The sequence below is a fragment of the Akebia trifoliata genome, chromosome 3 (assembly GCF_017979445.1).
Source record: "Akebia trifoliata isolate Shusen 1 chromosome 3, ASM1797944v1, whole genome shotgun sequence".
NCBI lineage: Eukaryota > Viridiplantae > Streptophyta > Magnoliopsida > Ranunculales > Lardizabalaceae > Akebia > Akebia trifoliata.
In genome coordinates this window covers 44,768,601-44,839,998 of record NC_141377.1, presented here as the reverse complement: position 1 = coordinate 44,839,998, position 71,398 = coordinate 44,768,601, and the positions used below count along the sequence as shown (strand labels likewise).

At 33.9% G+C, this 71,398-nt stretch overlaps 6 protein-coding genes and 1 pseudogene across 12 annotated transcripts in view; 2 read left to right on the top strand and 5 right to left on the bottom strand.

Moving 5' to 3' along the window:
- Positions 1–1,030: 1,030 nt before the first annotated feature.
- Positions 1,031–6,275, bottom strand: LOC147407275 (putative membrane protein At3g27390). The gene is made up of 10 exons (XM_086435754.1): positions 6,054–6,275; positions 5,860–5,968; positions 5,506–5,701; positions 5,248–5,381; positions 4,179–4,467; positions 3,900–4,006; positions 3,553–3,694; positions 3,096–3,288; positions 1,794–2,037; positions 1,031–1,540 (listed from the first exon to the last, which is right to left on the bottom strand). Exons 1-10 carry the CDS (start codon positions 6,145–6,147, stop codon positions 1,399–1,401), a joined length of 1,650 nt encoding a protein of 549 aa, XP_086291880.1. The 5' UTR covers positions 6,148–6,275; the 3' UTR covers positions 1,031–1,398.
- Positions 6,276–14,508: 8,233 nt separating this feature from the next.
- On the bottom strand, positions 14,509–19,512 carry LOC147407274 (putative transcription factor KAN4). Its single transcript, XM_086432831.1, has 6 exons — positions 18,588–19,512; positions 18,056–18,132; positions 17,821–17,857; positions 17,245–17,389; positions 15,331–15,427; positions 14,509–14,863 (listed from the first exon to the last, which is right to left on the bottom strand). The coding sequence occupies exons 1-6, from the start codon at positions 19,039–19,041 to the stop codon at positions 14,690–14,692; spliced, it is 984 nt and encodes a 327-aa protein (XP_086288957.1). The 5' UTR covers positions 19,042–19,512; the 3' UTR covers positions 14,509–14,689.
- An 18,562-nt stretch (positions 19,513–38,074) lies between these two features.
- LOC147407273 (cytochrome b6f complex subunit (petM)) lies at positions 38,075–39,002 on the bottom strand. The gene is made up of 2 exons (XM_086435753.1): positions 38,826–39,002; positions 38,075–38,651 (listed from the first exon to the last, which is right to left on the bottom strand). The coding sequence occupies exon 2, from the start codon at positions 38,636–38,638 to the stop codon at positions 38,255–38,257; it is 384 nt and encodes a 127-aa protein (XP_086291879.1). The 5' UTR covers positions 38,639–38,651; positions 38,826–39,002; the 3' UTR covers positions 38,075–38,254.
- A 1,224-nt stretch (positions 39,003–40,226) lies between these two features.
- LOC147407272 (putative B3 domain-containing protein At5g66980) lies at positions 40,227–46,791 on the bottom strand. 3 transcript variants are annotated; one of them, XM_086435751.1, is made up of 4 exons: positions 46,544–46,791; positions 45,983–46,394; positions 45,763–45,902; positions 40,227–40,816 (listed from the first exon to the last, which is right to left on the bottom strand). In XM_086435751.1, the coding sequence occupies exons 1-4, from the start codon at positions 46,640–46,642 to the stop codon at positions 40,607–40,609; spliced, it is 861 nt and encodes a 286-aa protein (XP_086291877.1). In that variant the 5' UTR covers positions 46,643–46,791; the 3' UTR covers positions 40,227–40,606. The 3 variants fall into 3 exon arrangements, with proteins under 3 accessions (XP_086291877.1, XP_086291876.1, XP_086291878.1); XM_086435750.1 differs by having other exon boundaries at positions 40,227–40,861; positions 46,544–46,790; XM_086435752.1 differs by lacking the exon at positions 40,227–40,816 and adding an exon at positions 40,868–43,660.
- A 4,231-nt stretch (positions 46,792–51,022) lies between these two features.
- Positions 51,023–55,961, bottom strand: LOC147407271 (B3 domain-containing transcription factor VRN1-like). Its single transcript, XM_086435749.1, has 4 exons — positions 55,501–55,961; positions 51,885–52,794; positions 51,592–51,725; positions 51,023–51,409 (listed from the first exon to the last, which is right to left on the bottom strand). The coding sequence occupies exons 1-4, from the start codon at positions 55,603–55,605 to the stop codon at positions 51,125–51,127; spliced, it is 1,434 nt and encodes a 477-aa protein (XP_086291875.1). The 5' UTR covers positions 55,606–55,961; the 3' UTR covers positions 51,023–51,124.
- A 5,142-nt stretch (positions 55,962–61,103) lies between these two features.
- On the top strand, positions 61,104–63,381 carry LOC147407270 (uncharacterized). The gene is made up of 5 exons (XM_086435748.1): positions 61,104–61,379; positions 62,362–62,568; positions 62,702–63,005; positions 63,102–63,244; positions 63,349–63,381. The coding sequence occupies exons 1-4, from the start codon at positions 61,131–61,133 to the stop codon at positions 63,125–63,127; spliced, it is 786 nt and encodes a 261-aa protein (XP_086291874.1). The 5' UTR covers positions 61,104–61,130; the 3' UTR covers positions 63,128–63,244; positions 63,349–63,381.
- Positions 63,382–71,007: 7,626 nt separating this feature from the next.
- The window catches only part of LOC147407269 (pentatricopeptide repeat-containing protein At4g33990 pseudogene), a 3,896-nt pseudogene continuing 3,505 nt past the window's right edge, over positions 71,008–71,398 (top strand). For 3 of the 4 annotated variants that reach the window (XR_015176741.1, XR_015176740.1, XR_015176739.1), the window contains exon 1: positions 71,009–71,398. This exon is cut by the window's right edge and continues 1,969 nt beyond it. The product of XR_015176741.1 is annotated as a pentatricopeptide repeat-containing protein At4g33990 pseudogene, transcript variant X3 (transcript). The other variant, XR_015176742.1, reaches the window with a different exon arrangement.

Genomic DNA, 71,398 nt, shown 5'->3' with positions numbered 1-71,398 from the left:
CTACCCTTTTTAAAATTTTGTTCTAATTCCCTGAAAATTGACTTTGTGATATCAATCACGTCCTTAGTTCAAGTAAGTGTTAGGAATAGAACGAAGGCACCAATTTCAGATTTACTTTCGATCAGCTGCCGATTGATTGGAAGAACTTTCTTTGTCAGACAATCATTCACCGAACCCTAGCTCGTACCAGAAGAAATCTAATACTTGATCTATGACGCTCTCATTTCTCTCTCATCTTTGAACATAAAAATAGTTCAATTTCTACTTTCAGATCATACCCTCACACCCAATTAAGAGAATAATCATGCTTGATTTTGGATCTGGCATCAATGAAAAGCAATCATAGGAGTTGGATTTGAGCACACCATGAAGTGAACAGCTCAGAAATTAGATAGCATGCTCGGTAGATGGGTTTCAGTCGGAAGTGCAGATGAGGGGGAGCAAGAAGAATTCATTAGATGTGAGATGCTGCCCATGATACTTGTATCTGTGGTTATGATGTTGAAAGTTTGAAACCATCGTTAAGTCTACTTTCTAGTGAGAAGAGTAGTCCTTGCAGCACAATATCTCATGATGCAATACTGCTACAGAGCGCTTTAGCTGATAAACAAGAGCGTAATGAGATGAAGAAAGAGGATTGTGAGACACACAGGAAGGGAGCCCCTTCTCTTGACTTTGGGAACCACACACTCACTTTCTCTTTAGAACTTACTGTGTTTGTTTGGACTTTTGAGGATTTACTTGGTATTTTTCTTTATTTTGTATTTGATTTCAAATTTTATACGGTTGCCTGACATATGAGAGATACATTTTCAAAGTTGTCCAGTTTTAAAAAAATGATCCAGCACAAGTGCCTTTCGCCTGGATCCCATTAAAAAGAAAAAAACTTTCACCCTGGCAATCCCAAATATACATGGTGCACTGCACTTAAAATTATGAGGAAAGAGGAGAAGAAAAAAACAATCTTCAGTTTATTTCTTCTCTTTGCCCAATTGGTACTGTCCCCATTTGATTGTTTCACACTAAGAAAGAAAACGTGCAAACATAAATTTCCATTCATCTAAAGAACTTTTTCTTCACAGCAACAACAACAATTTTAATATCAATGAACAGTAGTTTTGACCATAATCTACAGAATTCGCTAACCTCAAAATACTAGCACTCATGTGCTGCCTCAAGAGTTATTGTCTTCAAATACACATCATAAAATACCACGTGTACAGATACAAGAAGGTTTACATGTCCAACATGTCTGGGGAGATACCACAAAGGGATCAGTAGGAATTTTGTACTAATGCACAAGAAGTAAAACATCAAATCTTGACTGTCAAGCATGCATAAGATAAATATCTCCCAAGAGACCACCAATATCCACTGAAATGAAAAGGATGGGAGAAACTACACGGTGGCTTCTATGGGATCACCACCCTCATACCCACTCAATTTCTGCTTCGCTTCTTGCATTAGTGTTTTTACCACTTCACTGAACCGGCGCCGGAAGGTTGGCAGCCTTGAGACTGTCAAACAAATGCCTTGCAACCTGATTTAAAATTTTGAACATATTTGCAAAAGTAAGTAGAAGATAGAAGGGTCTGATGGTCCCTTTTCCCCCCTCCTATTCAGTAAAATGATCTGAGGCCATGAGAATAAAGGGGAAAAAGGAAGGCCCAGCAGGCAAGAATTAAATACATACGTTATGAAAAGAAAAACTCTTCCTTGGCTTTAAACAACGAAAATGAAATAAACTCTCCTAAAGAAAAGGATATATATATATATATCTAAAAGTAATGTACCTCCTACTTATGCCCTCCAACTGAGCTCTTCTAATATCATCACTTGGAGGGACTCCAACATTCTGCAAAGCTTCTATTCTCTGAGTATCACCACAGTATAGAGACAACTTGCTCAGATACAACTCTTCAGATTCAACTAAATTTAGACTCTTAAGCTGCTCTTTAATAAGACACATGGGATCATATAGCCAGTCGAAAATCCTTCCCTCGGGCCTATTCAAATATGTTAATTCAGTATTATCACCTGATATAACATGAAAAAGTAGTGAATGGTTAGCTGTCGTTCGGAACCAACATCAAGAGGCATTTTCATAAGAGGAAACAATGTGGTATGGGTCCCACGAAGGATGAAGCTTTGGCTATCCACACGTGATCAGTGGACACATCCATCAATTCAAACTGACCAGCTGGTTTGACATTTAAAGCAACTAGGAATTGGCATGTGCAAATGCACATGTTTTACAAGGGTCTTTTGTAATTAATAACTAAAAGAATTTTACGATAAATAGAAAAATGGATATTTTTGTAATTTAAAAAATTTACTAACTTGATTTTAGGGATGTGGAAATAATGGGATTGTAATTTTATTGATTATTGACAAAAACAACCTTGATAGTATTAAGTTCGAATGTAAAAGTGGGAGGCATTTTCGAGATTCCACTTATGTGATTTAGGGATATGGGATTGTGTTCGGTGCGCCGTTTTTTTCATTGCAAATCCAATGTGTTTAATTTCAACCAATATGACCCATGCACACAATTCATGTTCTATAGTAACGTGTCACCTTACTTATCTTAATTCTTCTCAAAATAGTAGTAAAGACATAGGTGATGTGGCATCACCATACAGTATATGATGTGGCAGCACTAAGTGACAAAAAAAAGACGAAACAAATTTACTTTTTATATAGGTAGAGGATTTTGAGGTCGTGGATTCAAGTCCAGCTTACCCATAAAAATAAAAATAAAACAATTTTAAACTGACCAGATCATGAAGCACCTCTTGGCTCAGCCACAGCCCAAAACAACCGCACCAAATTACTTTCTTACTACCTTATTTGAAACAATGCACAACAAGTTACTCGGATTAAATGATTGCAATTGTCCAACGAGTTCTGTTTTGGGGTTGTGGTAAATCCAGAAGGCATCATTAATTTGATGATGAATAAGATAAATAAGATCATAAATTTGGATAGAGCCAAAAGAGGCATGGCCCCAACATACACAGTGGGGCACAGCCTCCCACTGTATTTTGTCTGCTGCAAAATAAAACATATAATTTGTGATAGGAATCTGTTCATACCCATTATGAATCCAGTGGAACCACTCTTGATTGATTTGAAGAAGCATTGAAGGAATGTACAAGCAGGAACTCCTATGTTAATTATCTTGTTCTTTGAGTGCTGCCATTCCTCAAGATCCTGTATCCCAATGGCTCCATCTCTTAGAAGCACTTCTCCAGTACGCTTACACCCTTTAAAGAAAATATCCCATATCTGATACATGCATCGATACCAACAATTAACAAATATAAGGTAAAAATATTGGCCACTCAAGGCCATAAACCATTTATACTATCTAATTACGAGACATATTCAAAGAAGTAATAAACGTTAATAAAAATCTGAAAATAGATAAGAAGTCAAGAAATTAATTATAAATACTAAAAATGTCTGTAGCATAAATGTTACGTATTTGTACATGAAATTAAGTGCTAGCAACGGTGTTAGCTGGGTAAAGTACAACAGTGTTATTCTTACCACGATAGCTTTTAGAGCTGTGACTTTGTCAGAAGATGTCCTCGTTAGGGTATGCTTAGCATGAACAGCCTCAATACGTTCGTGTAGTCCCTTTAGAGGAAAATGGTGCGGACCATCATCAACTGCCTCACGATACTTAGGTCTGGCTGCCCAAATGAACAGAATCTATGATATGGTACATTGAGAAGTTACTCAAACTTTAACAAAAATACCTTATTGTACCCATTTTAGAGAAGATTGGTAGTAAACAGAAAACAAGAAAGGGTTTGTAGGGTAAAGAGATCCGGAATTCACATCTTCAAAGGAGTATTGATAAGGAACTACCATGTGATGCACAACTTACACACCTCGGAAAGCATGACCCTTCTTGCAAGGAGAGGATATCGTTCGTGTACTCATCAAACAAGGCCACACTAGCAACAACATAGATTAATCCTTTCTTCGTAGAATTTTCCTAACACACAAAACATATTAAGATTATAAACACAACTTCTGCATAATATTTTTTTTTCTAACAAAATGAAAGTATATACAACTAAAAGCCCATTAGCTGCTAAAGGCATCATTTAGGGTGGCAGACACGAGGAAGTAACCAGCTTACAAGCATTAGATGATCAAAACCATACCTGATATGCAACAACAGCAGCATAAAGTCCAAAACCAAAGCTTGCAATAAGTCCACCTAAAACAGCTAAAATAACTGCAAATGGCCACAGCAAAATCAGAAAGGCAGCAAAGGGGACACAGACAGTCTCCAAGAAGGGCCCCGACCTTCCGATAAGATCTTCAACCAATCTATGCCATCCTTTGAATAGCATGATGGGAGCTTTATAAATCACTAGAAGGGTAATAATAGGCACATCCAAGAAAACCCCAAGAGCTGCTGCTATGATGCATCCTGGTAACACAAGAAGCCTGTAATATGAAAAGGAGAGATTAGGTTCATCACAAGTGTTGAATCCAGTTCAGGGACTGTAAATAACTTCATGTGGAATTCATCCATATTACTATGTCAAAAACAAATATTTTAGTCATAATTAAAAGAAGAAGCAAACACTTCCAATTTTCCATACAACATAGATCTTTCCAATAGAAAAACAAGTTTTAGTATATTTATGAGGGAAGATATGGGGGGTGAAACACCCCAGTTCAATTTATTTATTTATTTTTTTTTATAAGATAAATCAAAATAAGAGTGATGCTACTGCATGTGTTAGGATGTGTGTTGGGTTGTGTCGACATGCATAGATGTTGAAATTATTGGCATGGAAAAATAAATAAATAAAGAAGTGTTGTTAATGCTATTCCATATAGATAAAGTCTATGAAACTGACCACAGGTGAAACACCCTAGTACCATAAAAGTAAATTCGGTATAATATTGTATTCTCAAACTAATAAATGCAACAAGATTTACAATGTAAGATTGGAAGTTCAAAATCCAACTTGTGCCAGACAGTTTCCTGCCTTGATAATCTAATATGCGAGCATGCATGTGTAAATCTTCATGTAATGCAACTACAATCAACCCATTTATGGCTCTAAAAAATATGTCGGTTCCCCATACATTTGAAATGTGTTTTTCAAAATTTATGTAAGTCTATTTGTCCATTTTCCAATTGATTTAAAAAAACCCATAACCATCTTCTTGTGCCCCAAACAAAAAAACCAAATCACAATAAATCAAAGCTCTTACTTGAGTTCTAAGGGCTTCTCGTCCTCTTTTGCCTCAAGCAACTCATCCATCACTGAGAAATAAGAATGGAAGGAAAAATCCCCAAAGTCACGTACAATGGTGCAAGCCCCCCAAACATTGGTCCAAGTACCATCCTATAGTAGAGTAATTGCACTTCTTAAACATTAATTTTTATCCAACATATAACCCAAATTATAAACACACATACACACAGCCAGTTGAATGATTCAAAATGTGACATAAGAACACGACAATTACCGTGATGCATCGAATCAACTTGTTTGCAACACCCGGTTTGCTGATGACCCTGAAAGTCTCCATAAGGGGCCAACCAAATGCATACCCAACTCCCATAATCACACTCCCGAATACACCGATGAGTGTCCATATAGCTATTGGAATGGGCAGAGATAGAATTAAGGCACCCTTCATAAATGGACCAAATTTTTTCGATCTGTCCGAAATCAATAACCAATCAAAGGAAATCAAGACACTTCAAAAATTGACCATTTTGTCCAAATTCAATAAAAATTGCTACCATTAATTAATTCATTCTAGTGAAAAAAAGCTAATAAAATCAAGAAAAATTAAAGAGAGTGAAGTAATTAATACTTGACAATGCAGTAGGCAGACCAACATAAATGCAAAGGCCATAATCCCATAACAATCCCAAGATCACCAAAAGCGATTACTAGAAACACAAAGGGGCTGAACATAGCAGCTGCACATGTACGTTAGATTGGTTACAAATCAAAACCCAGATACAAAGAAACCCTAATTATAAAAAATAAAAATAAAATTAACACCTTTAATCATTCCGAGCATAAATAGAAACACAAAAACAGGGATGAAGAGGATGGAGTACGCTATGTAAGCCAGAATTCCGTGAGGAACCTCCATTGTTCTTCGATAAAAAGGGAAAAAAAAAACCCTGTTTTCGCACTTGAACTAGGGTTTTGTGGACACCTGAAATGGGATGAAAATGAATCGAGGAAGACTCATGGAGGCAAACAACAGAAAGTCAGACAAAAATAAAAAATATATATCTTATATTATTTGTGGAGAACGTATAAAATACGTTATGGGCCCCACGGAGAGCTGTTTTTTCAAAGAAATAGATAGGAATATTTGACACGCAAACAACCCCACATGAGTCAAAACTAGTGTGCCTTTTGTTCACTGTCCAACGGCCATTTGACATGTGGCATAAATGACTTCAGTAACTCTCTCCTGCCCAAGGGGGTAAACGGAAATTGTCTGATCGTGTATCACATTGGCATTCAATAACATGATCCGACGATAACATATTATTTGCAAAACAATAATATGTTTCACTAAAAATAAATAGATGAGTTGATGATTTTTATTTTCAAAAATTAAAATCATAAATTTAAGAAGAAATGACAAATTTTAAGTTTATATAAATTTTTTAAGAAATTTTAAAATATAAAAGAAAAAAAAAAATCTTCATTCATGTATAATATAAAAATAGATCAATTTCAAGTATCGTGAGTACTTATCGAATAGAATCTAATGATTTTGATTTTATATTAGACTATAATCAATTCTAATAATAAAAAAGAGAATCAGAACTAAGATTTTGAATTTCAATTCTGATTAAATAAATATTCATTGATACACTTAACCATGGTTGAAAGAAGATGGAGTTCTACAAATTTTAAAATAATAGAAATATTATTTTTATTGTTGAATTTTAATTTTAAATTTAATACTTATTACTTAGTCATTTTCAATTTCATATATCAAATTATAAAATATTTTTTAATTTATTTTTAATGAGTTTTTTCGTAAAATTGAGGTTTAGATTGACACTGATAATCTTACGGTCTCAACCACTCATTTTAAGGTTTTATATCTTAAAATTGAGATCTGTGGGTAAAGGAGGTGTGGGCAGGAGAGAGAACTTACTGATGTCATTATGCCACGTGTCAAACGGCTGTTGAATTGTGAGAAAAAATAAAACCAAGAGGCAAAGAAGAGATCTCAGGTCCCACCACCACGGACATGGGCGATGGGCCTACCATTATTCAAACACAAAGCAGTTATTGGGACTTGGGAGACGAATTGACGATGGGTGCATTATTTAGTCATAGCCCTCCATATTTTGGTGAATATTAGAGATACCCTGTGTTTTCAAGTTGAGGAAATATCTCCTTGACCTCAGTCTTATTTTGTATATTAATATAAACTGACATAAATGCCCCCATCTTCAACTTCAGTTTGTAACTAAAAACATTTTTCTTCAATAAAGATAAATTACCTTCAAGCTCTTCAATCTTTATGTCTATGGTAAATTATTTTAATTTGTTGAATTTCATCTTCAATACATCTTTTTCAAACCCACCTATAAATCACAAAACTCATCCTTTCTAGGGTTTCTTTCATTGATTTGATCCTTCTTTTGCAGGGTTGACCAGATTAAAGTTCTTTATGTTTTAGGTTGCTTCAGAGTGGGCCATTTGGTAGGGTAACTTGAAGTGGAATGGGGAGCTGGCATGGAAAGATTGATAGAGGACATCAATGAGAGGATGCCACGTGTTATGTGAGGTGAGATGTTGATGATCAAATAGTATCTGGGTGTCTTGGGTGATATAGTGCTTTCTTAATCTACCATATTAGGGTGCTCAAGTCTTTTGATTATACGCCCAAAACATATCAACCCATCCGATCAACAATTGATTATGATCTGCCACTTCTTATCTAAAGATGAGTTGTCCTAGAGTGACTGCACTGGACATTGCAATTCAGACTATGCTGATGTTGTGGTGCGCACAGAACCATAGAATTGTAGATGCTTTCACTAGAATTTCGAGGAAAATATCTACAAATCTGTGCACACCTCCATGTCAGCATTGTGTAAAATACAGTATCCTGTGCAGTCATTTTAGCATTTTCCTTTAGACAACTTTGATAAGAAATGCTCAATTTTGAATTAAACAGCAGTCAATTTTTGGATGCTCAATTACGAGCAGCTATCAGCCTTGATTTGATGCGCAAGATTCAAGATTAGGTTTACCACACTTGACTGAAAGTCAATGTCCTTTTTTGTTAGTGAATTAATGGTAAAATTTTGATTTCTTTAAAATATGCTTCAAAAACTTAAATTCCATTGAAATTTGATTTTGTTCTAAATACATTTCAAAAATAAAAAGGAAGTTTGTGTCATTGATGGTGGTGTAGGTGTTGATATGTGTCCAAAAATCTATATTTTGTTTTTTACTAAAATTGATTATCAAAATATCTCAAATTATTTTCCGTCCAATATGTGTATTCTCACTATAAATCCAAATTAGATCTAACACTCTTTCACAAACGAATCCATTTTAATCCTCCGATAATTTTTCAACGCGTAAGAAACACATGCATACGTGGATGACCCATGTTATAAGCATGTGCATCCCACTTTCTTTGTCTCAAGATTTATATCTTATAAAGAATATATATTGAGGATAGATTTTACCTTTCCTCTTCTTTTTTTCAAAAATGATTTTAATTTTTTTTTTTTTTTTTTGGTTTTACCAATTTTCAATATTACTCATCTAATTTTATTATTTTTCCCCATCTCCCTTTTTTTTTAATAATACCTTTCCAACTTTATTATTATTATTTTTTTTTCCTCTTAACCCTTGAATCCAAAGATTTTTAATAATACTCTTCCTACTTATTTTTCCTCTTTTACCTTCTTAACCCTAAAGAGGTTGTCCATGCCTCAAACTCTAGTATATGATCGTGTATATATATAGAGAGAGTTTGAAGTAGATGTAATCTTGCAGTTGAAGGGTATTGTGCAAAATTTACTTGTTGAAAGTGAGGGTATTTAAGTCACTTTTAGTAATTGATTAGAAGGGCAGATCAAGGTATAGGGGTATGCCATCAGTGAAGATAGAGGAAAACATATCTAATAGGAAAATGCTGAAAATGACAAAAAGTATTCAATGCGATGCGCACAAGTCTGGCGTGGGATGTGCACATAACAATAGATGTGCATGTCCACATCAGACTTGTGAGAATCACAGTAAATCCTGTGTCACCTCACCATGACTCTAACTAATATTCAGCCGAAAGTGGAATGTCTCAATTATCCCTTTTATATTACTCCAACATGGAGTCGATGCGAGCTTTATCCGAATCGCTGGCAGATGCAAACGTAACTAAAGACATAAAATTTTATTTGTTGTTCTATAAATATCAAAAGTTTGATGTAAAATGTACTTTTCATGGGGGACTAGTAAATTCATAACATTAAGATCAAATGTAATTAGAATTATAAATAAAATTAATAATTTGATTAATGATACATAGATGTTAACAAAAATATATAAATAATCAAGTCAATGTTTAAGAATCAATTGTAAGAAATTATCAAATAAAATAAGTGGTGTCTGTCACCTAAGGCATTTTCTAGGGGAGGGGAGGGTATCAAAATCATTGATAAAGAACAGTTGACTCACGTCTGTGATAACGTGCCAGTCAACAACGCTTTGTCTAAGCCAGACGTGGGTTTCCACGAAACTAGGACTTCCAACCGAAACAGCTTTGAATTGGATCCTTGTGTTTTCAAACAGATGACCTCGGATTAATTATAGAATAAGGAAAAATGACCTAAAAGTTTTTTATCCTTCTTGAAATTTGTCACCTTCGATTTCTTGGATAAGATAAGATGGTTACAAATGATGATTGTGGGACCTTCTACCTATCTGATCTCTACTCTTGGCACCTCACTACTGAAGATATGGAGATATGCTTGATTTTGATAATTGAATCAGAAAATTTATGGAATTTTTATTTAACATTGTAAAAATTGAGTATTTTTGTCTTTGAAATCGTTTATTTATAGTCTTGAGATTTTGGTTTTAACGAATGCTAATTTCACAACATCATTCATGAGATCGAGGGTAATGCATGTGCATGTCATCATAGAATATTAGATCATGTGGACCCTCAATCCACTGTGTAATATCAATGACTAATAGTAGAAGAATAAATTAATGTAGATAGTTGGAGGTTAAGAGAAATTCCTAAATATAAAGGTAGGTATATTCACACACACACGCGCGCATGTGGGGTAGGATCAAGATAAAACATGTTTTGTCTTATATGATTTAAAAATTTTGGGATTAATTTACTTTTTCGTGAATATGATCTTTATGGTGAGAGAATTATTTTTACAAAAAATTAGTCTATTATGAAATTTTTAACTCTAATTTACAAGTTGAAGAATAATAGACTATCAATTATTTATAAACCACTTTCGATGGGTTAAAAGTTTTGAAATGTACTGATTATTAGCATGAATGATCTACTCACCATAGAGATCATCCTCACCAAAAATCAGCCTATTTTGAAACTTCTAATCCATGATACTAATTGAACGATGGTTCTCCAATAGGGCAAGATGATTCTCAATTGGTAATGCAAGTGGGGTAAATACCATTTTCATTGTGTTTAATTTATGAGTTGAGTGCAATATTCCTCATACCATCGTGATGTATCATATTTCCCACAAATTGTAATGATCCTCACTACATCAAGTACTATATCCCTTACGTCGGGTGAACTAAATACCCAAATTTGTCTTTTTAAAATCTTATGTTTTTCTTTATTGTAATTGATCTTTGAATTTATACTTTATGGTCAAAGATCACATTTAAAGATGGATTTCGTTTCTTTGGCTACATCTAGATTATGATAAATTGAAACCTTGTTTAAACAGTTTCCAACTTGATTGTTGGATTGCTAGCTGAGCTGTCATAAATACCACATGGGGATCACTCAGGAATTAACGATTAAGAATATTAAAAGGAGGTCGAGAACAAGAAAATTATTCACCAAAAATGCCAAGTGTAGGTCATCAATTTAAATATTAAAGACCACGGGTTCGTGAAGAATCTGAGATTTGCTGTTGCGAAAGTTATGTGCTAACCTGGTGAGCCAATGGTGTAACGCCATGTGCATTAAAAAAAATGGCAATTGCGTGGTTAGGGAGTAGGGATCCAGTACGGTGTGCCGTACCCAACCAAGGTCAGGTAACCTCATTTTATTAGGGACCCACAGACCATATGGATATGTTGGCCACTCCTTGGTGAACCTACGTACAAAAAATCAGTTTTACTGGTGATGTGCATCCATTGATTACAGCATTGTCTTAAGAATGATTTATAATCATTGGATTTAAATTATTTTTCAAGAACTTAGATCTAATGGATACAAGTTATCAAACACTATATGATTTCTGGTACGTAGGTTCACAAAGCAGTGACCCACATATCCATACAGTTCATGGGTCCCAAAAAGAACCCACGTGGCATAAAATGAGGTGTCACCTGACCTAGGTTGGATACGGCACACCGTACTAGATCCCTACTCCCCAATCACTTGCTATTCTTTAATACACATGACGTTACACCATTGGTTCATCAGCTTAGCAATAACTTTTGCAACAGCAAATCTCAGTTGATCGCGAAGGGGCGAAGGGGGAGGATTTTACAAAATTAGATTCCCTATGAACTAGGTGGTACTTTCTTATTTGCTTTTCATTTTGAGTCGTGATAAAAAGACTTACTACAATAGGCTGAGTTGGGAGGAAAAATATATGTTTCCAATTGTAAAAGTTTTCTATGAATCCAATTATTTTAGAATGTCTTTCTGTCGATTGTTTATTGTGATAGTGAAGCAATAGTATGTGCGGCAATAAATAAGATTTATAACAAAAAATATATGAGAGCACAACCATACAAAGGAATTACTCAATTATGAAGTTATTTCTGTTAATTATATGAAAGCAAATTTGAAATTCAATGAACCCATTAATAAAAGACCTAGCAATAGATATGATAGGTAGGGGCGGAGCCAAGATTTTTTATCAATGGGGGCTAAGTTCTAGCAATTAATCAATATTCTTGATTTCTTTCTATTACAATGTTGGACTCGTCACTATGGTGATGGTTGACCAATAATCTCTATAATTTTTTTATTATACTTTCTTTATCATTTAAAATGACAAAGGAAGATAAAAATTATTTTTCCATTGGATTTTATTTAGAAGGGGAAATACAAGACCCTCAAGGGATGCATCAGCCTTTTTTCATTATTCTATTAAAAAGATTGATGTCAAGAGAAGCATGTCATTATTTCAAAACAGAATAGATATCTATAAGTGTAATCTTAGAGAAAAATATTTTAGAGATTACAAGAGTCCTTACATTCCTATTGATCCATGTGTATTGAGGGAATCCTCAACATAAGTATTTTTGTAAATTAAATATGCCCTCAATATTCGTGAACCAATAGGAATGAAAGGTCTCTAGTTGTCTCCAATTGAAATCCTCTAATATTCACCAAAACATATGGGAACATGTTTAAATCAACCTTCTTTTAAAGAAAAAAAACACTTTCGTAACTGAGGAAAGTTTCTTGATTGCATCTCCTTGTGGCATCCAAAATCATGATTCGATGCCACAGGGACTTAGAAGACAAATTTTAAGAACTTTAAACAAAAAAAATCAGAAAAAAGTTATATTTCACCATTGAATTTTAATTTTAAATTTTAGAGTTCATTAGTTATCCATTTACAATAACTTGGTTCAAGTTCAAAAAAGTTTTTTTTTTTTTTTTAATCAGAGCTTTTCAATGAAATCGAGAAGGTTATGGTGTTGGATTGCCAATATGATCATCCATGTGGGCCCAACAACCTTGAATAAGATTTGAGAATCTTACTAAGTTAGTAAGCCTAGTATGACTCCTTTTCAAGCTAACTCTAAGTGATTTGCTTCTATTTCAAAACTATGGGGCTATAATCTTAACATTTATCAGAAGCAATAAGTATGTCAAATAAACTTTTTTTTTCAAACTACTTCAGTTGTTTGGAAACTCGGGGGTATATCTAACATTTATTAAATCTATGAGTTATATATCAAAATTGATTTTTTTTTTTAACAAAAATGCTAGTGGTGGCTATAGCCCCCACTCGACACTCTGCAGCTCTGTCCTAAGGAAATTGGCTAATCAGGTCTATTGAATAGACTACCACTTACGATGGAAATCCAACCTAAATTTTGAAATATAGATTAAGTCGTATATATTGATGATGGGGTATTTGGATGCATAGGCCCAACTACCAGGGGGATGCAATACCCCCAAAAACAACACAAATCAGGTAAGTCGGGTTAAAATTTCGGTCTTGTGGGCGACCAACAAGGGGAGGCCCTGGACACTACGCCCAACACTCATTGATTTACTAAGTTTAATAGATACAAAGATGTAGATAGAGTAACTAAAATGATATCATTAGATATCGATGAAAGGGATATATTTTCCATGCCCCATGAACACCTACTACATATTTTAGGTCTTGTAATTATTGAGAGGATGAGTATGATGTACTCTTAATAAATTTGTTAAATCTATTGGGGTGAATATTATATTCCCATCTCCTATTAATTTTATATATATATATATATATATATAATTATCCCACCTCGAAGACCCAAAACGGATTCTCATTTTTACATTTTTCATGGTGAATTCAAATGGCGGGAATTGATTTTTCCCAAGAATTTCATATTTCCTTGAATGTGGATCAGTGGGATGGTCATCTTGGAAGGAGGAATACGGAATGACCCAAAAGTCATGCAGATTGCACAATTTTAACTGCTTGAGAAGGAACTAGAAACTATAAAAACAGAAGTTTTTTGAGAGATTGGAAATTTTTCACATATTGGAGGGCTAGAATTAAGAGATTGTAGGGTCTATGGGGCTATGGCCGGCGAACTAACTTATAAATACCCAAATTGATGTCTATGTGTTGTGTGGCGACGGGTGTCAAACTGATTTTTTTTCTTTAATAAGCAACAGTGCCACAATGTGAAAAAAGCCCATATTCGATGAACAAGCATTGATTTTTTTTTTTACAGGTTGAAACCATCAAATTAAATGAGGATGGGAGAAATTTGATATTGACTCCAAGTTATCAAATTTGGTGAACATAAAAAATTTCAATGACCCTGGGCCATATAAATTCGGTTTCTAATATTCCTTAAGTTCGGTGTAGTGCTCTTCAAATAGTGGTGATTCCATGTTGAAAATCAAAATCTCACGCATCAGCCATGCAGTGAAGATCAGATTTGTCCAAAAAAAAAAGTTATTTTTAGTCCGATCTTTGACCTTTAAAATGAACAGTTACTGAACTCCAACACTTCAACGAATGGATTTTAATGTCTTTCCCAAGTGGCACTCTGTCAACCATCTAACCGCATTATAGGGAACTACATGAACAAAATACTACAGAGGATCCGGTCCCTTTCTTTTACTTCTTTCTTTCCTTTTTTTCTCATCTATTTTGATGTAATCTCAGAAACCAACAGCATGCACTTTTGATATTTTCTTGACTCTCCAAATTTAAATAGGTATGTTAAATAAGTAATTAACACTTGAGGAGAGTCAACTCAATTGAAGGTTCAGTGTTGTCCATTTGCCAACTTTGTCTTCCCAGGGTGAACTCTAGGCTAGGCAACATTTCTGAAGATGCCAATGAGCTTAAATACAACTTCTCCTTCTCGTTGCGAACCATGTGGAGGCCTGCCCCATGTTCGTCGACCTAAATCATTAGATTCAATAGGGTAAAAAATTAAATAAATAAACAGTGCCAAGATAATAAAATCCATGCTTAAAATATCATATAAAGCAATTAGTGGAAATTAAAATTAAGAATCGTGATAATCTGACTTAGGCACGTGGCATACTCAATCAACACCCCTTACGTGATAGGCTTAGGATCCGTAGATCTTCTCTCCTCAGGATTCAGAACTACAGTTCCCCATAAAAAAAAAGTGCAGTTTTGTATCCTGCAGAGAGCAGATTTATGGTATCTGAACCTGTCACCTCACAGGGGTCGATGGAGTATGCCATGTGCCTAAGTCAGATTATCACAACTTTAAAATTAAACTTTCACGGGTACTGTTTTATCAAAGACACGCAAATATAAATTCATTATGACCTAAAAGAAATTTACTGAAAAATTGAAAAGGCTTGAATCAAAATCATAAATGAAATCTAGTGCCTTACCTTGCTTCTTCCCTCTACTGGTTTGAAATGGGGATTGTTCAGTGCATTTTCCTGAGTTTGGCTCCATATCGATGACAAAGATCCTCTACATTCAAGACTGGTGAGAGATTCAGGTTAAAGATTAGAAAAGTAAAGGTTCATACGAGGTTAATAACCAACTCTACTTAGAAAATGCATACCCCATCATGTATAAGCAAAAATATGCAATTTGATCATAACAAAACACGTATCACCTCAAGATTTATATTGAATAAGGTGGAAGCAAATCTAGTACAAAATAATCTCGAAAAGAATAGAGAAGAGTAAAAAAAATGGAACCTTGAGACGAGATGTAATCTTGATGGCACAAATCCTAGAATTTGATAGTCATGGAACTAAAAGATCATGGAAAGGATCGTGGTAGAAAAATAACAAAAAGAAACTACCTACTTAGCATTTAATGAAGGTAGATCTAAAATTAATTGCAAGGGATCTAGTTTGGAGACTTCTTTCAATTCTCTTGACTTAAGACTTATTTGTGACTTAAGCGTCGGATATTCTTTGGTAGGTGCACACTGATGCTCGAAGGTGATAACAAAAAAAAATAATCAGAAGCAAGCCTTGGATGTGATGTGGGACATTGGTGATCTCGAGGTGTTTGTGCTAGACAAGACGAAAAAATCACTCCACACCATATATTTTATGAATTTCCCAATAGTTTGAATTTTGAAAAAACTTATTGTTCTTTTTCCCAAACCAAATTTTACTGTCTATTACAAAGGTAAATAAGAAGAGTTCGGTTAATCGGTCAAAGTATATATGGGAGTGTTAATATCAAGACCTGGGTTTAAAACCTGCCTCACCTGCAAATTATACATCATTAATCTGCCTTGACCAGCAAAAAATAATAATAAGAAAAAATTAAAAAATTGTACCACTTAGCATTATTATTTTGAAAAATATTTATCTAAAGAACCGTAATAAAATGGCTCCCCCATGGGCATACTCAATTACCTCTCCTGACGTGACATGTGCTGGAACAGTAGATCTTTACTCTGCATCCCCATAAATATGAACAGTTGTGTATCCCAAGGAGTAAAGATCTAGGGTTCTAACACATCCCATCATGGAGTAAATTGAGTAGGCCACATGGGAGTCATTTTATCATGACTCTTTATCTAAAGGTGGTACAAAGTGAAGGAAAAAATTTCATGCCAATGTAAAATGACTTTAATGTATGACTCAGTTAACCAGAAAGAGTATTAAACTAAGGAGAGGTTAACCTGTACAAATAAAGAAGCTATGCAATAGGACCAATATGAACTAAAACATCTTGATTCAAAAAGTGAAGAATGTTCTCTCCCTTTAGCTCATCAAAATAAGCTGAATAATTTACCTAGAGATTCCCACAACATTTGATAGTCTACATGTTAGGTAAATGTAGGACTTATCCTACTTAACAATCATGCTGCTTATATTGAAAAATATTATGAAGTACATCTTTTTCTCCTTCCACAATCCATACTTCAATAAATGAACTAGCAGGATCATTTAATAAAGTTTGGTATGTAAACCCATTAATTCCTTTTTGTCTTAGATTCATCTTCTCCAGCACTACATGAGCAAAGTCAACAAAATCCAACCAACAAACAACATTAAATATTCTTATAGAGGCCCTAGGCTATAGTCATCGACAACCTATGTTGTGTCATTATCTATCATTAACATATAAATAACTCCAACACTAATTTCAACACTATCTAAGGCACGTGTGAATATTTTGTGTTAACACAACACACGTGTAAAATTTTGATTGTATATGTGTGGGTTGATGCTTTCATTTGAGACTCCATGACCATGTAATTTACAAGTTCGGATAATGAAGAATAAGATATGAAAATTATCAAAGGAAGTGGTAATGAATGGTGCACACACCTATAAGATTTTGGTAGTGGGGTTGCTGCTGATGGGTTTAGAGAATTAGAGCATTTGATATCAACTTTCTCGCCAGATAATCCACTTTCCACCTCAACAATGACAGCCCTCTGATTCAAACCCATATCTGTCTGCCCTTGACTTGCTACATTCATCATACAGAGAGCCATGGTTTGTGCTTTGTCAGAAACCCAACAAATAATTCACATGGATGAAAATAGGAATATTTAAGAAAAAATTGACTTTTGACAAATTTATGATTCCCGCTCATTGTTCATTTTAATTATCAAAACATGAAAGATAACAAATTTGGAGGTTTAGGAAATAGTCACTTCGATTTTGTTATTGTTCTGATTTTTTTTTTATAATGAAAACGTGATCATTCACTTCTTGGCATTTTGGTAATTAAAATGAACAGCTAGCCGGAATCGTAAATAACTCATTTTCATCCCGCGGAATATCAACCATTTTGTAACTGATAATAGAAGATGTGCCACACTTAGATCCCAAAACTTTGAACAAAAATAAAATAAGATAAAGAAAATTAGTGGTCTTCAGTGGGGAAAATCAAAATACCTGTTCCTTTGTCAGTGTTCTTCACTGTTCTATACATCTGCATGAATAATCACATAAAAATTTAAAGAAAGTCCACAATATTAAGATTACTCCTTAGATGCCCTTTTGTCATTACCCCTTGTTTTCTACACCCCACTAAAACAAAGCCTAATACAAAAATAGATAATAATATAAAAGCTACAATAGTCTTCTCTAGATTCAAACAAGTGAAGATTGCTTCTTCTATTAATCTCACCTGTAAGTGACTCTTCACATGAGCTAGTGTTAAATCCTTCACATTCATCAACTCCAAAACTGATTTTGGTGTTGCTCCTAAAAAAATAAAAAAAAGATTTAGTGAGGCTAATATATAACATCGTTGTGGAAGGAAAACAAAAAATGGCATAAAATTAAGATATATTCTTATCTATGTTTTTAATTTTATTTTATTATGACACAAATAAGTTAGTGATTGTGAGAAAATAACTTTATTGAACTCGTTGATGATTATATTAGCCATATATACTGGGTTTATATTAGATTCGAAAGAGCCCAATATGGAAAATCAATCAATCCAAATCTAATCTATCTAGCTGAACCTAATTGATTCTAATCTAAATCCCTGAGGTATCTCACAAGATGCACTTATACAGTGGATCTCAAAAAGAATGCTAATTATCTTGCACCTATCTTATCTCTATCAAATCTAATTAACTTATCTATATATGTAACTTAATTCCTGCTTTTTCCCTCTCTTTTTTATGGGTTCATTTTACAGTTTTACTCACTCTCATGACCACCAAGGAGCTCCACAGCGTGAACAAAATGCGCGTGAAGAGTAGTAGTCCATCTCATTCTAGGAGCTCTGATGCTTCTCTTGCTTCCACTACTCATTCTCGAATATCTCTTAAACTCACCACCATATATTTGAGGAAGGCTAATGTGGTGAAGGTTGCCTTGTAGTTGCAGTGGCGATGGATTCAAAGTTGCAGTCATGAACCCAAGACTCAAAGTGGGTTCTCCTTCATCCCTGTGAAGATAAGAAGCTTTGTCTAGGTGGAACATCCCATTTTCATGGCATATATCGCTACCGCTACTACCGGAGTCCGTTGTCGAGCTTCTATCGCCATAGAAAGCTCTCTTCATCAATCCTTCGTGTCCCACTTCTTTAACTTCAGAATCTAAAATTGATGGAGGGCTGATATGGAGAGAGAGATCGGGGAAAGGGGATGCAGTTCTCATGATGTTGGAGCAACCCAGTTCAAATCATGCAAAAAAAAAATCTGTTTGGATTAGATGAATAAGCAAGACCTAATGAGGTAAGTAAAAGGTGTAAAATAAAGCAACAAAGACAGGAAAGAAGGAATGGGTTTGAGAGGAAAGGGAATGAGAGGAGAGACAAAAAGGAGTGGGTGAGGGTTGTGATTATATCATGAGTGGTTTATGATTTGCACGGTTGATTGAGAGAGAGAGAGAGAGGAAGAAAGAAAGAGAGACTAGAGAGAGAAAGAAAGAGAGACTCTAGATAGGGTGTCATAGGGTTAATAGATATCAACAGATAGTAAAGGAATTGCAGAGGCTCTGAGTCAGAAAAAAATGCAGAAAAGAGAAAGAAAAAGATAGTTTTTGGGATGAACCCACGAAGGAAAAGAGAACGAAAAGGGGAAGAGGTGTAAATTAAGGAAGCAGAGGTACCGTACCACCTCCCCACCTAGAGAGAGAGAGAGATGTTTCTATTTCCTTATCTTTATAAAGGGAAATGAAAAAGGAGGTGTAGGAATTAAATCATGGGAGTGCAGAGAGACTAGTTGGAATTCGAGAAAACAAAAAGGGTAGTGTTCTATGGAAGGGAATTGGGTAGGCATTTCTCTCACACACATATCAACAGATGGGGTCCCAAATAAATTCCTTGATTTTTTATGTTTGTTTTCCTTCATTTTTTATGTTTGTTTCCACCCCCATCTTAGTTTAATTTCGCTTTCCTGAACTCAGAATATTCTCATTTTATATATTTTTTTCAAGAAAATGAGGATTGAGTCTTGGGTCATGGCAGGCCAAAATTATTTGTGTTCAGCGCTTGGTTATTTACCTCCAAGTCCAAACATGGCATTCACATCATTTGATAGTTGGAAATTATTTTACCGAGTGCTATGACACCTACTTTTAGCTTGTTCACCTCCTTTTCCAATAAATCATGAAATTACTCGTCACACCCACTTAAAAAAATGCTAATTTTTTTGTTCGATAGGAAGATTCTATTTGATAGGAAGCTACTGAAAATTTACATTGCAACTCAGTAGGATCCCACCCAATCCACCAAAAATGACTCAGTAAGAACTTATTGATTGGCGAGTTCTCAGTAAGAACTCAGAATATTCTCATTTTATATATTTTTTCAAGAAAATGAGGATTGAGTCTTGGGTCATGGCAGGCCAAAATTATTTGTGTTCAACGCTCGGTTATTTACCTCCAAGTCCAAACATGGCATTCACATCATTTGATAGTTGGAAATTATTTTACTTAGTGCTATGACACGTACTTTTTAGTTTGTTCACCTCATTTTTCAATAAATCGTGAAATTACTCGTTACACCCACTTAAAAAAATGCTAATTTTTTTGTTTGATAGGAAGATTCTATTTGGTAGGAAGCTACTGAAAATTTACATTGCAACTTAGTACGATCCTATCCAATCTCCCTAAAAAGACTTAGTAAGAACTTACTGATTGGCGAATTCGGTATTGACTAACCCAATGAAGCTATGTTTGAATTTTTTTTTTTTTTTTCCACCGAGATTTTCTAACAACTATTACATTATGAGTTGAGATTTCCACGAACATTACAAGTTCTAAGAGTGTTGCTTCTTGTACCATAAAATCCTAGTTGAAACCCTACTTGGTACTTATGTAGGTTCAAAGAAAAAGAAGAAAATGAGAAAGAGAGAGATATGAATAAGAGTGAAGAAAAGGCAGAAGTGAATGAAGGAGGAGGAGGAGGAGTTTGAAGAGAAAATCGAGATTCGGTAGGGATGGGTGAAAGCAATAAAGTGGATGAGACGAGCAAATAAAGTGGGTGTCACTTATTTTACTTGTCATCTTGAAATTAGAATCCTAATTTATATGGGTCCGACTAGCTTTAGTCAGTGAGTATTTCATCTTACTAAGGATCCTTGGGCTCACCTTGTGGCATCCAAAAACTTGATTTGATGCTTCATGGTTGTAGATGACAAAATTCTATGAACTTTAAAAAAAAGAAATAAAAAAAAAGTTATTTTTCACCATTGAATTTCAATTTTAAGTTTGGGCGTTATGCAGAAATTTGGTAACCGTCCATTTTCAAAACCATGGATCAAGCTCAAAAGAAAACAAAAATTGAATTTTTTTTTTTTTTTGGATTTGAGTGTTTCGATGAAACTTAGAATGTTGTGGTGTTGGATTGTTGATGTGGTAATCCATTTAAGCCAAAAACGTTAGTAAGGCTTAAAATATTTACTATGGTAGTAAGGAAAATGTTTCTCAATATCAGAATCAACTTTATCTCAACCATTGGATATATCAACTCATCAAATAATATATATATGATCTAGTGACGAGGACCATCCCACCCACCCATGTAAAATTTCAGAAATCACCCTTCCAAGCATCGATGGAATTAGGTTATGGACAATTCTCTAGAAGAATAGCTATATATCTATGATGAAGATAACTATGAGATCACGATCAAAGTCGAGCAATCCCATATCAAACAGTGTTGATCTCATGATTGCCATTTTCTAATCATACAGGCATCTAGGTAATTGCCCATAACCTAATTTACGATCAACAGTTTTGGAGAAGTACAAGGTCAAGAATCTGAAAATATAATGAAAAATAAATAATGCACTAATAATGATTAGATTCGAGGCACATAATTGTTGTCTTTAAGATCCTATTCGTGCCCTAGCCCAATGTGAATTGAAGTGTGCAACATGGCTCCAACGAAGTCTCTGAGATAACAAGCCCAATCTTTTGATAATAATTAATCGAAGAATTCTCCAGATAATTCAATCCATTTAAGTACTAGGAACTAATGGTCTGGTAGAAGAGTTTGATATGTTTGTGTCACAAATATAAAAATAAAATAAAAAACTAGATTTGAGCACGTTGATATGTGCCAATGGATCTCCTGTCTTAAATCCTAATACAAATATTCAAACAAACATCATGACTATTTTCCTTAAAAATAATAATTTGAATGGCTCAGATCATTTTAGATTAAACTTAATAGTTTAAGGGTGAGAAATTACACTTGCTCTATCAATTTGGAAAGTTGCTTCTCTTCCTTGATCGACAGTCAACACATTTGAGCATGGTTAAACATATATGACCATTGATCTGACAATTATCTTGTGGTCAAAATTCTTTGATTGGTGATTATATTGATTGTTAAGCACCAACGATAAACCCATAGTAAAGGACACAAGCATGCAAAAATATTGTGCCTTCACCACCTAGCACAAATATAGTTTCTCGTACTTAAATAATTAAAGTAGATAAGTGGTGAGATATATATATACTTAATTGTCTTCTGAGATAGTTTCCACCTAGCATACAAAGGAGAAAAAAAATTTGAAACCAATTTTCTCGCCTAAAATGAAAGAATTGATTATTTTAATCCCCATTTATTATTATTTATTTATTTTTGGTGATTTAGACATGCTCCTCCACTTTTTGGTCAATATTAAAGATAGTCCCTCTCGTGTCTTCAAATTAATGGCATGCCCTCCTTATCTAGGTCTTCTTCTCTGAGATCAACATAAATGATCTAACTAAATGCACTTTGGTCTTCAACCTCTACCTAAAAATCCCTTGATTTTCTTCAAAAACTAGTCATCTTTAATGTACTATTTACCTTCATTTTCAACATGATTGAGGTTCTATTTTCTTCAACCATCAAACCACAAGAACAAGATGTATGACTGCTCAAGAAATAGATATTTGGATTGAAAACTAAAGAACTTTTAGAAGACATTCAAGGAAAATTGAAGATAAGGTTAAAATAGTTTAGTTTAGAGATTACCAACTTGAAGATGATGGATTTTTTAGGGTAGACTCTATCTTCATCAATCTTATAAAGATCCTATCAACTTCTACTTGCAAAATCTCAACAAAAGTAATAATACAGGATTTTGGTGGAAGTAGAACAATGGATTTTTTGAAAAGTTAAGTGTTTTGAACAAGACATTGAATATCATATATTCAAAATAAGATTGAATAGGTTAACAATAATTTACTATACAAGTTAAGATGACGTGTTTCATGGGAGAATAATCATGGGGTTTTGCCTAGAATTGAAAACGTGAGCATTTAAATAATTTCATACTCTGGAAAGGAGAAGAAAAACACTAAGTTTAAGGGTGGTTTCATTGCCCTATAGGAACAACAAAATAAGGGTTGCGTCGGAGTCTGTGGCAAAATTAACGCTAGTTTCTGTGTGTCATGCATGGCACAATGCTTTGGTGCTCCTGTGGCACATATGGATGCAACCTAAGCTAAGGCATATCCATTCCATATGGGTCGGGATAGCCAATACTCTGCATGGGGAGCTTCCAAGGATGCCATTGATTTGACCCACATTGGATGTATAACAGGGGTATAGTAAGTGTATATAGTGAACCTCAATGTCCCACGGGTAACCCAACATAGCTTTCTCGCACTAACACAATCTCGATGTGTTCCCAATCGCACACAAGAACTCAAAACAACCCCTTCCATGATCGCCTCAAGCCGATCTTGGATTGAGCCGTGATATGCCCATGAGATGGCATGTGTGACCATGGGGGGGCACTACAACATTTTTTATCTACAGCGATGGATTTTTCCACCACTACAGGGTATTTTTTCTGTCGGTAAAAGTAATTGCGGCGAATGAGCAGAGGAACTAAGATCCGACGTTGTTGCTTCGGCCACTAAATATAGCAACGGATAACTTGTTCCGCTCTAAAACCTAACCTCGAGGTAAATAAGTGATCCTCCTTAAAGAGGATGTTAAGTCTTTTAACCATCTTTATATTAAAAGGAACCGTCAAAATTTGAGGCGAGTCATGTTGGGCTTTATGGAGTCCCAAGCACGCTCTAAAACCTAACCCAATTGACGAAAACAACCAAGCATGCTATCAATATGAAATAACAAAGAGCAACTCTAATATAAATCACAAAGTGGAAGGGTATCTGTAAATCACCCTTTTTTTTAATAGAGTAGAATAAATAAGGTTTGGGAGTCAATAAAAGCCATCAAAACATTGAGGGGAGGGGAGGGGAGGGGAGGGGGGGGGAGAGGGGGGTTCGATTACCCTCACACTACCCTTGATTTTGAGATTAATTTGAAATCTAATCTACTCAAGCCTAAACTCTGCATTTTTTTACAATTGTCATTTTAGATAGTCAGAGCCCTCTAAAAGCACCCCAATGCAATCCACATCAGGTTCTCTACTTTGAAGTATTTTAAAGAGTGGAAAAGAAAGAGAGGTAAAAAAAGTGAGTGAGATTCTCTCTCTCACTCTATCCCTAACTATTAGTCGTAAAATCAATGACAGTTGGAAATCATTTTTCTATAACCGAATTTTGTGTAAAATTTATAATTAAAATATTGATGGAGAGCCATTTTAACTAGTATGGTTGGAATGCAAACCCATTGAATAAGTAAAATGACTCTCCATAATAAAATGCTTAGCAAGTATGGCAATTTATGTTAGAGTTGCTCTTATAAGATTAACTCAAGTGTTAATAACATAACTTAGGTTCAAAACCCACATTCACCTATTAAGTAGTGGCCATTAATCAAGCCACGTATGATCTTTACTAAGTCCATGACATTGGGCTCCTTATGATAATATTTTTAAGAAAATAAATAAATAACTAAATAATCTATAATAAAAATAAATAAATAAATAAAGTAGCGTAAAGAAGCTTTTTTAAAATAAATAAATTTGTACATTGCGACTAACCCCAAGGAATACTTTTCAAAAGAAAATTTGACGTAACAATGACCTGACAATATAAAATCAGGCTCAATTGTCTTTCGTGAACTACAACATCCAGATCCATTCTCTATTGTTCTTTTCGAAATATATATATATATCAAATTAAGTAGCAAATCATACAGTATATCAGATATCTCGAGCGAACTGTCGATACCGCGACACGTGAGAAATTTCCTCGAAAGAGGATTGTAGCCCTCCTACTACTAACTACTACTACAACTCACTAACTAGGTTGTTAGTTGAAGAAAATATCGAGCTGTACACGTGGGAAACCCTATATATTTTATACATCTCGTGAGAAATAAATTACGTAGGGAATATAACGCGAGAAATTGTCAGCGTTGTAGGAGTGTTCGGCGACATCGGGATTACAGAACCACATGCAACTCACCATGGCCCATATAGACCATCAGCTAAGACTCCAACCCTTTCAACGGCTACTATTTGTCCTCTCTCCTCCAATATTCTCTCTCCGTGTCCAAATATTCCCCCTCCCTCCCTCATGTCGAGGCCCACGTGGCATTCATAGGACGGTCGAGCTCAATAAACGTTCCTCCACGTGCTAATGTCACGTGAAATACGGACTTGACCCTCTCTAGGTGATAGTCTCTCTCTCTCCTTGTAATCTTGTTTTGGGTCCCCACCAGAAAAGAAGAACCAATGAGAGTGGGTGCGTTGGGAGTTCAAAAATTAATGGGAAGTTTTAAAGTAAAAAAAACGTTAATTAATCAATTTCGAAGCAGTGGTCAGCGGCTGATGCGCTCTAGATTCTCCGGGAAATGAGAATTTTCATCCTATCTTTTTTCCTTAATAATTAAAAACTTTTAAATTTAAGGAAAATGGCTTAAGTTTCCTTTTATTTTATTTTTTAAAGGTACGATTAATGCGTTAAGATTCATTCAACATTTTGATGATCAAACTAGTCAACGCGTCTGTCCCTCATTATTTACCTCTAATAATGTTTTTAATTACTATATTTATATTCCATTTCCCATTACATGTGCTTGCCTTTTGGGAATCTTCCACCTGATTTTTATTTTGGTACAAGGTTTCCAATAAATCCTTTTATTTTTTTTGGTTAGATTTGAGGATAATCCATATAGACATGGCAAGATAACATGCTGTCTTATATTTTAATAAATTTTATTATGGAATTGAAGGATGTATAACTTTAGGTAGGATGCCCACTGTAACTATGACTTTTCACTTCAATTAATTTCATTTTCCATTTATATACCATCTCCTACTTATAGGATGCAATGCATGAAAGTGTAGTAATTAGACTAATTTCATCACACTAAAATAAATTAAAGGTCGACTTATGCTTTTTCTTTTCTAGACAAAAAAGATTAGAAACCATTAATTAGAACGTGAAGGTGTGAATACTCTGCAATTTTGTAATTTCAATCAACCTAGCAAACTGGCACGCAAAGCCTTAGACACGATAAATATTATAATTATTACAATAAGAAAATATATGAAAGAATATATTTTCTTGAAACAAATAACTAGCCATAGGCACAAATATTATGCTTGGGAGCTAGATTCTCGATCTTGGACAACAAAAGTTATTGGGTTTTATTTGTCCTTTGCTTTTGGCTACGAGAATTTTTTTGCTCACAATGCTAAGAGAAAATTTCTATCCTACCTACAATGGAAAAATAAAATTTTCTCATCGAATCAACTTATGACATTAAAAAACATGATTTGATGTCGTGGGATTGTAGAGGATGAAATTCTATGAACTTTAAGTAAAAAAATTCAAATAAACTTATATTTTTCCATTGAATTTTAATTTTAAAATTGGGTTCTTGGTATTCGTCTATTTATAATGCCTTGTATCAAATTCGAAAAAACTTTATTTTTATTCTAAGTTTTTCATGAAATTAGAAGGTTATGGTGTTAGATTGCCAATTTGTGCTCAAAAACCCTTTTTGATGCTTATGTCATTTACGTCACATGTTAAACATCTGTTGTGCTATGAGTAAAAAATCATTCTTATGACCACTTACTAAAATCAAAAATTAAAAGAAAAAAAAAAGAGAGAGGGGTTCAAAAGAAAAGTTGCACTTTCCAATTTTTGGATTCTATCTTCAACAAGTAATTAGATAAAAGAAAAATGCTGAAGTAACATTAAAATTAACATTGATTCTCAATTGCTGACGTGGATGTGTGTACAAAATCATACATGCTTTTCATCAAGATACAAGTGAAAATCATCTATGACTATGGTTACACCTCCACATCAGCAATGTAAGATTAGGAACCAATGGTTAGAACGTGAAGACAGGTTTTGAACCACGCTAGTGGTGTGAATACTCGCAATATTGTAACTTCAATCAATGTAGAAAGCGGGCACTTTCAAAGAAGAACTCATACTTCATGGTTGTATGAACTTTAAATAAATAAAATATTTTAAAAAAAAAGTTATTTTTCAATATTTAATTTTAATTTTAAATTTGGGCTCTCAACGCCTTGTATCAAGCTTGAAAAATTGCCAATGTGGGCCCCACAACACTTTTTAAGATTTCATAAATATGTGGGTAGAAGACGTGTGAGCGGGAGAGAGAAATGTTCTCTCTATTATTTAATGCTTATGTCATTTGCGCCACATGTCAAACGACTATTGTATTATGAGAAAAAAAAAATATCACTCTTTTGACTACAATCTACCATCAAGAGTCAATAATAGGTCAAAAGAAAAATTACTCTTACCAATCTTTGTGGATTCTATATATCCTCAACTGGTAGATAGAAGCATTCGTTATACTTTTATGAAAAATAGTGTATTTTTTAAATTTATGAAAAAAATATTTTTGTGATAATTTTAAGATATGAAATTAATAATTAATTTAAACATCCAAAAAATTAATAATAGAACAATCAAAATATTGAGATAAAAACTATAATATAAGAAAATATAATTTAAAAAGAGAGAAAAAAAAAGGGGGGGGGGGTGATAAACATTTGAATGAGTGAGGCTAGTGTGACTTCAAATCTTACCAAGTGTCATGGGGCTTACATGGACTACCATGTTGACCAAAATAACACCAAAGTGGTCTATCGATCGTTCAAGGTTTCGATGAGTTTAAAAAAGATTAAAAAAATTCTTTGAGTCTGATTAAAGACTTTGATAATGGATTGTCATCAAACTCCCAAATTAAAATTTTAAATTTAATGGTAAAAATTACTCTTTTTATATAAAAAATAATAATATTTTTAAAGTCTTGAAATTTATATCCTTATGACATTTTATCGTGGTTTTGAACACCAAAAGAAGGGGTGGTCAGGAAAGCTTTCTAACTTTGTAAAGAAAAGACAAACAAATTTATCAGTAAAAAAGTTCATTTAGATTTCACAGAATCCAACATTAATCAATCAAAAAATATTGCATTTATTGAAGGCAACCCTAATTTACAAAAATAACCATATTAGAGATACTATCAATAAATTGAGTGTCATATGATTGGTAAATCCAGGATTTTGTGAAATTCCTAATTGACTTTTTTATACTAAAAAAAAAAAAATTCGTAAGAATGTGTTTGAGCATTTGAATTGGGTTGAGATTATTTGCACACACCAAAAATACTTTATGTACCCACTTGACCTTAAAATGTTTAAAGAAAAAATCAAATTTACATATTTACCCTTTTTTAAAAATTCTCAATGTAGACACTCTAACATATCGGGAAAAGTTGATTTCTGCTTCTTTTCTCTCTCTATTTCTTCATATTCATCTCATTTTGAATTAATGAAAGGTTGAATCAATGGAGATTATATTTTAGAATTTTTTTAAAAAGTTATCTTCTCGATAATTTTTTGACAAATTCTATTTGATAATTTCAAACCAAATTTGTTTTAACAAATTCGATTTGTGTCTATCGAATATTACTAAACAAATTCAATATATACCTAACTACTGAATAAAACTTTCAATTGACCATTATAAAATCGATTTGGTAGGTACCTATCAATCATTACAAAATAGATTCGATCGGTACCTACCGATCAAATTTTTTTCATATAAATGACTTCAACTCGATTAAAGATATTTGGGTAAGAAAAACAAGTAATATCAAATCTAAAAATCCTTATTGAAATCTTTTTAAGTGCAAAGAAGAAGAAATAAATTTGATGGGCTATGTGATATGTATATAGAGAATCGAGTTTAATAAAATTTATGTGTTGAGAAATTTTACATTTTAGAGGTGTTTGTTGAGTAAGTGGGTAAGCAAATATACGCCTCCTTTGAATTGCTATGTAAGTGATTTCTTTACATCACGATTTATTCATATTTTTGGATTTTCAAAGCCCCTAACTCTCAACGTGATCCGATGCACTCCTAGTCGTATCCAACAATTAAACCTCTCTCTCTCTCTCTCTCTCTCTCTCTCTCGGTTGGATGACGTTCATTACCCAAAGAAGAGTCACCTATATAGAAATAGAAATACGGTCAAACCTTAATCAGTGTTCAATAGAAATTAAAAAAAGCACATTACTTGCTTTTGTTTTGTTCCCATGTCGCCAAACTTTTTCTACACACAAATTAAAACTTTCTATCAGCACTATCATCCGTCAAACCTGTCCTTAGAGCTAAGGCCTATCTTAATGAGGCAACCCTACTCTACCATCCCTACCCTTACCCCTACCCCTACCCTCAACTCAGAGACCTGTATCCTAAGTCTCTTAGCTATTGGTACAGTATGCAATTGTCAAATTAAAAGAACACAATATATGAGACTCACATCACGAACCCCACGTATTACGTGATTCATCTGCCTCCACTCTCTCACTCTGCCTTAAATTCTTGTACCTTGTCTTTATATTTCTCCTACTTCCCTTACATTTCTTGATGTCTGTATTATCTTACACTTCGCACAGTGTAAAAGATAGTCCCACATTACATGATGACTATATAAATAAGTTTATTTTGTGAAGATGAGTTAGGCCCATATGTTTTTACAATCTCTTCATCTTAATGCATTTAATTAAATTAATAATAATAGATATAGAATTGAACCGTAATGTTATTGTCGGCAAGGGTTTGATCTCTATTTTCATGTTTAGATCATTGGATATTCATTGAGATTCACAAAACATTATGAAGCATTCCATTCCAGCAATATTGATGTTCACAAATGTAGTAATAAAAAAAAGTAGTAGAAATTAAGTCAGAAATAATTGACTTTATGTGAGCTGTGACGAGGGAAGGAGGTCAGTGGGTCACCTTACTTCACTTAAGAGAAGCAAATAACCAAGTACTGGCTTTTTTACATACTTACCATCCCTCTGTCTCTCTCTCACTTAGTAAGTTTTGAAGGAAGAAAACCACGGTACCATCTTAATGAGAAGATGTTTATATATATTTGTCAGAGAAGATTAATAGCCGATTGAGGCGCACTTAGTTAAATAAAGAAAGGGACAGAAAATACCGTACATACACTAATGATCCTGTACTCTACTGATTAATGTAGTTACCCATCTCTTCAAATATTTTGCACCCCACGTAGTGCCATGCTATTATTAGCATAGCAAAGCTGTCGTAACTCCTGGATCACTGAAAACTTAATTGTCACACATCCCAAAGTAGAAACGTATCACATCTTTCTCATTCACTGACTTTAACTACGTACCTAAAAGCAGAGTGATCCTATTGGCACATCAACTTTTACTAATAGAACACCAACTCCGTTTGAAACTTTCCTAGGATTAGTGTGTCAATAGAAATTCTCTAAAACTTTTTTTTTTTTTACAAATTGTGATCTTTTCTTTTTTTTTTTATAACTTTCATGAGATAAAAGCCAGTGGATTTTCATGACTAAAATTTTGGACCAATGATGATGGGCTATATTTGGGTGGTAAAAAATGACACGGAATTAATATGTTTGGGTCAAGTCTAATTTGATTTGAATCTTAATAGTGTCAACTGTTTAATATGATTATTAAATGGGTTGGATTTGGGTTAAGGATGTCAATCCACTAAAGCCATTTTGACATGTTTAATTATTATGTCATTAACATGTCATTTTAAAACATGAAACATAAGACGTATCTCAAATATCTACAATTATTTAAGATTTTTTAAATTTATCTTTTTTCACTAGAAATTTTTCATGATATACTATTTTCAAATTATATAAAATATAAAGGGTGATTTTAGTTATTTTTCAAATAATATATCGTTAGGTTTTTTATTTAGAAAATAAGAAAAAAAAATATTTTCCTTACTAAATTATTTATCTCTTTATATTTATGTGTTTTTAATTTGAATTTTCATTAAGATTTAAAGACTTGTAGTATTTGATTCCCAATATAGTGATCTATGTGAGTGATGTAACTTAATTTATGTTGATAGATATTGATTTATGGTTGTGTGATTTTATTTTTAATAATGATATTTTATTTTTGGTGGTGGAAATAGAACTTATTTTTTCAATTAAGATTATAATTTTATTAAACAGGTTACACAAGTCGAATTAGATTAATAAATGTATTAGGTTTGGATTTAAGTTTTTGACATGATTATTAAATAGGTCGGATTTAGTAAATTTTCATAATATCCTTCCCTCCACACAGCCTGATCTAACCAATTGTCACCCTTAGGCAAAACATTCATGGGTCAATTGGGGAAAAGAGATCTTAGCTTGTATATTGAAGTTGAACGAGGAACCCTTAAATAATAATAACTTTATTTTTAAATTGGACACTAAACTAAGCTCTCACTGTATTAAATGATAATCTCTTCTTTTCTCCATTTGGATCTTTCTAAAACAGTATTGGAGAAAAGCCATCTTTTGGTTGGCATGCACCCCTTGATAGAAAAGAAAATGAAACCCCACTTTAATTCTTTAACCCTTCAAATGCATCTAATTACAATTTATGTGTTGCTGCATTTTATTGCAATTTGGTGCCAAAGAATAGGGCTCTTACTTCTTTAGAAACCCAAATAAAAAGGGAGAAATGGAAGGGATGCATTTATTAGAACAATTAAATTACTATCCACACTCCAAGCATCATATTTAATTTTATTATAGATAGTGGTGAGACCAGTTATACTTCATGAGGCTAAATGTTGAGCAAGAAACATCATGTCAATATATTGAGTGCACAAAGTATAGAATGTTGGACACAAATAATGAGAGATATGAAGAAAAAATATTAGAAGAAGATATTCTTTGGAGTGCTTCAAGATTCAATTAGAATGATAATTCTCCCATGCTTCCAATATAAACCGAGAGCACTAAAGGCTCTAGAACAAAAATGTATTGAAGATATAATAAAGCGCCAATTATTGTCAATACTTTAAGTTTCAGCACAATCAAATTGTGCCTGAATCACCTTTTTTTGGTACAATCACGATTAATGCCCTTTTTTAACAATCATAACTAATGCCCAATTTATTTAATTAAATCGGAGTAAAATATCCTTTCAAGAGACAACGTATTTTGTCCTATATGAGTTAAAAGTTTTATAATGAACTGATTTTTTGTGAGGATGATCTCTATAACGAGGAGATCATCCTCACAAAAAATCAGACTATTATAAAATTTCTAGTCCCAATTTATAAGTTGAAGAATCGTTGACCGTCAACTTTTATTGTTAATTTGTTACCACTTTTCATGGGGTTAGAAGTTTTGAAATGGGCTGATTTTTTATGAGGATGATCTCCTTACATAGAAATCACCCTCACAAAAAATCAACCCATTCAAAAAAAAAATTCATATAAAACAACTTTGTCTATTGAAACATTATATATACGTCTCGATGTGTTCCTCGAGGATCTGGTTCAGGTTGGTCCAAGCTCCTGTTAACTTTTCATAATTTTGGGTGGTTAGAACCCAACCAACACAGCCAGTATAGAAGTGCAAAGGTGCAAGTCTACTCAGAATGAAAAACAAACATTATTTTTTAGGAAATGTAAAATTAGTTACGAAACAAACAGACAGATCTGCTCCCAATAAAATAACATTCAAAATTGTGTCAAAACAACTGTAAATAGATGACTTAGTTTTTATTTGCGATTTAAATATTTAATTTTATGGTGGCCTACTACATGTCAACATCCATAAATAAACTCCATTTTCCTCTTTTCAGGAATATAAACTGGATTTCTTCCCTACGTTGTTATAAAATTTTTGGACTGATCTAATTTATTATAATACATTCGTATGGGTATTTTATCTTACGAACTTAATTGTATATATGTTGATGTTGGAGGGCAATAATAAATTATGGTAAGGGAATAAATTCTAGAAGAACTAAGGACAACGATTGTAATATGGACCTAGGATTATAAAATATAATTAAACAATTGAAAATGGGGCCCTATCATCATAAAAAATAATTCACATTCATGCAGATTTGAAACCTCGTTGTCCTATTTAAAAAAAATATTCTTGTTGGGGCACAGATTCTGCTAAGATGTGTTTAAGATAAGGTCATTGATACATTAATATCTACTTGATGATAAAGTAATCCAAACATGTGGAACAACTGGGTATAAGGGAATTATTATTAGACACACATGATTGTATTAGATAAATATATGATTAGATACTGTTCGAGCTCGCAAGAAGCGGTGAGACTGCATGTAGGGTTGAGCACACAAAAATGGTGAGAAACCATGTGAAGCCTCAAAGAAGAAGTAAATGGTTAGGTATAAGAAGTAATATGGATCGATCTTGGGAGAATGGACAGTGAGAACCTATCAAGTATTACACTGTTACTACACGGAGTAAATTGCCTGTTTTATGAGCCAATTTAAAATAAAAAATTATGGAGAAGTTTTCTATCCAAGATTTAATTTTTTTCGTTTATCTTTTGAAAAGATGTTATGTTTATGGGAAGATCAAAAGCGCTGATAGCACAACTCTAGTCCATAAATTGTTAAAGCTTCCATAAATATATATAAAAAAACTAAGCAATGAAGTACCTTATATTTTACTCTTTGCCTCTACAGTTTGGCCCACAGCAATACCTTGACCAACTCCAGGTCCAATTGAACCAAGCCCATGGGAAGCTCCTAGCACAAGTTAGTAAAAAAATAAAAATATTAGAAAAAAGGAAGATTACCATGTTGTCCAATTGAACCATGCCCATGGGAAGCTCCTAGCACAAGTTAGTAAAAAAAATAAAAATATTAGAAAAAAGGAAGATTACCATGTTGTACTAAATAGCAAATGTTCCACCCTTTTCGAAAATTGAGGTATGAACAATGAGTAATGATGATTGTGAACCCAATTTTCATAGAAATTTTTGGTATCACAAAATTTTCCCTAACAATTAGGGCAGTTAATTGGGACCATTTGCTCAATAAGTCTGGCTAACCAGTCCAAGAAAAATGGGACAACAAGGCCTACCCCTTCCCACCCCGCTATCATGTTGTACGTTGGCATGTTACACATAATTAAACTAAAAAACTTGCTATAAAAATATTATAAAATAATAGATTTCTCCTCGTATAAACAATTTTTATAACAATTATATATGTATTCATAGCAAGCATAATAACTCTTTTTCATTGTTACATTTTGATAACACCATTCACTTTGCGGTTAATGGGTATGTTAAATCTCAAATTCTTGCAATCGGTAACAAATTATCGAATGGGATAGGGTTTGCATTTGCCATCAATTTTTCATTGTGATTTTCAAACTAAGGTCATAGCCTGAAGTTTTGTTATTCAACATATTGCAAACTGTGGTTCCATGGTTAGGTGGATGATGTTTGTGCATGCGAATATTATCATGGACGGCTTCTTCAAAGCTTCGGATTGCTCCATTTGTCAAACTAAAAACTTTTTAATCAAAAAGGCAAGATAAATAGACTGTATAGCCTACTTTCAAAGGTAGACAAAATCAAATCTGGGAAAAGAATTCTAAGCCAAAACATTACAACTAAATCCACAACCTCTAGAAAAATTTAACAATCCTCCAGATTGAAGATTACATAGCAAACAATGGAAACGCGTAATTACCATACGATTATTAATGATAAAAACACGACAAAATAAAGGAACGGAAAACCAAGTAGGAATATATTTCAGTTTAGATGATGTCTTATCATGAGTTTGCAAAGAGAAGTAACAATGAAAAACTATCAAGAATGGACTTCATTTATCCGAAATAGAGTATAAAAAATCTTAAATCAATTATCCAAAATGAAGTATTAAAGAAAAGCAAACAAAAATACCTTGAGAACTCGTGTCTTACTTTCTACTTTCTTTCTCTTTCAGTTGTTGATGTTTATTTTTTCTTCAAGTCAAATCGGATGTTAGACAACGGATCAAAGAAAGAAGATCAAGGTTATTAGGCTTAATCCATTTTTAGGTCTTAACCCTAGTAATAGATAAGAGACGTCCATTGAAAGTAATTTGGCACATTCGTGATCAATAAAAGAGTTATTTGACTAAAAAGTCCCTGATAATAATAAGGTTAAAAAGAAATGTGTGGATAGTTTTGCACAAATCAAATATTGGTATCGAACCACTTCTACTCTATCTTCTATCATTATAATAGTAAAGATAAAGAAAAGACTAACTATTGTAAAATTCATTGTTTTATTTATATATTTTGAGGATAAGATTTGAATTCAAGACCTCTCGAGTATTACTTGTAAAAAGTAGAACTCCCAATACTAACCACATATTTTACCCTTTTAATCTTAATTTTTTTTTTATAATAATACTCTTCCAACTTCTTCTTTTTCACTTTTATCCTCTTAATCTAAGAGAGGTTGCCCATGTCGTAGGCAAGGGTGAACTCTAATATATATATATAGGAAAATGTTTCGTAGACAACATTCTAAACAACGTTCTAAACAATGTTTTATCTTATACGACCAAAAAGTTTTCAGAATGGGCTAATTTTTTGTGAGGATGATCTCCACACCATAGAGATCATCACAAAAAACCACCTATTTTGAATCGTGGACTGATCAATTTTTGTAAGTTTATTTTTAGCAAAATATAAATTAATATGTTTGATGTTTAATATTTTCTATATTGTCAAACATAATTGTAGGATAACTGGGTTATTAAATTTATATATATGTTTGATTTTCTTTTATATTTGGATGGATTTTTACTTTGGATTTAGTCATTTTTTTAGAATTACTTATTGAACTAGAAAGAACAAACATTATTGTCTTTAGCCCGGCTTGTGTGCACCACAAATAGTCGTAAACGCAAAACTTTGATTTTACAGGATTTGTGTTTACTGGATTTTAAGTAGTATTGTGAGTGGAGTGATTGGTTGTGTCCAATGCATAGTTTTGTGTTTGCTTTGGTTATTACCCAAACCAAAAAAAAAACACCATAACAAAAACGTAATTTCCAGTTCTTTGGGAAAACTCATTTTTAGCCTTAAAATCTTGTTTAAAAAAAAAAAGGTTGACATTTTTAAACAAATTGAAAGACTACGAATTAGGATTGCAACTTGGTTCAGATTGAAACTTCACTGGCTGTTCCTCGAAATTTCAGCAAATCCATATTGGATCTCGATTTCTTTTAATTTGGGTTAGGAAGAGAGAATAGGGGACTTTTCTTTTTTGGATATAAATCTAAATCAAAACCCATTATGCGTGGATGTCTTAGTTGTTTCGTTGAATGGTCTGATCCGATGCTAGTCAGGTATTTCACTCGGAGCTTTAAGCCATTAGTGAATTAATGATGTCGAGTCACAATAAACATGAGGTCCATGTCTTCAATCCCAATCTTATATAAATAATGAATATGCATAATAAACTTGCACATTTAAATAATTTAGAGCTCATTTTACAGATTTGACGAAGAACAAACACCTGGGGAAGCATAGGGATGGCCCACTAGAGTTGTTATTCATTCATGGAGTCACATAATCAAAATCTAAGAATTTCTTATGGAATCCTCGCGAAGATTGGGTTATTGCCAGTGTCCAGTGTGGCTGAAGATAACATTCTTCAAATCTGGCAGACACATCTCCACAAAATCACACTCCAGAGAGAGACTTGCTATGTTGTTGCTGCTCTCAAGACATGTCGAGGAAGTATGCGTAAAGTTTTAAAGAAAAAGGATTTTGTTGTAACCTTGTTAAGATTCATTCCAACTTATTCTTCCTTCAAATATTGGATCCACTTTTACTGGAAACCCTCTGTTTTCTTTCTTCTTTGTTTTCCTTTGCAAATTATCATTAAGATCCAAATGTCTTTCTGATGAGCTCACGATGTCTGTGGTGTTCATTGTAATCTGAGACCCAAACACATTTGGATAGTAAAATCTTGTCTGATAGATGTTTGAAATTGTTGTTGTTTACATGTAATTCATAACATGGCAATGGGTTTGGGTTGGCATCCAACCCCAGTTCACCACACAAAACCGGAAATCAGATATATAAATCCATTATTTAGAGCCAACAAGTTTTTCTTTGGTAACATTTTCTCTCATCTCCTCTTGGCTTTTAACTACTTGGGTCATTTATCAGTGTTCTTTGTATGTCAAAAACCATCTTTAGAGTTGGATATTTCATCAACCCCAAATGTTCTGTAGCACTAATTTTGTAACCTCTAATTTAATTTCCTTCTCAACACTTGACACAACTATCAACTGTTTTCTTTATACATTTTAGACAACTACTATAAAGCTGATATATGTGTAATTCAATACAATGTTAACAAAGTCTGATAATGTGGTTTTGGTGCCATTAGATTTTTTTAACTGAGACTGCATTAAGGATCTTGATGAATTTGTACTTAATATGCATTTTCAACTTCGAATATTAAAAAATATTGCATTTCTGTTTCAAGCGTTAAAAATTTAAACCCCCACAATAGCCACAAATATATTTATCTAGATCATGCATGAATGGGGGAATGGGTCAACCCTTTGCCTGATTAAATCCCCTATCAAATGAGCCCTAAATTCATCTTTGGGGTTCAACCTTCAGTGTACCAAGGGTTAGTTCTAATATTCATTTTATTCAAAAATCTTTTCAATTGTAGTGGTAATCTTCTTGGAAAGCATTGTTCTTCTGAATTTTTTAAGGGTACTAAAAGGTGTAATATTTTCTTAAGGATTTTTTATTTTGAGGGGTTTCTTATTTGGAGAGATTTACATGTTTTTCGTAATTCTCCATTTATAAATAGAGATCTTTAGGACTGTAAAACTTAAGAGAAATAGTAATTGTTGTAGACATAGGCACACTGCCGAAACCACGTAAATCCTTGTGTTTTGTGAGATTGTTATTATCTTTGTTGTTTCGAATTTTCAGAGTAAGTCATCCTTCAAGTTTAATTTCTCCCACCAGAGATAATTCATAAAAAAGCTTCCTGAAAGATGAACAAAAAGTACTGATGTCCTGTCTTGACACCCAAATTACACTTATACAAGGAAAAGAATATAGTTAAACATCAAAAGAACACCATAATAACAGAACAAACAGTCTTATCTGTTTTTCAAATTCTCACTCTGTTTCCTCAACAGCTGCTTCTATTCGGAGAAGAACGAATCCGACAGCAACACCGACAAGAACAAGGCCATTTATGACGATGGCAATTTGGAATATCTCAGCTGAGGCATTGCAGGTAGAAGAGAGTGCTCCTCCACCTCTTCCTTTGCTTTGGAATGTTGATTTCAAGGAGCTCACAATCTTTGCAAAGGATTGCTCAGTGCACATAGGAAGGCCTAAAGAGGATACACTGTTGTTGTGAGCCTTCAACCCTCCAAAGGAATTAAGTCCTCCTACATACACTACATTTCTCTTTCTCCTTTGAGACAAACTGTGACCAGTGACCCCAAGGCCAGCCTTAGTGAATGTTGCCGAAGAGAGGCCAGCCGCAACCGCCATTTAATCAGACACACTGTCACAACAAGAACAATTGAATCAACAACAACAAAAAAAAAAAAATTAATACAAAAGAAAGAGAATTTGTACAAGTTTAGAAGAAACAAAGTAAATTGGAATTGGGAATCAAGAAACTGAAATTCACTTTTATTATTAAGTATATAGGAGGATGTAGATGGTGTGGGCTTACCTTTGTGATGGTGTTTGAGGATGTTTTTTCTTTTTTATTTTTCTTGATATGTGGGGATGGAAAGAAGATGAGAGAGTGCAAATAAGACTTTGTATGGGAGAGAATAGAAGATAGTTTAGATAAGGTGAGATGAAGATGGTTGGTTGACAAGGAGATTAGATCATGACTCATGAGCCTTCTCTCTCTCTCTCTCTCTCTCTCTCTACTATCAGATGTTTTGCCCACTTTAAATGTCAGCCAGGAAAAAAAAATGAGTGCCAATCCTTTACTTCAGGAGTTTAATAACGTTACCCAACTACAATTCTCTCTCTCTCTGCCATGTGTCACTTATTGGGCATTTCCTTCGGTGATCAAAAATCAGCCTGATTGGTAAATCTTAACCATTGATTACGGCTGGGACTATTGTGTATCTGATCCCATTCGCTCACCTAGATTTCATCTTTCAACCCGATCTCACCCTTCGATTTGGGGCTTACTTCTTAGATTGGCAACCAAATTGGATTGCATCAAAGGATTTTCTGTCGTCTGATAAATCACATTAATATCGCCTGAGATCACTCAATCGGAAAGTTTGGGTGAGTGGTCTCACAATTAGTTAGTTAAGGACAGCAGGATTGATCATACATACTTCTTATTATGTATTTTAATTAAATTATTCATAGAGTACTCTTCCCACACCCTAACATATGCCACGTTTCCCACAATCCAAGGGATTGGTACTTAAAATATCTTCTTTTTAAACTTTCCTTGAATTGTGACCTCCGTGGTATGTGTTGAGGCATAAGAGTAGGGTTTCAATCCTCCACCTTGGATGCATGCGATCTAGATTCTTATTTATAATAGTATTAAATAGAATTATTTTTATTTTTAAATTTCTTCGAAAAAATAATAAAATAGGAAGTTCTCTGCAACCTATGGTTTTCTTTAAGATGACTTATCAATTCATCTTGTTGGTGGACGATACCGCAACCACTACGAGTTGTCTTAGTCTCATAAGAGATTTAAAATCATGCTCCTGCCTTCTTTCATTTTACGATATTAAATATCTATTTTACCTTCCAACAACAATAATACTAATAATTTAGAAATAAGCTTACAATTTATGTTAAGAAATTAAACGAATTTTTTTTTCTTTCAAATGTTTGAAAGAAAATAAGAAGCCATGATGACGACTGCAGGAAATACCTGTGCATATAAAGCGTCTAACCACCCAATATTTTTCAATAAAAATACCCTTGTTGGTAAGCAAATATCATTCACCCTTGGTTCATTAAAGACCATGTGCTTTGTAATACAGAATAGTCAGGTCCCAGCATTTGAGTAATCAACCACAACTCAACCAGTGGGCTGAATTGGCCTGAATATGCTAAACTCGCATCTTGGATCCCTACAGACCAAATATTAATTTGCTAAAGATATGATAATAGAATTTAATACTCTCAACTCTAAATTGAATTTTGATTCAAAAGTATTCTAAAAACTTCAATCCAATCTAACATAACTAAAATGTCCAGAAGCCTAACAATCCCTTCCTCTCAAATCAATTCATTGTGAAGCTAATACATATCTTATAAATTACCTACAATTTCAAACTTCAACTAAGGCATGAGTCTTTGTCTGCTCTTTAAATCCAAAGAGCCCTCCACTGATATGGTACATGGTCTTTATCATCCAAAGCCACGAATTTGATCATTTTAACGAGACATAAATTGGCAAACTTTTCTGTGCCATCATCACCATGTCTCTCTCTTGGTCGCGTACTTTGCCGACTTGAAGCGCCTTCAATTGGCCTTGACAATGTCCACATTTATAACATCGCCTCTTCTGCCTCTTCCTGAGGGAAACTGGAAGATGCACTTGTCTCTTCTCACCAGTTCGTTTGCCTTGCAGAAATCCCGCCACCCCCTAGTGATCTCAACCCGACCATCTGTCCTGAAACAGAATCTCACGGGCCATAACCTTCCTTTTGGATCACGAAGGACCATCTCCGGCTTTATTTTAAGATTATTTTGAGTCATCAGTGATTTTGGAATATGCTGCACTTCAAAAACATAGCATGATATACACATCTGTATACTTTATAACAGCCAGAGAAGAAAGTGGCGCAAGATATAAACCAAGTTAAAAATAAAAGAAATGAGGAAAATAGGGATTTACACACATACACACACAAAAAGACTCAAATTGAGAAGTTCTGTCCAGGAAAATGAAAGCCAAATACAACTAATGGTACTAACATCAACAGTGGTCTTATTGGCAATGGTTGACATAGCCCTAATAAGAATTATTACAATTGTAGCATGTACAATTGGTTCTCTCATTTAAGATCTGAACCAAGAAAATGGCAATTCATCCAATATCTAGGCCACAAATTTCCCTATGTAACAGGCCCAACAATCCTTAATTCCTTATCTTTTTTTTGATAAGTGTAATATATTGATTGAAAGAAACAAAATACAAAGAGGCCGAGAAAGCCTCTAAACAAACTACAAATCAAAAAGAAATTAAAGCATCAAAGACTACATAAAGAGTTCCATCTAAAAACTAAGTCATCAAAAGTAATCCCCTTACGACAACCATTCAACATTGAAACCCGAGTCCTATTATTTCTTTGTATTCCAAACCTTTTAACCATAAAGTCCAGTAACTTAGACCCCTTGATTGATCCCATCAAAATCCTAAAACCCTTGCTCAACCCTACCACAATCTAAACCCTGCTGTCCCGCATCTTGAAGCATTCAATCATGCCCGTTGTGCTTTAACAAGAAATTTGTTTAGTAATCCCACCACAACGGCAAAGAGTAACAGAGAACTTGGAGAGTACTTGGGAATTCCAAAAGGGAAAAAAATGCAAAAGAACAATTCTTGGTAACCTAAAAAACTAGCTGAAGAAAAGCCTTCTTGGTCAAGAAAATCTGATGCCAATTAAAAAAAATTGTCATAAGAATTTCTAAGCCACCCCACTCCATGATCCAAATCCCTGAGTCAATACAATCATTTTCTATAAAGACATCTAAAAAATAAAAATCCTTCCTATGACAAAGGCAGCTTGGAGCACTAAATGTTACATCACCACCTTAATCTGTATCAATTAGAAATTTCATCATCTTCATTGTCTGTGCCTTATCCCAGTAAGGGTCGGCAACATGGTCGGCAACATGAACTATATTTCTCCATTTACTTTATCATGAACCATAACTTCAGGCAAGGGATGTTCCTCCATTTCTTTTCTTTCAACCTCCATCAATAAGACTTTAGAAAAATGCTGCCTGCCAAACTAATAAGGGGAAAAATCTCTTAACTGTTTGGCTCCTTTGGATTAAGGATGAAGAAAGTAGCATCCATGCCCCTATCAATAGCAGTTTTGCCGTGAACTTCAATACTGATACTTCAAATCTCTAATTAAACCACCAAACTGCTAGACAAAATTTCGAAGAGCACACCATCCAAACTATGTTACTCAAGGACCAGTATCAGGTTGAGTAGGGAAGGATCAAGTGTGCGAACCCTTCAAATCTTAAAAATCCAACGAGGATCAAGTATGCAGGCACTGGATATGGCTAAGGATCCTGAACTTTAGGATATAGCAATATTGGACATACTTCCATTTCTAATAAAATGTAGTAAGAAATTTAGGAGCTCAACTTGGTCAAGCTAAGCTGAACTCCAAAACTCTCAAAAACAATCCTAAATGTATCACTGTATATGTTTACACTAAAAGTATCTATCAAAATTTTGAAAAAGAAAAGCTTGTTAGTTTAAAATGTACCAGTAACATGGGCTCTGTTGAGATCCTAGACTTCATTATATTTATGTTTGTTGCCCAAATCAGCATTTATCAACCATAGAAGATCTCATATTGCTTTGTTCTTCCATAGATAACAGTGACTTAAGGCCTCCAATCTCACTTCCTTATTTCATAGATAACAGTGACCCTTAAATAATGTATTTAAAGGCTGAGTTCAGGTAGTTTGGGAAGGATTGAATAATAATCCTAGAGGCCAGGAGATCAGATACCCCTTACATGGGCCTGGCTTAACTGATGCATATTTGAAGAACCAAGAACTAGCCCTTTTACCGAGTTTATACTACTGCCCCCTTATAGAATTAATGCAAACAGAAAGGACTTGGTGATTCCATCCGCTCCTTGAGCCTTTCTTATCCTCAATTTTTGGTTCCATAAGAAATTTCTTATCCAATTAACAGTATATGGTCTTTCGAATCTGTCTTTTTGTCCTTACCTTCCAAAGATACAGCTGCCTCTTCCTCATCCTAATCTATCTCCATGAAGGGATGAATTCTCCTTACCTTATGAAACTTGCCATTGTTTCATTCTTCGAGCTTCAAGTTCATTTTCATACAGAAATCAAAACCTCCAAGCAAAGACAACTTCCATCAATCCTCAACAAAAAAAAAAATTAAAACTCAGCGCTTCTAGCCATAATAGATTTAAAAGGCAAAAATTGAAAAAGGAGTATGACCACAAGAGTTTGGGCCATCCAAAACAACGGAAACAGGGCAAATTTCAGCTTGGAAAGAGCTTCTTGCATAACATTCGGGGAAGTCATAAAGCTAGTCCAATGAGACTAAAAATTTATATTATCTACAAACTGTAGCATGCAGTTGGTTATTTAACCACCTGAGATGCACTTCCCAGCCCCCAAAGGAAGATCAATAAGTTGTTGCCTACAAAATTTAAGAATCCCAACATGCAAGAAGATGCTTAACCTTTTCTAAACCACTTATTTTTATCAATAAAACTTTTTTACCTATCAAAAAAAAAAAGTTGCTTTACCTTTTTCTCTTCATTTGAAAACCAAATCGTGTTAAATCACCTATCAATCACCAAGGTTCACACTATGTTAGTTAGAGTCCAAGCTCAGAGCTATTTTAAGTTTCAAGATCATTAACGCCGTAAAATGCTGAAATCACTTGATGAAGGGAAACTTTGGCTCCCTTAACTTTATTGAAACCAAAATTTTTCTTCGATGCCTCAATATCATCAACTTGCATTGGAATCCAACATCATAACGATATCCCAAGCAAAACCCTAATTGGGAGGTTTTTCAATTTGTGCTTTGTCCCATGGGAAATTTACCATTCCCTAGTCAACTACATCAAGTTTCGACTCAAACACAAAGAAAAAAAAAAAAAGGTTCATCCTTTTCTATCATTTGCCACCATTTTCACTATGGCTCGGTGATCTTCATCCAGGAATACCTCTCTCACAAGATTTATGCCATTGAGATAGAATTGTTTTTCCAAAACCTTGGATTCAATCAAAAAGAGACAGGTAGAAATGTTTGCCCATTTAGAATATTTACGCACAGGATTGATATGACATATCTTACGAATTTTTGGCTACCAGAACATCACAAAATTAAAAGTGTTCTGATTATCACTATCCAATCACAGTGATTCCTCCTATTACCTTTTTGTAGTACATATGTTTTTTATTTATTTCAATAAATGTGAAAGATATAAATTTCATGTAGGAACATCAAAAATCCATGCATCAAAATTGGACCTATAATGCAATTTGTATATATTTTCATTCGTTAATGACGCTTTGCATGAAAAAGCATACTCAGATAACAAAAACACTGTGTTGAATGCACGTACAGTGAACGAGACAAAATAATTAAAGATTGATAAATGAGAAAAAAAAAATAGAAGAGGCTGTTCACCTATGCGAAAAAGGAGGTTAATTCAAGGCGAGTGAAGAAATACAAAGGGGGCATAATATCAAGGAGGATGTGACCATGTCGATGATGATAATGGCACAAGAAATTTGGTGATCATGAATTTATTTCGTTTGTGTCTAAAACTGCTTTGTTTGCAATATGCTTTTTGGAAGCTTTCTACCATGTTCATAGTTACAGCGTAAGGACAAAAAATAGAATGAGGCTGGACTGAGAAACATTTATCATATCTTATCTCATTATCTCAAGAGTTCTTTCAACATCATATCATATTTTTTTGCCTCAGATTTACAAGGACATATTATAAATTTTACAAGAGGCAACCCTTGGTATTGGCTACTAATCACATGTCCCATATGTTGGTCAACCCAAAAGAGTGCCACGTAGTACACCCTTTGGGCCCATTGACCCCAAGATAGGTTATGCCTAGCCAGTGGATTGGGCACTTTCATATAATTATGGATTTTGTGAATAGGTCTGGGGCTGAAACATGGGATTCCATGCCATGACAAAAAAAAATGATGAAGTTTACAGCTAGAAATTCCCTATCAGCCTGACTTTGGAGTGTAGATCCACCAAAGAATGTTCAAAAAAAAATTTGTAGTTAGTGACCAAAGAATGTGTTAAGTGGCATTATATGGCAGGACCAACACATGGAAAGGGTATTAATTACTGAATCCAAAGGGTTTCCTCAACTTACATTTATATTACATGACTTACAAAACAATTTGAGTCTAACCATTCCCGTTACTATTGCATGATCCACTTCAATTTTGACTAATTGTATTCTGATGGTGTTCCACGTCCACTTCAATATCTTCTATTATTGAATCTTGTAGCCAACTTAGGTGAATCTCCCTACTGTCCCACTGGATGAAAACCCGATAAACAAAAACCTGTCAGATTATCCCCTTTTCACCCATTCTTTTAGTGATCTATTTCCATTTTTTCTTTCTCTTAATTTACAGTTCTCAAAGTCAAGGGTTGCATGACATCCGTTCTTTCTAAATCTGTGAAGGACCTTGATTCTCCGACTCATTGTTTTCCAACCCAAGGAGAAACTTTGTTATTTAATTCACATTAGCTCATAGGATACAGAATATTGCAAACAACAGTAGACCAGATTACCAACATCGCTAATATAATATAACACGAGAATTTAAAAGAAGCCAAAAAGAAAAACGATAAAGCATAACTAAGAAAATGCATTGCAGGAAAAAAATATGAAAACTTACCAGATAATATCGCTTTGCCGGATTATAAAATATTGTGAACTGTGGGCACGTTTGATCATGCGCTTTAAAAACCTCGTCTTTTTCAACCTTGACTTCAGCAGCTCTTTTCGATTGAATACCCACACTTACATTGGCAAAGCCTGTAAGAAAAATATTGATAAACAGAAAAGAAGTATGGAAGAGTATTTGATGATGAGAGAAAATAATTCCACAAACTTACAAGTACTTTTGTTAATCTTATCGAGAGTTTTTTCGGAATATTTGCACTTGAAACCACAAACAGGCATGCTAAATGTTACCCTTTCTTCTTCTTGGTTTTCCTCCTCCTTTATAAAAGCAGTGATCTTGTTATTGTTGATGTTCCTCCTACTAGATAAAGCTTCTTCTTTTTCACATCCACTGTTATCGAATATTGTAACATTGAATGTCGAATTACCCTCATATCTGAAAACTAGAAATTCTCCAAATTTTAAAGAATGATCTTCCACGAATGCCTTCCAACCATTATGAAAAAAGAAACCCTCTTCAATTTTTCCTAATTCCACATGCCAAAACCCCCCAAAAGGACCTTTGAGGATGTTCTTTTGGGGTATCAATCCCTCGAATCTCTTGATAAATGTTGTTGGTATATTCTACAAAAGTAATGTAGTTAGCTTTCAAATCAATGATCACAGATTCAATCATCATGAAACCAAACAAGATTACCCTCACAACGAAACCCTAAATTTATAAAAAATCTGATAGAGAAAGAACACAGAGTGATGAGAGAGAGATAGAGTACCAGTCGTTGGGAGCTTAGGGCGGGGAGGTATACTTTGAAGAAGTGATGATCAATGTTGGAAGGAGAATGAGAAGAGATCTTGCAGTTATCTTTCACCATTTCTTGTGCTCGCGTCTAAACCCTAATAATTTAAAAACTGATGAACAGAAGCAGAGGTTTTCCAAATATGGAATTTAAGCCCAATAGTATCTTTCTAAGCTGGACAGAATCCAAGATCTTTCCCTCCCAAATTAGAGAGAGAAGAGTACCGCTATTTACATAAGGGTAGCGTTATAGACACCCTAATTAGTACTAAGGGCGCCCCCACACCATAGCAATTTTTTTTTTCGTTTTTCTGGGTCTTATATGGGTTAAAAGTTTTGGAACGAACTGATTTTTGGTGAGGATGATCTCATGATCACTAAAAAGTAATATCATTCCGAAACTTCTAACATCATCAAAAGCAAGTTGAAGAATCGTAAATCATCATCACTAACCCATCAAGAATCTTTTAATCTATAGAAGACAAAAAAAATTGGCTATAGTGTGGGGGCACCTTCGATGATAATTGGGGTGCCTTTAACCCTACTCTTTACATAAACTCTCCTATGGTTGAAAACTTATCCCATTCCCCAAACTTGCTACTTTTAAACATGGGAAATTACTTAAAGGACACTCGCAAAAGGGGTTCTTTCTAACTAGTCCCTATGTTAACTTGACAGGATATTTAGTAAACTTTCTCTTTTTAAATAATCCTTGAACCTCATCTCTCACTTTTCTCACAGGAGCTTTCTTTTTCGAATTCTTATTTATTTAAATTTATTTGGTTGATCTAGAGCGAGTGATTGATCTAGTTAACATGATGGGGCCGTCAGGAGCTTCCGGCTCAACAAGCTCGGAAGCTAGCGTAAACCAAGGGCCACTACTACCCGCTCCAGAGGGAGACCCGGGGTCTTCGTCTCGATCTACTCAAGATTCCACCTCTCTTGAGGTGCATAGCTCGCGCGAAAGCGAGGAGGACGCGGTCTACTATACTCCAGAGTCACAAGACGTAACTGACTAGTGTTCACTATCAGATTGATGAAATGCCCTAACTGTTTGAACTCATTATTTTCATTCAAAAATTGGATTTTTGACATCTCAATCAAGTTTCGGAGACTCCATTCCATCAAAAAAGATTTAAGAAATAAAAATAAATCATTTTAAAGGATTTTTGCAAATATATTGAAGATGTATGTAAAAAACTAGGACTTTACATTTTTTTTCCCTTAGTTTTTGGATGAAAATTGATCAAGAATGATTCGTTTGGGTTGAAATCATCTAAAAGAATCGTTATCTCAAGTTTTTAGTCAATCTTTCCATGTATTTTAGTCGAAAAAACTAGAAAATTAAAAATGGATGGATTTTATTAACGTCGAGTTCACCACTTTTATTTAAAAAGTGGTGAACTCAATAGTAAATAATAATATAAAAAAAAACGATGAGTTTGCCAGTGACGAGGGACCATTAAAAAAGAAACTATTAATTAAATGTCCTAGCAAACCACCATGCAAAACTTAGGGACTATTTAGAAAGAAAAAAAAAAAAAAAAACCTCTTCTACGTGGGTCCTTGAAGTAATTTTCCCTTTAAACTTCTTGCTTGGATCTAGCAAATATTTTGCAGAAATTTAATACTGCTTGGTAACCACCAATGACTTAAATAGTTTCTTTGATTAGAGGTGGTGGTGCATAAGTGATTTATGCAATTTTTTTGAAATGTAAATCATTTGCATTGTGTAACCAAGCACTAGCAAAAGTAATTTCAGGGGAAAAAATTGCACTTGCAAATGATTTGCATTGAAGCAAGCAGTAGTTACAAATTTCTCCCCTCAAACAAATGTAATTTTTTAATTACAAGATTAGCTTCATGGGGAAAAACTTTTGTTAACAACCCAATAGCCAAAAACAACCCAAAATGCCAAACAGATTGTATCCTAACATGGATTAGATAATATTTTCTTCTCACAGTTTAAATGCAAAATATCTTGTATCCTAATATGATTTTTGTAATATCTCTAATTTTTGGATGGTAACTTAATAATTTAGTTAGTAAATCATGTTAAACTTAATATCCCCATGATATAGTTTAAACAATCCAAAATAATATTTCTCGTCTCTGTTACCTTATTTGAGTTTTTCAGTGGTTTTCGTGATTCATTTTAACAATTTATGATGGCAAACGTAGAATGTCATACTTATTAAGATTGGAGTTTGATCCAAATACCTATTTCTAGTGGTCATGGATACTCAAACAAAAATTACACTTTGAATAAGATTGAGGGTTGATTTGAATATTTGTCTCGCTATTATAATATATGCATGAGCTGTGCTGGAGTAACACTGTGAGGGACATCAAAGAAAAGCATCTTATAACACACATGCACGTCAGAAATGCCCCCCACAATGTTACTTCAGCATTATCTTATAAGCATTTCAAGTATATCCTGGATATTTAACCAACAGCAAGCTCGGCACTTCCACTAGACATATCTTTATAAATTATCTGAAATGCATAAATTAAACTAGTGAAACTCTCTTTAGATCAAAAGTTACATCTAAGACTACAAAATTGTATGTCGTGCTCGTTATCATTCACTATTATAAATATATATAAAAATTAATTGAAAAAAAAAAAGGATAAAAACTCACTCCAAAGATTTGGGATAGACTATACAAATCCACAGCCAAGTGAGTTATTGAAAATAAGTTCATATTTAATTTCACTATCTCCATCCATTTTTGGGTCTTCTTCTCACTCTTTTAAGATTTTTAAGTTGGACATTTCTTCTAATTAGTACTGCAATTGACCTTCTTTGATTATATCTAAACCATCTCAGTCAAAAAAAATTCTTAAAATTACCTATTGGAGCTACTCCTACATTTTTCTGAATTTGCTCATATCTAATTTCTCACTTCTAGACCGAGTTTCATAAGATGATTTAGTTTCTTTTAATGGCTCAGGAGTCAACATCAAAAGGATTCAAATGCCATGGCACTGGTGGATTTGTCTGAAACACAACAGGTATATAGAAGAAACTAAAATGTTACTAGAAACATTAGCAGAAACTGAAAGAGAACTGGTTTTCTACCTATTTGATTTTGGGGGAAGAAAGATGGAGAAAAGGCCCAAACTGATTTTGATGCCTTGAATTTATTTGTAGCTAATGCAAGAACTCCAAAAGCATCTTCTAAGCCTCTAGGACTGAAAAACCATGAAGCCCTTTGGAGTTGGGACTCCAAATATTTAAGATAGAAGTTTGATAATGATGATCTCGCCTCCATTATAGTTCCGGACTACTTTGAAAACAGAATGGTGAATTTGTTAAACTGGCTCAAAGAGATCAATTTCGACAATCACTTGGTCCATAACCAGGGACGGGGCGAGGATTTTCTTCTGGGACAAACTATAGTTAGGATTAAAGATCTTGAAGATGATTGATTTTGGGGAGAAAATTCAAGTGTCCTTTTGTAAAGGTTGAAGAAATGGGCATTTAGATCAATTCTCATTAGTCTATAAGAAAAGACCCAAGTCAAGGGTCAATGTCATCGATTTAAGAATATAGGTTTCTCAAATGTTCACCAAAACAGTTATTCCCTTGACCTCGATCTTCTCTAATAGACTCTAATGGAAAATGAAATCATTACCCACGTCTGCATCCTGAAATTGAACACACTTTGAATTCTCTTGCATAAAAAATTGTTGTTCTAGACGTCAACCTTAAAGTTAATCTACTATATTCTTTAAATCTAAAGAATCAGATAAGATTTGTTTAAGTAAAAGATGATGAGATTTTTTTTTATGAAGGTTAAAGAGGTGTTCAAAATGATCGACTAAAGATGAGGTTAAATAGATCAAAATTAATTTGGTTAAGTCAAAAAGCTTGAAAATGACATGTTTTAGAAAGAAAAAGTATTTGATTTTTTTGTTAAAGGTTGAAATTGTATTTAGGTAGCTTTTTTAGTTTATAAAAGAAAATCAATGCCAAAGGACTCATGTCGTCAATTTGAAAACACAAGGGTATCTCAAATATTCACCAATTTGATAGAGGGAATGTCTCAATCATCCTAAAATTAAGGCGACAGGGGAAAGGGCAACACTTTGAAAAGATCTCATGAATTTGAAAATATAAGGGCTTCTCAAATATGTATCAAAATGTAGGTGGATGTCTAAAACCCATAAAAAGTAGAACACTATCACATGAGGTATCTAAATTATTCACCAAAACATACAAGAGTGTCTAAAATCTATCAAAAGAATTATGGGGGAAGGGCAAAAAGTTGAAAGTGGGGAGTGAGAGGGGTCAACCCATCGAAAACGGAGGGACATCTCAAACTTTAACGAAACTGTATAGGGGTATTTACAAAATCTAACTATAGTGAAGATTTCGACAACCCATGGCAGCGCAGCAGCCTCCCCAACTATGCAGTATGTACAGTTATTCAAACAACCAATTAAATGATTTAGTCACAAATAACCAAGGACATCATTATCAAAAAAAATGTAGCTTAAACGAAACTACTACGCGAGAAACGTTGCTCGATGTTTCAAAATTCACCCAAGTCTATTCTATTATCACAGCTTCTCCACTAGCATGCTGTACAGCATTTCCAACTACTCGGAAGATGGAAACTTTTAGCTCAAAAGGGCAAGACTTAACAAGCTCGAAGATGCAAACATCACCTTCTTTCAAATGATTTTCCAACACAAATTCCTTCCAACCGCCGAGTAGCTTACAACTTTGCGATGCGCTACATCGTGCATACCATGTTCTTCCATCTAACACACGGAGAATGATAGTCTGAACTCTTTCTTTGATATATCTCTTGGCAAAGCACGATGGGACATTCTGCACAAGTAGGAAAAGGCACGTCTTAACATTTACAATAAATCTGAGAGAATTTGAATATTTCACACTCCAGCTTTGTGATGGAACTTCTGTCCATGACAAAAGATCTCATTGGTAGCATTTATTGAACACTCACCTAAAAAAAGGATTGCTAAAAGATTGTTTTTTCAAGTAATGCTCACCAATATAAAAAAATTAGACACATAGGAGGGCCGCATAGTAACCATGCAGAAAGGATTCTCAGACCGAAATCCTCTGGCCGCTACAATCGCACTACCTTTTTCCTGGGTTGCCACAGGCGTCATTGCGACAGACACTGTAGAATGCGAACTATAAGGAACAGGTGTATAAAAATCAAATTCTTTTTACATGGAAAATTATAGATATTGTCCATCAGTACTTCTTAGTTTATCTACTGAAAGATGAGAAGAGTATCTGTAGGCAAGGAAAGAGCAAATGATTTGAAAATACTAACGAGGTTCAACTCCTTTGTTTCTGGGTACTTTCTTGGAACAATGTGACTCAACTTTGCCCGTCTTAGAATTTTTAAGTTGGCTTCCATTTAACTGATCACCAATACACTGAAAAGGTGGAGTCAATGCCAGTGAATGGTCCATGTTTTTAGTTGGATACTGGTTGACATTAGTAGTCCTACTTGATGAAGACTTGGGTGTCGTGAACATGGTAGGTTCATTGTTGCTTGAAGAATCAGTATCAACCAAAACCACTTCAAAATTCTTCTCAAGCATATAGTTGGATACTTCACGTTTTTTCTTTTCAACTTGAATTGATTCATTCCCGTCAGGCAATATGCCCGTCTTCCCCGCATATTCCTCTTGTTTCATTTTATTCCGAGCAAGACAACTGGGGTTAGAATTTGGGTTTTCCAAATGAGCAGAACTCCGTTTTCTCAGTTCCCGAAATCCTGAGTCAGCATCAGAAGTTGCCATAGTTCTCTTTTCTGCAATGGACCTAAGAAAGTAGTGACGTCGTGCACGAGCTGGAGCAGGAGCTCGGTGTGGAGGAGAATCAGTCAAGATTTCCACCGAGTCTTCTTCTTGGCTTTCTACATTAACAGCTTCACCACACCCTCTTTCATGATTGGGTTCCTCCAAATCAACAGAACTGAGTGGATACTCTATCTCACAAGCACTCATATCAAATATAACAACATCAAAACAGGAATTCCCGTCATATCTAAAAACCAAAAAATGGCCAACAGATATTGAATGATAATCTATGAATTCCTGCAAACCATTCCAGAACCAAACTTGATTTTCAGCTTCTTTTAATTCTACATGCCAGACTTTACCACTGGGAACATTGAGGACTGCAACATCAGACAGATCCTTTCCAAACTTCCTAATAAACTTTTTAGGGATCCCCTGTAAGGTAAAAAAAGGGTTAGCAAGAAAAAGTAGATAGCAAAAAAGACAATTCCTTTCATGGCTTTGTAGTCCTAATTGGTTGTTTCTGCAATTGTGGCTTCCATAAATTCAAAAACTTATCCTTTGTTTTTGGATTTTATTAAAGACCAGCAGGTTAATTTGTTGGTTATCCAATGTGGTATGGATGGGTGGACCTCTCAATTGGATTCGAACCCAAATGACAAATCAATGTGATTAGTGATTCACAGTGATTTTTTGGCTTGGGTGCCTCGTCCCCGAATAAAAACCATAATAGTGACATCCTATATGTAAATATTTTATAATGTTTTATCTTTTCCATTTGTTTAGGAATTATCAGAAACATCAATTTTTTTGGGAGGATCGTAAGGCCTGCTTTTAACGAGATTAGTAACTCGTTGACCTTTTTCTAATGAGATAGTAAATCTCATTAACTTGGAAAGGATTTTCTAAGTCCTATAAAATTAAAACATGAGCCCCATATAAACTATAAACAACAACAATTAAACCTTTGCTTTCTTCTCTCCTCCATCCACTGTGTAAGTTTTTAGTGCGCCTGCTTGACGCGGAAATGGTGCAGTTATAACCATGAAGAACTTCATAGACGAAAGGATAGACAACTTGGTCATACAAATCTTTTTGTTGGAATGTGGGGGCCAAATAACTACATGAAATTTATCCACAAATAGTAAATCATTCTTGATAAAAAGAAGTTCCAATTCTACCAAATCAAGATAACTACAAGAGTTCCTTTTTTAATTTTTTGAACTATATAAAAAAGCCCAAGTTTCAAACCGTATAAAATTCAAAGGTTCTATCAATCTGTTTGTTGGCTATGTTCTGAATTGAGAATGCTTCTCGTCTATTTGTTGCAGGAAATAACCACAATTGTATTGACCCAAATCTCATCTTCACTTAAAGGCCTAGAAATACAAAACAATTTTACCAAAGACGCAGATAAATAAAACTACCCCAATTAAGAGAAATTTGAATAAAAATCTGATTTTTTTCCCTTATCAACCATTGAGAAAAACCTGAACATTCACTAATTTACTTTTACTGTGCTTATTATTCGAATTCTCATCACTTAATCGTACATCTCTTTTAACCTTGTCAATTGACTGTGGAGACGGCAAAAGGGAGACTAGTCCTCCTCTCCTTTGTTGTTGCGACTGTGAAGAAGAATCCATAGCTAAAATTTTTGATCTTTTGTTTACCACATCAAAGAGTGAGAAACCATTTTAAAAATTAGTATCTATCCAAAACACTCTAAAATTTCAAAAAGGAAATTTTAAGTATTGACATATAGGAAATTTTTAAGTGTTCTGATTTGAAACTAATTTTTGAAATGGTTTCTCCCTCTTTGATCATTCCTATGGCAGGAAAAGATCAAAAAATTTAGCCATAGATTCTTCCTCATAGTCACACCAACAGCAGCAGAGGTGATGAGGACTGATCTCCCTTACGATGTCTCCACAATCAAGTGACAAGGTTACAAAAGATGTGCGATTAAGGGATGGGAACAGGTGAGGGGAAAAACTCAGATTTTTATTCAAATTTCTTCTAATTGGGATAGAACATAACCAACAAACAAATTGATAGAACATTTGCATTTAATAAGGTTTGAAATTAGGCATCTTTATTTAATTTGAAAATAAAAAATCTTATAGTGAATCTTGATTCGGTAGAATTGAAACAAAATTATGTCAATAAAGGTTTACCATTTGTGGATAAATTTCATTTCAGTATTGGTCCCACATTCCAACAAAAAGATTTGTATGACCAAGTTGTCTCTCCTATTTTCTATGAAGTTCTTGATAATTATATTGCAACTTTTTTGCTTATGTTAAAACAAGTACAAAACTTATGAAATTGAAAAGATAAGAGAATAAAGCAAAAGTTTTATTGGCATTGTTTATAGTTTATAAGTGGCCTATGTTTTAACTTCATATTACTGATGTCATTAAAAACAAGTCAACGAATTTTACTAATATCATTAAAAACATGCCTAAAAATCCTTAAAAAAATTAAAAATAAAAATAAAAATTAATGTTTTTATAGTTCGTAAACAAATGAACATATAGGATCTCATTATAATGGTTTGAATCCTACTGAGAGGTCCACCCGTCCAAGATCCAAGATGACTCACCAAATCTCAAACGAGTCATGTAAAGCCCTGCTTTTTCAACAACTTCTAAATTTCTTGATTTCCCGTCTTAAAATGGAAACAGAGCCGCTCGTCCATCATCTTAGGGTATGTTTGGTAACACTTCTGAAGTCTGAAGTCTAGTTTCTATTTTCTGAAATCTGGAATCTGACTCCCTCGTTGCTTTACGTTTTCTTTGCAAAATTAAGGTTTCTAGAGTCAAAATTTTCCTGGTTTAATCCCAAAAACAGAATTACAGTTTCTGTTTTTAACTGATTAACAAAACATTCGGGTTATCGGATGGTTTCTTAATTTGAAGGAAACCCTACTCTGTAATAGGTCAGAGAAAAAATTAAAAAAAAAAAAAAAAAAAAAATTGGTTGTTTGTGGAAAATCTAATAAATTTTATGAATATTTTCCCTTAGAAAGCCTTCTCTCGCTCTCCCAAACGAGTGAGAAGATGAAACTTTATCATCATACTGTAAATCAATAAAAATAAAAATAAAACAGAGAAAGAGAAGGGGAGAAAGAATGCTTACGAGGCGTCCATCTTTAATAACTGAAGAATGGATTATCTTGAAGAAGTATTGACACTTATACTTGGAGCGCTGAGAGCATTCTTCGAGTTTCTTTGCTTGACGCATTGTTTCGAACAATGTAAATCCAAGGTAGGTTTTCTAGCGTTTTAAAGCGAAATATCAGATGGAGAGCGAAAGATACGGAGAAGAAGACGAAGCGTTTTAGAGCGAAAAATTAGATGGAGAGTAGAGATACCGATGACAAGAAGAAGAAGAAGAAGAAGAAGATCACGATTCTTCTTCTTTCTTCATTTTGTTTTATTGCCTCTGAAATTTAGAAAATTTGGTAAAAAGCTACCAATGAGAAGAGCGAGTACAGACTACAGAGGAAATTTTGGTAAATCTCTATTTTTATTTTTTTTCTCTCACTAGTTCGATAAAAGAAACTGAGATATTCTGTCGCACTACTCCAGCCTCCAGGATGGTAACGCTATTCGAAGTCCCTTGTGTTGGCCCATTTTGTATCCAGCGATTCACATAATTTACTTGGCAAAATTAACAGAAATTTTCTTTTCTAAATAGAAGACACGTCCACAAATCACTCTACAACATCACCTTTTCATAACAGCGTCTCACTTCATATGTAAATTATCATAGTATTAAACACATATCTTGGGGTGCATTTAGTAAAAGTTGTTGTGGCAATAAAATTTCTTTTTTTTTTCATAATTAAAGAGTCATCCTAGAGTGACTTCTTAATTAAATGATTTGATCAAATTTCCCATCTAACTTGATGGACTTCTTTGACAACTTAGTAAATTGAGTTCATTCACATAAAAGTTGTGGAGGGTATTTTTTGAAAAAAAAAAACAGTGAAATGTGACAATCTCAAGACAACTTAACTGAGCGTCCGAATCACGAGACAACATAGTCAAATGTCCAAATCAACAGAGAAAGAAGAAAGGTTGGTCGTTGCCTTCAATCGAACTCCAAAGGTCTATAATTGAAGTTTGGGAGTTTCAAATCCCTTAAAATAAGGAGTTTAATTGTATTGTGGGAATCAAGGAAAGTCCCTAATCGAATGGAACCGCTCAAACTGAAATCAAGGAGAAAATCTAGGAAGAATCAAGGAACGAAACCTCTACAAATACAATAGGTACAAGGCACTAAAAGATATGCAATATTTTTTATAAAAAATAAAAATAAGAGAAGAGATACTATTTATTGTACGAAATCTAAACTTGAACATTGGAGAGGTGTTGTTGCAAGCACACCCAAGAGCACGAGGAGATGAGGCATCGTTATAGATCTCAAGGTAGTGCAAGTTTTTCCATCTACAAAAGTCAAAGGAAGTTTTTTAATATAATTGGTTAGTGGAATAATTAATAATAGATGCTCCTAAACAAGTTATTGTTAATATACCACATCCTTCGAAGGGCTATGATCACAAATCATGGTTTCTCTACCCCATAAATCAGGGTAATGGAAGATTTCTATTGATCGAATCCTCTTCTAACAGGTCATTTAGGTCAGTTTCTAGGTCAAGGCAAAAGTACTTAAATCAAATGCTTATAAATTGAACATCTAATGATATTTATAGAATAGGTCTACCATGGTGTAAAGGACATTCATAGGTCAAGTGACAAAAAAAAGTTTCAACATAGAGAGAGATAGACATGGAAGTAGAATTAAATATTTATCCAAGGACTTGGTGCAAGCCGCCAAACTCCGATAGGGCCTACCAAGTTTTTTTTTCTTTTTTCAGGATAAAGCTTCCCAAGCAAGACTTAGGTTGGGACGACTTGACTTTATGTTGGGTTGGGCATCAATCCAAAAAATCAGGTTTGCTCGAGACGAGTTTCAAAAGCCAAACTTCGATTGGGCCTATTAAGTTTTTTTTTTTTTTTTCTTGGGATCAAGCTTCCCAAGCAAGACTTAGGTGGGATGACTCGACTTCAGGTTGGGTTGGGCATCAATCCAAAAACCAAGTTGGCCTAGGTCGGGTTTTAAGTTCATTACCTTCTTTTTTACTTTTATCCCTATATTTTTATTTAGTGTGTGTTTAAAGTTATCATGTGTTTTATATATGAGTAGAGTTGGTCAGTACCTGCAGCACGAGCATCCTCTTTAAGGTTAAGGAGAGTAAAAATGAAAAAATAATAAAGTTGAAGGGGGTAAAAGAGGAAAGACAATAAAATTAGAGGAATATTATTACCAAAAAAAATGGGAAAGGGATGAGAAAATAGACAATGAAGTTGAGGGGCTAAGAAAAAATTTAATAAAATGAGTAAGGTGGACCCCATGGATGAGACTTCTATCACTCACAAAATGGTAGTAAAGTGGGTCTTATAATTATGTTTTATTATATAGACTAGAGTTCAAGCATGGGCATCTTCTTTCAAGTTAAGTGGAGAAAAAAGTCGAAAGAGGGATTATAAAAAAAAATTGAAGTTAAAGGATAAGAAATGAAAAATAATAAAATGAACTAAAGGGATAAAAGAGAAAATAAAGTAAAGTTAGATGGGTAAAGGGAAAATAAAATAAAGTAAGTACCACAAAACTATAGCTTGTTGGAAAGTTGATCCCTTTCAAGACTATAGAGGATGGGACAATTATCCCCCCATACAATTGGGAACGAATCCTTTGTAGTGCAAATCACTATAATTCTTTGTAGCACTCTCTTCAAAGATGAAAGAGAGCCATATCATGAAATAATAACTTCTTAGCAATCTTGTATTCATGATTTAGATATTTTTTAAAGGTTTTTTGGGATTGTTCAAAGTCTTTAAAAATGAACGGTCATTGACCCCCCCCAAACACACACATGCAAATTTTTAACAGTGGGATTCTAGTATTTTACTGATGTGGCGCTCTTTGAACCGTTAAAATTGCGCTATGGAAAGTTACAAGGATTTTGTTCTATAAAGGATCCGCTCCCTATACATGTAGCAAAGTGGGTCCTAGAATTGTGTTTTATTATATATATTGCACTATTTCGGATGTTATAATAATAGTATATCTTTATTATTGTAATAAGAGAAGGCGAAATAAAAGTGGTTCGATACCAAAATTTGGATCTCACAAATGCCCCTACATTTACATTTAAACTAAAATATAACCAAGTTCATTTTGGTATTAAAAAAAAATAATCAAAAAGACTATTACCCCTGACCCGCCACGTTGGTTGGTTTTTAAATTATAAAATTTTTGATACATAATCTTAAAAACCCTTATAATTAATATTTTAAATTATAAAAAAGCCCTTTTGATACATGTGCTTGTGCATATGCCTTCTAGTATATATTTTAAAAAGAGAAAAATTATGGAGATTCTATTACCATGCCAACTTTTGCTAATGTCACTCCAATGCATATGTAAATCACTAAAAAATTAACATACATCTTGGGGTGGCATTAACAAAAATTAGTAAGTAATAGAAGTTTTCAATAATTAGGCGTGGTGATGAAGTTAAAAAAAATAAAATAAATGAGAATAGTTGGAAGAATGAATTATTAAAAATGCTATAATTCAATCATTAAAAACAAGAATAATGATTTTCTAACCAGAAAGTCTTCACTTGGTCAATACTCGATTGACGTGTTACGGACACGGAATCATAGATTTGTTTCCTTGAGATACACCAATGCAAATCCCCATAAAATGTGCATGTGTGTATTATGAGGAAACAGATCTATGATTCTGTGTTCGTAACACGTCATCTAAGGATTGACTGAGTGAAGACTTTCTAATTAGAATATCAACACTCATAAAACAATTCAATAATTATAAATATCATGTCAAGCGTCTCACGGTTTAGGTTTTAAGACCACCACAATGGGTTAAACATTCATGATAGATAGCTGCTATTGTCACACCAATTTTTGCTAATGCCTCCTATTTTGTGCAATTTTTCGGTGATTCACATAAGGATTGATGTGGCATTAACAAAAGTTAGTGTGGAAATAATATCTCTCTTCATGATATTATGGATGGACAATATTGTGCCACATGGCCTTTGGTTGGATAACTAACCAACTCCTTGGCTTATAGGATCATGGCATCAACAAATAAAATGCCGATCCTAAAATCAAGGTAGCCACCATAGATGGGATGAATCAGAGAATCTGTACCCCAAATGTCAGTCATATTCACGAATATTTGATTCTTTCTTCCTTCTTTTCCGATTGTAACTATAAAATCAAGAGAGCTTACGGTTCGGAGGCATATCTCTTGCATTTTTATTGAAAAAGTGTCGACCTATTTGCACCAACCAAAAAGATAAATTGCACCCACTTACTCTTCGTATCCACTTTAATTTTAAAATAACTATTTGTAAATTCATTCATTGATTTCTTTAATAATATCAAAAAGATTTTTCTTTTTTTCTCTCTCTCACTCTCCTTTCTTTTTCTTCTGTGCATTTAAAATTACACTACAAAAACGGCGTCTTTTTGCGGCAGAACGTTAACGGTATTTTCAAAAAGTCGCCTCTAATTGTTAACCAACAACGGCGGTTCCAACATAATCGCTGGGTATACCATAAGAATAACGGCGTTTCCATAAAAATACCGTTAATTAATTTGATTAATTTATTCAATTATAGAAACGATTTAGCGGCGGTTATGATGTGCCGCTAATACGCCAGAAACAACAACCGTTTATGCATAACCGCTGGTAATACCCTCAAAATAACGGCGGTTTTATACAAACGCCATTAATTAGTTCGATTAATTTATTAAATTATAAAAACGATTTAGCGACGGTTATGATGTACCACTAATACGCAGGAAACAACAGCAGTTTATGCATAACCGCTAGTAATACCATCAAAATAACGGCGGTTTTATACAAACGCCGTTAATTAATTCGATTAATTTTTAAATGTATTTAAAACGATTTAACAGCGGTTGGTATTTGTCGCTATAGATAGGAAACAACGGCCGTTTCTAAATAATCGCTGGAAATACAATAGAAATAACGACGTTTTTAAAAAATGTCGTTAATCAATTCAATTAATTTTTAAATGTATAAAAAACTATTTAACGGCGGTTATGTTGTGCCGTTAATACATAAGAAACAATGGCAGTTTCCACAAAACCGCTGGGAATACTAAACAAATAACAGCGGTTCTATTCAAATGCCGTTAATTAAATAGATTAATTTTTAATTGTATTAAAAATGAGTTAACGGCGGTTGTGATGTGCTGCTAATACTAAAGAAACAACGGCAGTTTTATAGAACTGCGGGTAATACTTATAAATAACGACGTGTTTATAACCGCCGTTAATTTGATCGAATATTTTATATATACATCTATTAAAAGATTTAACGGCAAGCATAAAGTGCTGCTAATACACAAAAAGCAACGGCAATTTTGTGAAGCTTAGCTAGGAATATGCATGGTGTTGGAGACTAGTTTATGTTGAACCAACTATGTATTTTGTGGTATCTCCCATCATGTTCTTCCTTCAGAAAGGTTATTATTGTTTTGGCTTCAGACTCAACCTCTTTCTTATTATGTATCTTTTTTCATTGAGATTAAAGATTGGAATCACCATGTATGGAAAATGCAACAACAATGTACAATTTACGTACTTAAATATGCCACTTTTTTATATGGAAAACTCCTACTATTTGCCGTTGCTTGACCAATGATCCAGGTTGAAGTGAAAGTTGATGACTCGAGGAAAGTGTCCAAGGAGGGTGTGCTTGCCAATTTTTCCATTGAGGCTATAGTATACGACTCTGGGAAGTGGTTTGAATGTGATGGAAACATTAATCTGCTTTCATCTGATGCAGCTCATATGGAACTAATTCCATCCCCTAATGCAAGGCTTGGTTTTCATGGATACGTACTTGGGGGGAGACTGGAAATGCCTAAGCTTTGGTCTGCAGAGCAGGTGGAATCTTCCCTAATTTAAATTCTCTTTTATCATTTTAAGCAATACTTTGTAAAATATATTACTTTAATATTATATAAAGGGTAGTTGGATCAGAATCATAAGAATTGGTGAGGTTTCCATGTCTTCTTAATAAAGGTTAGATAACAACTATCAACCTGTCATAAAGAGTACATGGCGAGTGCATTGCTGTGACATTCTCTTGATCACATAGATATTATTTATTTTACTATTGTTATATCCAAGTGTTCTGCTATTTCCCAACCACCTGAACAAAGGAATAAAATCTTTTGTACTTATAAGCTATGTGACAGAGGCATGTGCATGTATGTTGATGGCTGACATTGATGCAAGTATGAGACACTCTGACCCATAACAGATAAATCATATAGTTCCATATACCAACCAACTATAATCGACCATAGTTCCATACAATCATTCAGCCATGGTCCATAGTTCAGCACAACCAGAATTTTAGAAGGAAAGATCCTAGAATTTTGATTCCCATGCTTCCATGTGGGCTCTTCCCTATTTCTTCCCTCCCCTTTTTATCTAACTACCTCCTCTCACCATTTCAAACAAATAAGAAACCAAAAGGGGGAAGAATAGACCAAAAATAAAAGAAAATACAATATTTTAAATGTCCTGTTAAGAAAAAGGAGGAAAATGAGTTTACGAGTGCTTACTTCAAAGGCTGAGTTAAACTTTGATTAATAAGGCGTAGGCACAAAGGATGCACCTCAAGGCACGTGTTGTAAGCATTGGTTCAGAACAGATATCTTATTTTGGTTCGTTAATGTTATTCGAGTGTTCCTTTGTTTGTGTTTCCTTCATAATTTCATGGTTGTATTTCATCTCTTGCCCAATGCATTTGATTTGACCTTTTGCAACCATGATTTAGTTTCCCTTATGAAAGCAATTCTTGTCTTGAGACTTGCCTGTTTGCAATTCTTGTCTTGAAAGCAATTCTTGTCGTGAACAGCCAAACTTGTACACTATTGTTATCATCCTCAAAGATGCATCTGGCCAGCTAGTTGATTGCAAATCGTGCCAAGTAGGCATACGACAAATATCAAAAACCACAAAGCAACTCCTAGTTAATGGGCATCCGGTGATAATACGAGGTGTCAACAGACACGAGCACCATCCATGTCTAGGAAAGACAAATGTGGAGTCCTGCATGGTTAAGGTGACATCTTTTACTTTTTTACCTGTTCTTCTTTGTGAGTAATTTTTTCTGCACGCCATATAACCTATGCAATCGAGTGAAATGATTCTATATTAGCATTTGTTGAGATTTCCATGTATTGTTTTGCTTGTAGGATTTGGTTTTATTTAAGCAAAACAATATCAACGCTGTGAGAAACAGTCATTACCCCCAACATCCGCGATGGTATGAGTTGTGTGACTTATTTGGTGTCTACATGATAGATGAAGCCAATATTGAGACCCATGGTTTTGATCTTTCTCGACATTTCAAGCATCCCACATTAGAACCGATTTGGGCTTGTTCTATGCTAGAGCGTGTCATAGGCATGGTGGAGAGGGACAAGAATCATGCATGCATTATTTCCTGGTCATTGGGAAATGAGTCTGGATATGGACCTAATCATTCTGCTTTAGCTGGTATCAGATTCTTTTTATCATTCATTATCGTTTTTGTTCTATTTATTTGGTTATTGTTTGACAAATTTTTTAACTAAAGATTAGATTCGAGTAAAGGACCCATCAAGGTTATTACACTATGAAGGAGGTGGATCCAGAACCACATCTACAGATATAGTCTGTCCCATGTATATGCGTATCTGGGACATAGTGAAGATCGCCAAGGATCCAACCGAAACTAGACCACTAATTTTGTGCGAGTATGTTTCTTTTTCTATGTTTGCGATAACAGTGCATGCACTCTACCTGGTTATATAATTTTATTTCTCTACATGCTGACAGTTGAGTCACAACTCCATTGCAGGTATTCACATGCAATGGGGAATAGCAGTGGAAATATTCATGAATATTGGGAAGCAATTGATAGCACATTTGGTCTTCAAGGGGGATTTATATGGGAGTGGGTTGATCAGGTGAATTAATCTCTTAAATCCTTTAGAACATGCAGTAGCAAGACTTACTTTTTTTTCGACTCCCCTTTCCAGAGTTGTGGTCCCTAAAAGGCCAAAGTTGGTAGGTGCACTGCCTGAGTATACTGTTCCTTTGTAGGCTAAACCAAATAAGACACTATAATCACACCCTTTCTCACCATTGATTTGGCACATTTTTGCAGCCAAACACCCCCTTGTGTTCTACCCATCTTTATGGTATTAGGATCTGAATCCAACCACAAGCCCCTTGAAACTTGGAGACCTAAACAGGTTGACTAATGAAGATTTTGCAACGAATTTTAAAGACTTAGTACTGTCAGTAAAATTTAACGAATCACGTGAAAAGCTCATTATATCCCTTTAAGCATGGTCTACTTTTCTTTTGGTCTTCAAAGAAAATTGAGTTTCTTCTGTGTTTTGCTAGTAAGGATACTATTAAACTGGAGGCATTTACAGATCTTTTTTTTCCAATGGTGTTCAAATGTTTTTTGTTGATGATAATTGACCAAAAAAGGTTCATTTGAGAGCTATCCAGTAATTTCAAATATGCCACAAACTACAAGTACCTTTTAGTAGGTTAGCCCCATATTAAATATTCACACAAATGCAATATTGGTAATATATAGATGCCATATTGTTTGCATAATAATTCATTTAAACTGGAACCTGGGATACTCTAGCATTTTTATGTCAGGTTCATTATAGAGGATGCATATTTCAACGAAGTAAAATTTGCAATTTTTAATCACATTTTTTGCTGATGTCATTACTCATGTACTAAATATGTCTATCAATCAATAAAGATTTTAATCAGGGACAACATACTCAAGGTACATTCATATTTCTCTTATTTGTTAAACTTCTCCAAACATGTGAATATCATTACAACTGCCAAAGAGATGCATTTTTTTGCAGATAACGAATGCAAACTTTTTTGAGATAACACATGCATTGGAGTTTAGCTGGATTGTTCATGGGGATGGTCTCAGCCTTGGATCTGGGGTACTCTCTCTTCCAGCAATAGAACCCCAAAGCAGTTATGATATTGAATGGGAATTGTCTCCATGGTATCCTCTATGGTCATCATCTTCTGCAGCGGAAATACTTTTAACATTCACCAGAAAACTTTTGTACCCCACACGCTGGGTTGATGCTGGTCACGTCGTCGCTTCGACGCAAGTCCAGTTACTTGCCAGAAGAGAATGTCTTCCCTATGTATGTGCTGTTCTCATTACTTAAATAGATGTTTACAATTAAGGTTATAAAATTTTCATATATTGTTTACAGATTATGAGTGTAATGCTTTCTTAGTTCTCAAAATGGTAGATACTTCTTTGCTTGGTGAATGTCTTGGTGATACCATCAGGGTGAGCAAGCAACACTTATGGGAAATAAACATGAATGCACAACGGGATTGATCGAGAGTTGGAAGGTAGTTTTTAATATTGAATTTTGTTACTCTGTTTCATCTGCATGTTCCCTTACATTACTAAAGAGGGCTTCAAATAATGCAAATCTTTGATCCATGTCCAAAAACTGTAATTGACTTGTTTTGACGTTCTTCTGGTATGAGAAATTTATGTTGTAGGCATGCAATATCTTATTCTTGACATATACTCTCTGCCAAAAAAAAAATCATCTCCCTAAAATTAACATCCCATCTTGATTTTATGCAAGTGTTTCCTTTTTCTTTCAGCCAAAATTCATTATTATGTCCTATTTTCTATGTAACAAGGACACTTATAGGGTTTTGATGTGTATGACTTGTATCAACATGTGTACACATCCCAACACACTCTTAACACGAAGGTAGTGCCACCCTGTATGTTAATGATTTCTATACATAGAGTTAGAGTAATTCATCTTCCGTATATTAATTTCTTACCTTGGTACACAATCAAGGTTTGATTATGTAAATCTACTTTTATTAAGTTATTATGATATATATATAAAGGTTTTCTTGTACTTATCATACATTCCTTATTTGTATTTGAGGAAAAAAAAAACTTCTGAATAAAATGTTATTATTAATGCATTTGTACAGCCACAAATGTGTCAGCTTCTCCAACTTCTCAAAGGTGCCGTATCTTACACCTTCATTCACATGCCAAACACTGACACACGTCCATGTCCTTGTTACCTAGATAACATAAATAAGCATCCTTTCTTGCACTTGGGCATTCTTGACCGGCCTCAGGACATCAATTTCTAATGTACAATAAAAATGGCAGGTTGAAGGAGCTCCTGTGATAAATAAAGGCATACTCCCATGCTTCTGGCGTGCACCTACTGACAATGAAAAAGGTGGAGATGCAAATAGCTATGCTTCCAAGTGGAAGGCTGCCCTTCTCGATAACTTATTCTTTCATACCGAAAGTTGCTCCATACAGAATATGACAGATCATATCGTGCAAATTGCAGTGGTCTATCTTGGTGTCCCACGAACTTTTTTTGGCCAAGCACCATGACCTTTAAATTTATTTATTTATATATATTTTTTTCCTTTTATTAATGAATTTCATCTCTCCATCTATTTTTGGTGCTGGTTGGCTTAAGTGGAGGTGCGCTTTTGAGAGTTCTATTTTTTCATATCAGGTTACATCATATGCTCATGGTGCACCAGACTTGCTGGGCATTTAGATTGATGCAGCAATAAATCCTGGTTAGTGGATGTTTTCAACTTTATTTTTCACATATTTGAAATAATCTAGTGCCATTGCACCATAACCTTTATTTTTCACATATTTGAAATAATCTGCATCCAAGAAACTCTCAGAACAAAGCAAGGCAAGTAATTCCCTTGTTAGGCTTCTGAATACGGATTCAAAAAGGAAAGCGGAATCAATTTTGCTGAAGCTCTGAGATGATAATGAAGACAACATTATTCATTCTGCTTAAGCCAATTGGTTTAAACCACTTGTTAATCGGCTTGATCAAGGTTTGAAGCTCCTTTCCCATAAAATTTGGAGTTAAAATTTGTCGATTTCATAGTTGTTAATTATGAACCGAAAATTTCAGATTCAAGTTTCTATTGAATTAAAAAGAATTCATTACTTGCAACGTAGTTTACTCATTCAAAGATTTTTCAATAGTGGCATAAAGTATAACACAACGGGTGCCCCGTGCTCTCATAAATGTTGTAATCTATTATTTTTCTCCATGACAGTCCATTGTTCTTCTTGATGCCTTCATTCAATATTCGACTTGTATTTCCCAAATCATTTGTTAAAAATCTAATGGCTTTGATTGTTTGTTGTTGTTTTCTAATTGTAGTTTTATGTTCCCACCACACACTTTCTTTTTTGCTTATATAATTTTTATTTCAGGTTAACTATTTATGAGTACATGGAGGTGTGTCCCATACCAAATGTTCTACATTGTTGAAGTGTGTCCCATACCAAATGTAAAGGAATCTCGCAGCATTACTTGGAGGTGTTGCAAGAGCCATGGTATTAGTAGGAATTGTAATTAAATTTTATGGTTCTGCCCATCTCATAGAAAGAGCATTTCAAGAACTTCTGAGACAGGTTTCTCTGATTCATCCCTTCAAGGTAGTGTTGCATGTGCAACTACATTGCCTTTAAGAGGATAAGGAAAATTTCAAGTTTATTGAGTTTATAAGAATTTTTCAACTACATTGCTTTTTGTTTTTTTTTTTTTCTGGTTATTTGCAGCAGGAAGAAACATCAAGGTTGAGTTGTCTTTGACAGAAGCAAGATTGTTGCAAATAAAAAGTGAGTTGGTGCACCTACTCTGGAATTTGCAACAGAGATAATAAACACCTTGGATGCTTTAAAACTATTGACAGTTATCTAAGGACTTCACAAGATATAAGCATTGCATATTAGCAAGTTGATGCAGTATTTATTATTCTAAGTCCTTTTTAGTATGAATAAATTTCAAATTCCCCTTAAATTTCAAGTTGATGTGGCTTGATCATTTTTCTTTCTTACAAATTAATCCTTCGTACTTTTTTCATATTGTATTGGCAAATTTGCCAATGGTGATCTTTTTTTTTCCTTGAATTCCATAAATTTTCATTCCTGCTTTTTTTTTTTTTTTTTTTATATTTTGTCTTAGATGATTGAGACTATTTCCTATCAGGTACGTTATCTCTCATCCATTCGGCATCGGAATCTCATCAGTCTTTTGGGTTACTGTCAAGAAAATGGACAACAAATACTTATCACTGAGTACATTCCCAAGGGAAGTATTTCCAGTCACTTATATGGTAATAATTTGTTCACTTATTCTCTTTTATTAGAATATGGACGATCGTTTGTGTGATTCTAAAATGCTAAGATTAATCCAGGTGATATAGTTTCAACTGTGGCTGTTCACTTATCCAACTGTTTGTTGGTTATTAATTATTGTTTGTTTGTTTGTTAGAGGCATGTACGGCAATTTTTTTAAATATTAGTAATACTATTACCGACGGTTTCTTAAGCGCCCCCCTAATACTAATTTTACCGGCGGTTTTCTCAGAAAATGCTATTAATATTGCATATTATCGGAGGTTTTAAAGCGCCTCTAATACAGAATTTGACGGCGGTTTCGAAAATGCCGTTAATATATTATATAAGCCTCTAAATACAGCATTTAATGGCGGTTACAAAAAATGCCGTTAATATATTATATTACCAGCAGTTCTTAATTCGCCTCTAATACATTATTTTAGTGGCGGTTTTCGATAAGCGCCGTCAAATTGTATAACCGCCGGTAAAAGAAAATACACGTGGATGAAAAAATTGTATCGGTACTTCATAACCGCCGGTAATTAGTTATAAAACCGCTGGAAAAACTATAGTATTACTGGCGGTTCTATAACCGCCATTAAAAACGCCGCTATAACTTTCCCTGACACCAAAATTGCCCTTGATATATAATACCGACGGTTCTTTATCATATTGAGGCGATTTGAAAACGCCGGGGAAGACCGTTTATTTTGTAGTGTTATCTCAATGATGATTTTAAGATTTGATCTTACTTATTTTCTTATCCTAACACTTCACATGAAAAAGTATTGTTCGATAGATACTTACCAAATCGATTTTATAATGTTTGATGGAAAGGTTTTTTTCAATATATTTACCTACTAAATCTATCTGCAAATATTATGTAGAATACCTACGGAATGTTTTAAATGAAGTTTAGTCTGAACTTACTGAACAAAATTTGTCAAAAAATCTCTGAGTTTTTCGATTCAAAATCGTCATTTTGAGATTTTAATAATGATTTTTTTTCCATCTTTCTTAATGACTAAATGCAAAAAAGTAAAAAAGAAATTTCCAAAAAGTTAGATAACTTGAAAAAAAAATCTAAAACCTAATCTCTAGTGATTCAACCTCTCACAAAACTCATAAGAAAATGAAGAAGAAGAAAAAGAAAAGGAAGGAAAGAAGAAAAAAATGAAGTGGGTTTTAGATTTTTTGTTCGATAGGTGATGATGTGTGCAAGAAGCAATAATGAAGAGTAAAATGATAATTTGATTTTTTTCTTACAAAAATCACTTAAGTAGGTGCAATTCGTCATTTTGGTGTGTGCAAATAGAGCAATCCATTAAAAAAACTCTATTCCTTTACAAGTTTGATACTCAACAAATCTTAGAGTGGGATCTACACTTTTTCAAAGGATTAAATACATGTAATACCCTGAGTTTTTTATTCTTTTCGAAAATATGAGAAGATATAATAGATACTTAGTTGATAGATATTTAATTTTTGTTAAAGATACGGGACCCAATCCAAAGTTTGTATAGTAAAGAAATACTTTCTTTACTAATTTCGTAAGAAAAGTTTCTTTACGCATCATTTTACAACATTCAAAAACATGATATGATGCCACAAGGCTGTAGATGACAAGATTATAGGAACTTAAACAAAATTAATTTTCATCGTTGAAATTTAATTTTAAATTTGTGAATTCGATAGATGTCCATTTTCAACATATTGGATCAAGCTTAAATTATTTATTTATTTATTTTTTTTAATCTTTGTTCTATGATGAAATCTAAAAAAGTATGTGGTGTTGGGCCAACACCATTTGGGCCAACAACTCTTGGTAAGATTAAAGATCTTCTTAACATAGTTAGGATATTATGGTTCACAAGGAAAGGTTTGTTGAGTAACAAACTTGATAAATTATGGGAGTTTTTGTAATAAAATTGCAATAGATAAGTCTGCTCGATAAATCTATATAATATCATTTTGGATATTCTCCTTGGTGTTGCTTCAAGTCTTTTACAAAAGACTTGGTTCAATGTGTCATGTCATCAATTAAAAAAAATCACAAATATTCAGAGGGATATCTGTTATTAACACATTGGTTTTTACTTATAACATACCAATCCATATGTAAATTCTCTATCTAAATTACCCAAATAAAAATACGATAATACGTCGCTAAGGGAAAATAATTTGGGGTGGCTTTATTTGCACACGCCAATTTGTCTCATTGTACCCATGTACTCACGATATCCACCTAAAAGAAAAATAATTAATAGCACATACCTAATTACTCTGTTTTAACATCTAATACTCATTGCACCCACCAATAGGTATCGAACGATTTCTTCTTCCCATTTTTTTTGAACTAGCTTCTTTATTCCTTTAACTTGAAGAGCTCAAGCAGTTACATTAAGTGAATCCTCAAAATGGGTATACTCAACTTCTCGTTTCTAATTCGATAGGAAAGAATTCCTCTATCTCATTTATGTGAAAAATCGTAATAACAAAAAATAACACATTCGCACAAACACACAAGGATTCACATGATTCGATAGTGTGTCTACGTCCATGGAATATAACAAGAACAATCACAAGTTTTTCTCTTAAGTTTTACAGTCCTAGAAATTTATATTTATATAACTGAGAGTTACCAAAATAAGTAAAACTCCTCAAAATAATGACCCCCAAAAATATAAAATCCATTAAGAAAATATTACACGATTACCCTTTATATACTCCTTAAAAAATTCGAAACAGGGACTCCGCCCTTGCACCCTTTCATCCTCGTCCGATCAGTGAAACCCTCGCAACTCTGCGTGGCGCAACAAAATACAAGACATTTACACAATAATTTTTTCTTCTTATTTGCATATAGAAATGTTTAAATGAGGATTTTTAGATTTGATCTTACTTGTTTTTTTTACACTAACACTTTCAAACGAGTCGAAGTCATTCACAAGAGAAACTTCTATTTGGTAGGTTCCTATCGAACCTGTTTGGCAGTATTCAATAGGTATCTACTGAATTTTTTAAAACAAGTTTGATTTAAATCTATCGAATAAAATCTGTAAAAAATTCTTCAAATTCTTCAATTCAAAATCGTCATTTTGGAAATTTTAATAGTGATTTTTTTTCATCATCGGTGTTTAAATGTAAAAAGAATAAATTTTTTTTAAAGAAATAACATGACGTGAAAAAAATCTTAAAACATAATCTTCATTAATCCAAATTCTTACAAAACTCAAAAAGAGATAAATAGGAAGAAAGGGAGAAGAAGATGTCAGTTTTTTTTTTGGGTAGGCTATGGTAGGTGATAGGCGCAATGAATAAACTCAAGAGGGTAAAAATATATACTTCATTTATTTATTTATTTAGTCACATTTTCCATTTGAAGTGGGTAGCCATTTGGTGAGCCCATCTTTTTTTTTCCCAGCATGATTCAGACAGCAGCTATACTTACCCGTTATTCTTCTCGGCAAAAAACCTCCCATTTCCACCTCAAGTCTCTCCATCATAATCAGTCTCGTTTGTCTTCGACTCAGTTAAAGAAACCCAACAATTCAAACTCCACCAAATCGACAACCTTCCAATCTCCAACGTTTGCTTCGATCCTCCAAGGACTCAAAGAACTAAAACCTCTACAACAAGTTCATGCTCACATAATCATATCAGGACTCGCCCACAACATCTTTCTCTC

Excerpts from the sequence above, each read along its gene's own strand:
- LOC147407275 (XM_086435754.1), bottom strand. The coding sequence starts at position 6,147 with ATGGAGGTTCCTCACGGAATTCTGGCTTACATAGCGTACTCCATCCTC. Across the intron at positions 5,702-5,859 it reads TCTGCCTACTGCATTGTCAA|ATCGAAAAAATTTGGTCCAT; the intron begins GTATTAATTACT and ends GATTTCGGACAG. Across the intron at positions 5,382-5,505 it reads AGTTGATTCGATGCATCACG|GATGGTACTTGGACCAATGT; the intron begins GTAATTGTCGTG and ends ACTCTACTATAG.
- LOC147407271 (XM_086435749.1), bottom strand. The coding sequence starts at position 55,605 with ATGCGTCAAGCAAAGAAACTCGAAGAATGCTCTCAGCGCTCCAAGTAT. Across the intron at positions 51,726-51,884 it reads AAACAAAGGAGTTGAACCTC|TGTCTGTCGCAATGACGCCT; the intron begins GTTAGTATTTTC and ends CGCATTCTACAG. Across the intron at positions 51,410-51,591 it reads TGTCTAATTTTTTTATATTG|AATGTCCCATCGTGCTTTGC; the intron begins GTGAGCATTACT and ends CTACTTGTGCAG.
- LOC147407273 (XM_086435753.1), bottom strand. The coding sequence starts at position 38,638 with ATGGCGGTTGCGGCTGGCCTCTCTTCGGCAACATTCACTAAGGCTGGC.
- LOC147407272 (XM_086435750.1), bottom strand. The coding sequence starts at position 46,642 with ATGGTGAAAGATAACTGCAAGATCTCTTCTCATTCTCCTTCCAACATT. Across the intron at positions 45,903-45,982 it reads TAAGATTAACAAAAGTACTT|GCTTTGCCAATGTAAGTGTG; the intron begins GTAAGTTTGTGG and ends TTTTTCTTACAG. Across the intron at positions 40,862-45,762 it reads CGGCAAAGCGATATTATCTG|CATATTCCAAAATCACTGAT; the intron begins GTAAGTTTTCAT and ends TTTGAAGTGCAG.
- LOC147407274 (XM_086432831.1), bottom strand. The coding sequence starts at position 19,041 with ATGAGAACTGCATCCCCTTTCCCCGATCTCTCTCTCCATATCAGCCCT. Across the intron at positions 17,390-17,820 it reads GAACACTGACAAAGGAACAG|CAAGTCAAGGGCAGACAGAT; the intron begins GTATTTTGATTT and ends TGATGAATGTAG. Across the intron at positions 14,864-15,330 it reads CAGTAGAGGGAAGAAGCAAG|GTCGACGAACATGGGGCAGG; the intron begins GTAAGGCACTAG and ends CTAATGATTTAG.
- LOC147407270 (XM_086435748.1), top strand. The coding sequence starts at position 61,131 with ATGATCCAGGTTGAAGTGAAAGTTGATGACTCGAGGAAAGTGTCCAAG. Across the intron at positions 62,569-62,701 it reads TGGAGTCCTGCATGGTTAAG|GATTTGGTTTTATTTAAGCA; the intron begins GTGACATCTTTT and ends TTTTGCTTGTAG. Across the intron at positions 63,006-63,101 it reads TAATCATTCTGCTTTAGCTG|GACCCATCAAGGTTATTACA; the intron begins GTATCAGATTCT and ends ATTCGAGTAAAG.